The following is a 72,089-nucleotide window of genomic DNA, read 5'->3' on the forward strand; positions in this document are numbered from 1 at the left end:
CCTCCCTTCCTCTCCCCCCCAAATTTCCTCCCTCCCTCTCCCCCCCACTCCTCAAATTTCCTCCCTTCCCTCCCTCTCCCCCCACTCATTCAAATTTCCTCCCTCTCCCCCCCACTCCCTCAAATTTCCTCCCTTCCCTCCCTCTCCCCCCCACTCATTCATATTTCCTCCCTCCCCCCACTCATTCATATTTCCTCCCTCCCCCCCTCCCTCAAATTTCCTGCCTTCCCTCTCCCCCCCACTCATTCAAATTCCCCACCCCCACCCCCACCCACACCCACTCAAATTTCCTCCCTTCCCTCCCTCTCCCCCCCAATCATTCATATTTCCTCCCTCCCCCCTCCTTCAAATTTCCTGCCTTCCCTCTCCCCCCCACTCATTCAAATCCCCCCCCGCCACCCCCACCCACTCAAATTTCCTGACGCCCGGTGACCCGGCGGGCGCGCGAGGGAGCACTCTCCTCTGATTGCTTCCTCTTCAGCTCCCTCGCGCGCCGCGTACTGATGCCGGAGCCGGAAGAGGCTCCGGCATCAGTACGGTGCGCGAGGGAGCTGAAGAGGAAGCACTCAGAGGAGAGTGCTCCCTCGCGCGCCCACCGGCGCCGGGTGTCAGCAGGGCCAGCCTCTGGGGGGCCCTGAGGTGACCGGCTGCTGGGCCCCCCAGGAGAAGAGGCTGGCCCAGTGGGAACATACCGGGGTCGCAGGGCCCCCTGCGACCCGGTATGTTCCCACTGAATGTGGGGCCCGGACGACCTGAGCAGTCCGGGCCCCCCAGGACCGCCGGGCCCATGACAACCGTTTCGGTTGTCATGCCCTGATGGCGGCCCTGCATGAACATTTTTTTTTACAATTTTAATCAGGTCTTACTTTAGACGTTTTTATGCCCTGCTTTGTAAATTGAAGTTCAATCACACAGCTACAGGGTCTAGAAAGTTATTAAAAGAAATACAAAATTACACATACTGTTCAATAAAGGAAGTTTAAACATTAGATCTCACTTTACAGGAAGTGTTTAGGAAGCTTGTGTGAGTTATATGCAGGGAGATGTGACTAGCTTAAGCTCATATTCTACAAATTACATATATAGATGAATAGTAGTCTGTTTAAAAATGTTTTTAAAAAAATCATAAACCCCCCATTTTGCAAGAACCCATGTTAATATTATCATTAATAGAATAGAGAAACAATTGTCATCATTGTCAATCTTGAATGCCTGTTTCTAAAAATGGATCCATGCTTTAATATATTTACTTGCCAAAGTTATTCTAACTTTCTATCAAACTAGTGTATGCATATAGGGAGTTATTCACTAAACACCACTTTCTAGTGTATTGAAAACAGAATTGTAACATTTAGACACAAGTTTTAATCTGGAAACATTCACCATCTCTCCTATTATCATCTAGAAACTTTCACCATCTCTCCTATTATCACAGCTTGGCTATTTTCACATAATTTTTCAAACTATTTGTTTTTTTCCACTATACCGTAACATGCAGAAATCCAATACAGTATTGGTAAAAAGAGATTCCTATAAGGATGGAGATCTAAGCTTGATGCAAAAGCATGGTGCCATGGATATGTCATTAGATCTCATCACTGTGTACGTATCTATCACACACACAGCAACATGTTTCAGAAAAAAACAGTGGGCAGGTCTATTCGAGGAACGAATACCACATATCTGTTGTATCCCAAAGCAGAGGACATGTATTATGTTATGTAAACATAATCCACAATGACTCTGCATCTGCAAGTAATGCTAGTTGGTAGCTCTTTAGCCCTTGATGTAGTACTGCTTGTGTCCCTATAGAGGGAGCTACTGGTACTAACCTCTTGTGATACGGAGGATTTTGTATAGTAACATTTTTTTTTAGCTTGCTTTTATTTTTCTAGATATATACAAATACGTACATAACATATCAATGGGTATAGGTACTCAATTGTACAGCGCTATGGAATTTGCTGGCGTTATATAAATAATAAAATAATAATAATATGAGAGGGGTACTGTACCATTTTAATGATTAATTTCTTCCTAAAAGGACCAAAGTATTTTTGTTGTTTATGCACAAATCTCTGCTAAACAGTGAATAAACAATTTAACATTGATTCGGAAGCCATCACCTACTGACTCCAGGCACCATATCCACTTCAATAATTTGAAGTGATTATGGTGCCTACACTAATCCATTAAAAAAACATTTAATTACGCATTATAGAGTCAATATGTTTCTTGTTTACAGTAAATACATTATATCACGTCTGAGTGCTGGCTTAGTTTGGACTCAGCCTTCCTGAGCACTGGGTAACATACACAGCTTTGTTATAAGGTTGGAATGAAAACCCTTTTGGATATATATATATATATATATATATATATATATATATATATATATATATATATATATATATATATATATATATATATAAACCGTTTTTAGAACATTGGAAAATCATGAATAAAATGTGCTTATCCATGAGCTCCTGTAAGTGATAGAGCTCCCATGTTATTAAATGTTTCCTTGATAAATCATTGTGTAAACCATTATGAACATAAAATTACACAGCGTGATCCTAGTGGGGGGTACTCCGTTCCAAGCTGTGAAATGTTACAAGGGACTCCAAAGCAGTAAACAGATTTAATTTACAGAAGGAGTGGTTCAATTGCTGCTGTCAACTTGCCTCTGTATCAACTGCAGGTCACAGAGTGAAGCCTAATACAAAATTCCATTTTTGGGTGCAGTGTCTTGCTCGGACTTTTTAAATTAAGTCAAACTGTTACCCTCACACCAATAAATGTTATTGCCATTTTGCATAAAATATTGGAATTCCAAATCTGGATTTGTTATAATTAGTGATGTCGCGAACATAAAATTTTCCGTTCGTGAATGGCGGATGCAAACTTCCTCAAATGTTGGCGAACCCGGCGAACCGCCATAGACTTCAATAGGCAGGTGAATTTTAAAACCCACAGGGACTCTTTCTGGCCACAATAGTGATGGAAAAGTTGTTTCAAGGGGACTAACACCTGGACTGTGGCATGCCGGAGGGGGATCCATGGCAAAACTCCCATCACCTAACATTCCTAAATTGTTTGGAATAACGTGCTTTAAAACATCAGGTATGATGTTGTATCGATCAGGTAGTGTAAGGGTTAAGCCCGCTTCACAGTGACAGACCAAACTCCCCGTTTAACGCACCGCAAACAACCACAAACAGTCTATTTGCACAACCGCAAACTCCCCATTTGCACAAGGTTGGATACCGATCGATGGTTCGATATTCTGAGCCCTCTCTGATTTACTGTACACGACTATTCGATATTCCCACAAATTTTATATAGCATTTTATGTTTGTTTGAGACCACCTTAAAAATATTGGATATCGCTAAAAAACATGATCACTATATACTTTCTCTACAAACCTCTAAAACGAACCAAACTACTCATCCATCCGCTATACCACTTTATCCCACCTAGAACTAGTGCCCAGTTAAAATACTTGACTCTTACTTACCCACACTCAGTCATGCCACACACATTTCACCACTACTCTCACTGAATACTCTGACTACGGCTAAATTCATCTTCTACATCAGAACACTACTCCTAAGATTGGATTGTGTCCATGTCTCGGGTCTTTCATTTAGAATAGGGGCAGCTTCGGTCTCCTTAAACACTGACACCCCAGTGCATATTATTACAAGATCGGGCAGATGGAAATCCTCAGTCTACAACTGATATATTCCTCATCCCGAGAAAGAAATGAGGAAAACTTTTAAAAGCTTTTAAAACTTTGCCTTTGTAAATTTGATGCAATAAGTGTGTTTTTCTTTAATACCTTTTCACCCTCTTTGCATGAACCCGATTTACATATATTACTAATATGTTTCTGAACATATTAATAATATATTATATTATTCACTCACTCACTCACTCACTCTCTGGGCCGGCCTAAGACATCATGCTGCCTAGGTCCAACGATGCATGACTATGGGGGATAATGTATAATAAACACAGGTTACTGGCTATGGGGGGGGATAATGTATAATAAACACAGGTTACTGGCTATGGGGGGGATACGGTATAATAAACACAGGTTACTGGCTGTGGGGGGATAATGTATAATAAACACAGGTTACTGGCTATGGAGGGATAATGTATGAGAAACACAGGTTACTGGCTATGGAGGATAATGTATAATAAACACAGGTTACTGGCTATGGAGGATAATGTATAATAAACACACAAAAAAAGAATGCAGCTTCAGAATTAATCTAAATTGTATGCTGTCTAGGAGGTGGGAGGGTCTGGGAGGGTGGGTCTGCTGCTGATTGGCTGGAATGTGTCTGCTGACTGTGAGGTACAGGGTCAAAGTTTACTCAATGATGACGAATAGGGGCGGACCGAACATTGCATATGTTCGCCATCCGTGGTGAACGCAAACATGCGATGTTCGCCAGGAACTATTCGCCAGCGAATCGTTCGGGACATCACTAGTTATAATATACTTGTCATGCACTTCTTATTATGTTATGCTCCAAATATTACTCTGTACTATACAGCACATAAGTGAAACATGGAACAGTTGTATAATAAAAACCACAGTAAATCATTTAGGAATATGTTTATCAGGGTAAAATAGCTGCTATTTTCGGTGCCAAGTGCTAAATAATGAGAAGCATTCTATTGGTTACTATGGTGGTTGCTCCTTATTTTGCACTTTGTCATAGAATAGCTCCTGTATTTGCCTTAAAAATGTATTCTACGTAAAATACAATACAACACAATAAAAGCAATCAGTCTACTGAGGCATAACACAGCATTGTACTGGGGAGATCCAATAGCATTTCTTGACGAATGTCTACCTCATGGATGTGTACATGAATATCCTGACAAATAGGGTTGATCATCAGAAACATTGTGAGCAGACATGTACATTATCATTTTTGCATCTTTATTCCTCCTGTATGTAGTACATGTCTATTGGTGTGTGCAGTAATTGTTGTTTTTTATGGAAGCTATATAATCTACATTACCAGACGTGCATATCTTTATCATTTATTTCCGAGTGAGCTTCAAGTAAGGATCCAGCTGGTGCAAAGACTATGGCTCTGAAGTCTGGAGTCACTTGAGAGCACCGAGCCCCGATTCAGAGATATTCATTATAGCAGGAATTGTGATTATTGACCAGCCAATTGCAAATAGTGTGCAACAATAGCTGAACACAAAAACAGATGAAACAGAAATTCTTTAGAGTTCACCTTATTCAGACAAAAATTGTCTATTCCTCATTTTAATGACTTACATTAGGTGCAATATTTCTGCAAAAGAAAAGAAAACAAATCACAACAAAAGGATGTTCTGTAACTAATGAAAACATCACATAATGTTGGAAAAATGGCTTTGAAAAAGCTATAGAATTAGAATGTTGGACCAGATACAAATTGCATTTTATTATTATTATTATTATTATTATTATTATTATTATGTTATTATTTATATAGCGCCAGCAAATTCTGCAGCGCTTTACAATGGGTGGACAAACAAGCATGTAGTTGTAACCAGATAAGTTGGACAAACAAGAACAGAGGGGTTGAGGGCCCTGCTCAATGAGCTTACATGCTAGAGAGAGTGGGGTAAAGTGACAGAAAAGGTAAGGATAGTATTAGACTAGTGACAGTTGCAAGAGAGGAATCAGTCAGGCAGGAGCTATTAACTGTCTAATTGATATGCTTTTATGAAGAAGTGGGTTTTTGATGATTTTTTGAAGGAGTGGAGACTGGGTGAGCATCTAATGGAGGAGGGAAGCGAGTTCCACAGGAACGGTGCAGCCCTCGAGAAATCTTGAAGGCGAGCATCAGAGGTGGGAGTAGGGACAGAAGATAGACGTAAGTCTTCTGCAGAGCGTATGGGCCTAGACGGGACATACTTGTGTATTAGTGAGGATAGATAGGTGGGAGCAGCATTATGTAGAGATTAGAAAGCAAGAACCAGAATTTTAAATTGAGCCCTATATCTTACAGGAAGCCAATGTAGGGACTGACCAAAGGGTGAGACGTTGGGCAGTGCGGGAGGACAGGAAGATGAGCCTCGCCGCCGCATTCATTATGGACTGTAACGGTGCAAGTTGGGAGCACGTAAGACCACTGAGAAGCGGATTACAGTAGTCAAGGCGAGAAAGGACAGTGGAATGGACCAGCATCTTAGTCTCATCAGGCGTTAAGTAGGGTCGGATGCACGCAATGTTTTTGCGATGGAAGCAGCAGGATTTGGCAATAGTCTTAACATGAGGTGTGGAGGAGAGGTCGCAGTCAAAGAGAACACCTAGGCAGCGAGCCTGCATGGTGGAGCTGGTGGTAGAACTGTTGACTTGGAGGGAGACACAGGAGTAGCAACACTTGAGGGAAGAAAGACCAGAATTTCAGTTTTGGTCAAGTCGAATTTAAGGAAGTGGTCAGCCATCCAGTTGGAAATAGAGAGGCAGTCAGAGACACTAGTCAAGAGGGACGGAGAGAGATCAGGAGAGGACAGATAGATTTGCGTGTCATCCGCATAGAAATTAAATTGGAAGCCAAAGGAGCTAATGAGTTTAACAAGGGAGGCAGTATAGATGGAGAACAGTTGGGAACCAAGGACTGAACCAGAGAGTAGTTGTGGAGAAGTAGAGCCAGAGAAAGAAACACTGAAAGAGCACTGGGAGAGGTAGGAGGAGCACCAGGAGAGAGCAATATCTTGTAGACCGATATTGCGGAGGATGCGGAGCCACAGAAAAGTCAATTTTAGAAACAGTTCATATTATTTATCCACCTCATTAGAATTTATGTTAATGTTTTTTTTTATTGGTTATTGCAAAAAAAAAAAAAAATGAAAACTAGATCACTATAAACTTTCATTTTGTTATTACTAAAAAGAAAAAGAGCACCACAGACTTACATTTAGACTATTTTCCATTAAGACTTTTTTTCCTAGTGGTCTATAGACCTCTGTTTCTATAAATTATGGGCATAATTATATATGAAACATTTAGAGAGTACTGGATGAAACATTGCATGCAAATTTTTCTTTATCACTAGTATATCCCATTCTTAGCAGCAGATTTCCATCCGGATAATTCTGTAGCATAGGCTTAGAATCATCAAAGCACATTCTGCTTTTCAATCAATATTTCTTGAAGTGTGCCCCTAGGGCTTCACCATTGAGAAACATGCTTTTTTTTAATAAAGGTTGGAAGTTGAATGGTTTTTTTGATGCTGATATAGAAGTTGATCTAGAAGCTTCAGAACACTACCGTAATTTTATTCCAATGGAATGACCAGAAAATAAAGTAACATTTAATAAGATTAATACAGAGCAGTGATGGCTTTCATTAGCATCCCAAATGTTTGTGAACTAAATTTCCAGTGATTTTTCAACCATCTTGGTGGTTTTCTGAGCATAATGGAAAGGTTTGTTCATAAACATCTTGTATGCCACATTTATCCATCACCGAGCAAAAGTAAGTATATACATATCAATATATTTGTTTAAAATATCTGGTTTACACTATAACTGATGGGCATTATGAATGTTATCAATGAGTCACATACTATTCTCAGTAAATATGTGCTACAATTAAGTACATGGGGAGAAATCTATCAAGGAAATATCAGGTGCTATTCTGGTACTAAGTGCTAAGATAGAGGCAGTCACCATGGCAACCAATAGATGGTTTCTCAACATATAGGACCTTGCATTCAAAATAGCACGTTTTGACTTGATAAATATCCTCCAATGTCAAATAAGTAGAGCTCACCTGATCTCTCTGCACCTCCTTATCTAGGTGTATTACTTAAGGCTCAGTGAAAACAAAAAAATAAATAACGTGTAAAATATATTCACCTATAATTTTGTTAGAGCCAATATTTTTTTCTAAACTAGGTTATCACTTTACTGCATAGTAATGATATTGTCATCATTTGGAAGTACAAATTAATATAAACATAAATATAGCCATGTGACAAAGCTTAATATTATACATGAATCACCGTATGTAATAATTGCGTTTTGCATAACTTAATCAGAACACATGAATTGGAGCAATATAATTAGGTGATTTTCTTTATACCTAAATAACTGACCTCTCCATTACAGATCATGAGCCTGGGCTGTCAGGGTACGAATAAGTTAAAAGAGCCCAACTGTCTTACTAGAGACTACTTTAGATGAAAATTGTGATGGGTTTGATATATAGTTGAATGAATCTTGGTTGTGAGACATTTTCATTTTTATTGTGTTATGAGTTTATGGAAGCAGAAATGCCAGGACGATTTACTGTGATTGCTGCAAAAATATTTTTAGATAGGATATTATTTTATATTTGATACTTGTTCATCTATAACCCTCTGTATTCCAAATGGGTGAGTTATACATCATATGAGATTAATTCATATATTTACAAAGCTGGCAATGTTACTTTACTTCTAGGAGAGTGTTTAGTATATGATAATGTGCTAAATAGTCCACTTACTATATGCTAATATGTGATGCAATGCTGTAGCTAGCTAAAAATACAGGGCATGCAGATCCTATGTATACAAATTAAAAATTCTTTATGAGGCGATAAGCTCATGGAGAGACAAAATAAATAGGAATTGAAGGTTTCTTCTACAGGTCCGAAGGTGACATTTATTAAGACTTATGGCATCCTGCAGTTTTCACTCCTTAGCTTTTTACTGCTTAGTAAGTCTCTCCCACTGAACGCAAAATGTTCTAGCAGTCATTCACTGTAAGGGAAGTAAAGAGACAGCTTGTTTCTGTAATATGAGTTACGACTTTTACAGCTTTCTTAATTGAATTTGACAGTTGTGTGACTTTTTTTTACATTCCCTTGGGAGGGAGAAAAGGTTTATACATTGTCACGTTGTTTAGGATCAATGGCAAAATAATACTTGCAATGTTTAATAAACTAATGGCATTTAAGCACAAAACAACATATATATCATTGGTCCAACACATATATTGAATGAAAGTGGAATTAGGCAGGACAGCTGGTGTCCTCTGGAACCAATGGCTTTCTGCTGAAACAGGAGAATTTCACAGGCAGCTAGAAGTGCTTAGTTCTCGAACACGCTCCCTTCCTGACTCGAAACATCAATACACTTGTATTATGATGGCCTTAAGGAACCAAGAAGCATTATTCAGAAATGTTTATTTGATTCTTTAATTGCAATATGACTTGGCCTTGCTAAAATAACTGTGCTGAGCTGCATACAAATTCCACTGCAAACATTTTAAATAATGCACTTGATCAAATTTGCAAATAGTCCAAATATGGGTGAAAAATGCTTTTATCTAATACCGCATTTTTATCTTCATAGTGCTAATAGGAGTATGTAAATTCTCACTTAATTGAGTTTTTTTTTTTTTTTAGGTTTTACTCTCGAAATGTTCAGTGTGAATTTTCTATTTTATTCTTTTTTAACTGAAATAGCATTTTATTAATTTGTTTAAAACAGTTCCGTTACTTTAGTCACGAATTAGCAGATCCTGTACATAGCAGATCATTTTAATTCTGTCTGGTTTAAATGCAGTTTGGATTTGGAAACACGCTGCTTCATCTTCTTTTTTGCAGGCTTGTGAATGATCGTGCAAGATTCATGATCTTGCAGCAACTGAAGCTGCTTAGGATTGATGGGACCCCTTTCATTCACCCAACCCACTCTATTATAAAGATCCGTGTCGTCGGTGATGGTGACGTTCTATAGGAAATTGCCCATTTATGGCCACTCAGGCAAATGATATCATCACAATAGGTTCTCCTGTCTAAATGTAGATCATTTCTGAAATTGAATTACAGAGTCTTATCTGGAAACAGGAGACAGAGGCACCTGGTCTATGTAATTGGTATCCAGGGAAATAACATTATCCTATAATGAATGCATAAATCCTATTTTGTAAGTCTGTTTCTGGAGAAGGCAGTCCTTCTGTTGTTATAAAACAAGCCTCACATCCACAAGGAGTAAGGCTCCACATCCATGTTTTCTGTTATACTTGAATATATAGGACATGCATTGCAATCTTACGCTTACCACACTGCAGCAGTGTGCTTGTTTTGCAGTGCTCCATAGCAGCCCAGGCAAAGCTGTGAATTAACAGCTCCATGGATACATTATTTGAATCTCTGGCCTTCCTGTTTTTTCTACAATCATTGTGGTTATTTTGAGAATGTATATCATCCTGGTCATTGACAGGCTAATTCTTGTTTTTGGATTCCGCTAGAGAAGCAATAGTGTTTTAAGGTAAGAAGATGACTCATTCTTTACTTTTATAGCTTTTACATGCTTTCATTCCTCACTTTAACACTAAAGAGAATGCGTTAATTTGCCTAAAGCTAGTTTTTTCTAGGGAGTCTTTTAATTCCAGTCACTTTGTATCCTGTGCATGTATATATTTGTTGTCTATACCAACTGTCCAGGCTGTATAGCTCTTCATTCAGCACATCATGCCTTTATTATTCTGCATAGACTTGATGAAACACACACTAAATTTAATATTGATGGCATAATGCAGGCTTTTTAATTCAATTTTTTAATTCAATATCTGCAGTTCATATAAAGCATCTTCTATCAGATTTTCTGGCTATTTTTTTCAATGGATGTAAACTCAGACCGACAAACTGGAGATAAGTGCATGCAGTCAGTATGCAACAGAGAGCTATCTTGCTTAGGGATTTGTAGCAATTCAAGGGGTGTTTTATTCTAAAGCATATAGAACAGAAATCTACTGTGTGCAAAAAGACAATGTACTTCTCGTAAAAAGATGAAGTGAACAATGGCTTCTATTAACCCCACTAAATAAGGCATTGGATTGAGAGAGCTACTTTGACGTTTTGTTAAAAAGGACATGCTGGAAATGTATTGTTATGCAAATTAAACATCTGTAAATCGGTCAATCGAGAGAATGCCACCCAAGACCAAGTGAGAGGCACATCTTGCAATGGGCTTGTGGTTTTAAGAAAACAATGCTGCTGGTTGTGTTTTCAGAATATCCATTTTCTTTTACTGGTTTTGGTCAGTGTTGAAATGACATGGGCTCGGAAGATTAATTGCATGTAAGACTCACATCCTCTAAAAATAAAGTCTGAAATAATTATGATGTATATATTAATATATAGAAATATTGCAGGTTTTATCTACCTGTATAGCATGGTGAGTGTCCTTGGAAATTATAATGTTAAGGAGCATATAGCATAGTCCTCCTTATGAAGCGATGTTAAGGAGGATTGAATGTTAAATGAATGTATTTTGGAAATATAGGTGTATATATATATATAAATATATATATATATATATATTTATTTTTTCTCTTATTTAATTTGCCTAATGCACATGTGAACAAATTGTCTACAAGTTGGAACAGAAAGCTAATCCACCTTTGCCATCATTGCAGTTTCTATTTTAGGAAGCTTGTTTTCTAAATGCCACAGTATCCCTTTTTAAGTTTTTATGGGTACCAGTATAATTCCCAAGTACATCCGCCACTGAATCAATTTAATTGGAAATATGCAAATGGTCGTTTTAGACTACCTATCTACCTGACTGTTGAGCAACAAGTTATGTAACACAATCCTCTCTGCGGTTTCTTTTGAACCTAGGACAAAGTACGGCATTTCAGTTCAATTCTAATGGTTGTGTTTAATATATTATTTATAACCTGCATAGCTAACAAGGTTCCCTGCGGTGGACATGTTTTTTACATTACATATGTTGAACACTCTGTAAGGCATGCTCAGTTCTTTAAATGAATTCTCCGTGAGGAATTATGAGGGATTGAAGTTTGTTTTTCACAATATTTGTTTGGTCTAACAGGACTGTTAAATTAATTCTATAAAGGTGTATTCATTAAAAACACACATATATAAAACATTATCTATATCAAAGATGTAGAAGTGTGAAACTCCAGTTCTTGTAAATATGCGTTTACGTAATTCTTAGCCAGCCACATGCTTGAACATTATGGAAACATAGGCCATTAGCCATCACTAACATAGACTGTGGGAATAATAGCTTATGAGTAAATTAATAAAAATGTCATACTCAACACTGCAAATATTGTACAGGATTGATCTTGGTTTGTAGTTATGCATTTGTAATGGGTTCCATTTATTATTGATGGAAGGTCACTTGTTTTTTTTGCTGGCAATGTTTTTCGATTTGTGTAATTGATTGCAATTAGCTCCATCCTGTTATTCTTTTCTTTGCCAGACCTTTCTGCATAGTAATGGATTGTGGGCCCTTCCACTGCTGAAGGTGTGAAGCAGGTTGCCTGACAAAGCAGAAAGCAAATGCAGAGCACATGGTGTGAGGCATTTTACTTACACGCTCGATAGTTGGCTATAGCGGATTTAGTGCCCGTACAGCAGATTCCTGACATGATCCAGCTGTAGTTGTGTCTGTCATTTATGATTGATCACAGTTTGCATTTCCCAGAGTGTTCTTGCAAAATCCAATGCTTTGGAGAAAGGGAACTACGCCTCAAGCTATAGTCACCCTCGACTCCCTTTATTGTATGTGTTAAAGATTCACCTGAACAATTTATGAGCTTCGCAAGTGTTTGAAGAAATATACTTTTAATGAAACTGTCTATAGGTCATTAAGAGTTTACTCTTTGAGTTGTTACATAGGATCGGTGATGTATTTTTACAGTTGTAGAATATTATTATTATTGGTTATTATTTATATAGCGCCAGCTTATTCTGCAGCGCTTTACAATAAGAGGGGAATTTACCAAATGACACAATAACAAAGCGTAACAGGAACAATAGGTAGTTGAGGACCCTGCTCAATCGAGCTTACAATCTAGATTAACCCCTTAAGGACACATGACATGTGTGACATGTCATGATTCCCTTTTATTCCAGAAGTTTGGTCCTTAAGGGGTTAATGTAAAAGCTTTAATGAGGTTGAGTTATTAGGTTTGAATGTCATCAACTAGCTGGATTTTATCAAGATAGGGGAAAATATAAGTAATCGTTGCTCTAGTAATAGGTGGAGGTGAGTAAATGGGAAATGTACTTTAAACCTATTAAAACGTGGTTTGTTCCTGTGTTTATCCCTTTAGTTCGATATCAGATTCAGCTTGGCAATGGCTGGTTCAGAGATCATGTCTTTGCAGCTGAATAGGTCGTATGAGTGTTGATTAGAATATGAACACTGTTTTTTTGTCATATTACCCTGGGTTTGTAGTAAGTAAGGTAACATTAATTATAAATGTAGTGGATATACCGAGTGACCAAACCCAATAACATCTTTTAATTGGAGTGTAGATGTCCTAAATAACTCTCCATGAAACATCTAAATACTGTTATGGATACTCAATAGTATAACTCCCTTACTAGAATTGATTAGTGACCCCAAGTCCCAATTTCATAAAACACTTTCTCAGGTCCTTGTTAATCTGAGAAGGATTACTTACAGTAGTGCTATTGGGGACTGCACACCCTCTCTGTGTAGGTAGGAATTGTTGAGTATCGGAGACCATGTAGACTATCAGAGTTGTTGACTAAGCATCCATACTCATACTATCCCTACTTATTTTACTCTATAATAGTGTAGACTGGATTAGCCGTATTAGTCCAGTAGACAAAATGCCGAAATACCAGAGTATTGCAGTATGCAATGATACCTTTTTTTATTGGACTAACATAATATTTCAAAGACAAGCTTTCAAGAGTTTTCCTCTCTTCTTCAGGTCTGAAGCAATACTGATCAATCTGATAAAGTTTAACACTTAAAACAACTGATGTTAGAGAAGGAGAGGGAGGGGAGATAAACGAGGTGTCATAAATAACAGAAAATGTGCCTGAAAATGAATGGTGCAGGTTGGCAGAGAATAGCCAGAAAAAGTAAATAAACAGAGGAGACTCAATAAGCTAGTTGAAAAGTCTTCTGCTATTTATGACACCCCACTCACCCCCCTCTGTCCCCTTCTCTAACATCAGTTGTTTTAAGTGTTAAACTCAGATTGATCAGTATTGCTTCAGACCTGAGGAAGAGAGGAAACTCTCAAAAGCTTGTCTTTGAAATATTATGTTAGTCCAATATAAAAGGTATTATTGCATACTGCGATACTCTGGTATTTTGGCATTTTGTCTACTGGACTAATACAGGGTACAATATCCATTTTCCTTGTGGTTCTTGATTGAGTGTTTGTGTAGATTCATTCTGAGATTCAATCATGCACATCTACAAATGTGGTGTACACAGTGGTGTATCCTGGTTTTGTGCTGCCCTAGCCCCCCTCCCCCCGCGCCACCCTCACCAAACCCTTCCACCCACCCTGCCTTCTAAATACACACACACACACACACACTGACAGATATGCATACACTAGCTAACAAAAACACACACTCACTAACAGACACACACACTCACAGGCAAACACACTCACACTTACAGACACACACTCATTCACTAGCAGACACACACTCACTAACAGACACACACACTCACACTAACAGGCAAACACACACACAGTCAGACACTAACAGACACACACACACACACACATTAACAGACACACACACATTAATAGACACATACACTAACAGACACACACACACTAACAGACACACACTAACAGACACACTCACTCACTAACAGACACACACATTCACTAACAGACACACACACACAGTCAGACACACACACACTAACAGACACACACACATTAACAGACACACACTCACTCACTAACAGACACACACTAACAGACACACTCACTCACTAGCAGACACACACACGCAATAGCAGACACACACACTCACTAACAGACACACACACTCACACTAACAGGCAAACACACACACAGTCAGAGACACACACAGTCAGACACACACTAACACTTTTTTATTTTTATTTAACCTCCCCCCCAGTCTCCTTACCATTGGGAATGCTGGGGGGGGGGAGGGTCTCTTTCTCCCTGGTGATGCAGTGGCTGCAGGGCGGGCGGCGCTGGCGGCTGGCGAGGGAGCACTTTCTCTGAGCACTCTGCTCAGCTCCCTCACGAGCCGCACGCAGAGTAAGGCTGGGAGCCGGAAGATGACGTCATCTTCCGGCTCCCAGCCTCACTCTGCGGGCGGCCCGCGAGGGAGCTGAGCAGAGTGCTCAGAGGAAGTGCTCCCTCGCCAGTCGCCAGCGCCGCCCGCCCTGCAGCCCAGCATGTCGGTTAGCCGGTTAGCCTTGTTTGCCTCGCGGCTAAAATGTCCCTGGGTGTACATGATCCAGTGTACAATGTGTGACAAAGGTTGCTACATTGGAGAAACTGGCCTTAAGCTGCATCTCAGAATGAGCCTACACAGACACTCACTCAAGAACCACAAGGAAAATGGATATTGTACCCCTGTTGGTCAGCACTTCACCCAGACTGGTCACTCCATCCAAAACCTCAGGATTAAAGTTCTTAAAGGGAATTTCAAAGGCTCTCATGAACGAAAGACATTTGAGATGAAAATTATCACACATTTCAACACCAGAAATGAAGGACTTAATGATTCTAGATTCTGGCTTTCTCATACACTACCAAAAATGTATATAAGCACACATCTTAATGTCTTATTTAGTTATTTTTCAATATTCTCACTTCACCTTTATTGGATCAATATGTATACATACATATATGCAGCTATATACTTGCATGCCCTGCTCTGCTGGGTTTTTTCTCTTTTTAACTAGCTTATTGACTCTCCTCTGTTTATTTACTTTTTCTGGCTATTCTCACCCAACCTGAACCTTTCACTTTCAGGCACATCTTCTGCTATTTATGACACCCCACTCACCTCCCCCGCCCCTTTCCCTCCCCTTCTCTAGCATCAGTTATTTAAGTGTTAAACTCTATTAGATTGATCAGTGTTGCTTCAGACCTGAGGAAGAAAGGAAAACTCGTGAAATCTTGTCTTTGAAATATTATGTTAGTCCAATAAAAAAGGTATCATTGCACACTGCAATACTCTGGTATTTATAATAATATTATCTACTAAAATGCAAAGGGTTTGGCATAAATAGTGGGTGCCTTTCTAGAAAACAAATAAACCTGTGTATATGAGTAATTGCTGACCCTCCACATAAACGAGGTGAAAAAGCGAACACAATGATTATGATTGTCCCATGTAGTTTAAAAACCAATATGACATAATCATAATCATCATAATCATTGTGTGTACTTTTTTCACCTCTTTTATGTGGTCTGTATGACGTTTATTAAGTGTAAGAGTGAGAATACACTTTTGGGGTGTTTTGCTGCACTGGGTTGTGCTTTTATAAGCATCTATTTTCCCTTAATTTTGCTGTGTGTTTTAACATTGCTGACCCTCGTCTCAACTCCACAGCTTGTACTTTGGCAGTCCTTATTTATGTCTGAAACATGTCTTTTCACATATGAGACTTTACAGAAATAGCCTAGGCCTGCCTAGGTGGTCTATTTCCATAAGCGATACAGCAACATCGAATAATTGTTTCAGTCTTTTAGGAGTCTCATCAGTGAGGTTTAGCTAATACATCTCTAGATAAAGTAGCATGGGGTCCATATCAGGATACTTGTTTGACTTAGAGACCTTAAGCAAATGCCTGATAACAAAAGCAACAAGAAGATATGAGAACATTAAGAAATGATAAAAACTTAATAACTTGCCCTCCATCTAGTCCTTTCTACGGTCTTAAGCAATGTTTTCCTTGCATGTGCTATACCAATGAGAAACCAGACTGTCACATACCAGCCTGGTCTTTCTCTCTCTCTCTTTTTGTTTTTGTGTCAATTAATTCCTCTATGTATGGCACATAGCAGCAAAAAAAATAGCTTGACATATGAACAAGGATTAGCCACAGGGGCATAGCAAGGTTTGAGGTGCCCATGCAAGTCATTTATCTAGTCTTTAAATAGTCCTTTTGTAATATGACACCCTGCATGTTTACCTTCGGAGCTTCCTGCTATTCGCTGAAGACTTGTTGCCACCCTGGTTGTGGAGATACGCTTGATTTTATCTGCAATCTTGTAATTGTAATATTGTGCAATAAATGTGTAATTTTTTTAATACAACCTGCACTATATTCTTTCTTTTTTACTATCCTGGGCCATCCAGAAGATTCCTCTGAAGACCATAAATCTTAACTTCCTGACCCTATCTGAAAGGGAGACATGCTTGATTATACATCTATATAGTATCCCCACCCTGATATTTATATTGAACATACTGCACCATATATATTTTTTATTTATTTGCAGAAAATCTTGTGATCGTTTATCAGGTTGTAGATGACCTTTATTATTTACTTTATTTGGTGTGTTTTTTAATATACGTTTTAGCCCTTGTTGGTCCTTTTTTCTGTTTCTACTTCATTCTGAGAGTCTTAAAGGGAACACTTTTTTCCTTAAAGGGTTTATTTGTGTTTTAGAGCATATAGTGAATTTTTGTTTGTGTACTACTTTATCCACCTACCTTCCATTAACAAAATCATATAATACATTGCATCAGCATAGTGCATTTTTAAACACTTAAAAAATGAATAAAAAACTGATAATTCTCCACCATGGATGATAGTATTCACAGGACTTAAAATTAGTATTTTCACTGCTTTTGCTTAAAAAAAAATGCTAATTAGTGAGCTATGAGCGGTGTGTACTCACTGACACATACTCAAGCTAGCATGCCAACACTCTGATGGACCAATTCACATTCTACCACTGCCACAGACACACATACTCTCTATCTACACACACAGACTCTCTATCTACTGCAGGCAAACACTCTATCTGCAACAGATACTCACATTCTATCTTTCTCTGACACAGACACACATTATCTCTTTTTGTCATAGACAAGCACTCTCTCTCTTACAGACACACTCTCTCTTTTTCTGCCACAGACAAACACTCTCTCTGCCTCAGACACCCACTTTCTCTGCTACAGACACACCCTCTTTCTCTGCCATAGACACACTCTCTCTCTCTGCCATTGCAGCAGCATACTGCATAGATATACAGGTGGAAAGAAAACTTTAAGAAACAACTTGAAAATTCTCCATTTCTGAAATTGTGGTCTGGGGTTTCTCTAGCTCTTCTGCACAGGCAACTTGCTGATTATTTAGATCTAGAACTGCCTTTGTGGGTTTGGATTTTGATTGTTATGAGATAGGCCTAGATTCTCTCTATAATGTAACATGTGAGCAAAAAATTGTTAGCGAACTAAGTGGGGACTAAACTAGGCCATGCTACTAAGATTTTGTCTGTTCAGTTTGTTTTTGCTTCGTTAAATTATTAAAACCTCTTAACGTGTGTATTGCTTTTATCTCTGTATGATGAGTACTTGGGATATATTAAATATCTTAATATCTTACTATTTAACAACATTAAAGGTTTACTCCAACCATAACCACTTTAGTTTGCTTCTTTAAACTGTCATGGTGCAAGGACCCTGTATGTGCATCATTTCTATATTAATATGCAAATATATGTGATATTACTACTGGAGGTTTAACCACCTTCCCATTTCATTAGTGAGTCCAGAATGAAATATCTGAGTTTGTTAATTCTGTGCATATTTTGTGCAAAGGGACACATTTATTGGCTATGACCATTATCTCAATACTCTCAACGGTGAATGAACATCTTTGCAGCTTGGCTCCTAGCGTGACCCAGATAAGTTGAAAACCATTGTAAAATGGCTTGCCCCATTACTGGGACGGGATGTAACCGATATGATGCAATATTTAGGATGATTTATCAAGGGAAAAAACCTATATTATTTTCTTGGCAGGTACAAGGAACAACCACCATGTAAATCAAAAGAATATCATCATATTTAGTGTTATGCCCCGGTTTTGTACACGTCTTGCCATGATGTATCCGACCCTCATTCTTTACATATAAATTACATTTGTCCAGACACAGTCCCTTTAATTGTAAACTGAGCAGTCGGCAAAGTAAGGATTTCCATTTACAGTATAGATAAACATAGCTATCTGCTGACTAACATGTTTTGCATGTTAATCCTAAAAAAAAAAATTATGAGAGCCCTTGAGATCTGACTCTGACAGAATTTGCATAGATCAAGTTGAGTATGGTATAACTAACTACCAGCCTCAGTCAGATGTCCACAAAGCTAGGATTTAATCATAGGATTTAAACATGGGATTTGATCAAGAGTAGAACATACCTGCATAGTATTTTCACGTAAAAACATGTGATATACACATATAGAACATTCATCATTAAATAATGAAGATTACAGAGATGCAGTTAAATTATGTAAAAATTCAAATGTTTTTTTTTCAGTTGGTGGAACAGTCATGTTTCGGACAACCAAAAGTTTATGACATTGTAATTTTTGCTTTCTTCAAATGGTCCCTAGGCACACAGAATACAATGATGATTATTTTTTTGTATTGATCTCTAAGAACAGATAATCAGAATCTTTATACCTCTGGGATTTTATTGTAAATAATACATCATTTCTTAGAAATGTTGATTTTCTGTTAAACGCATTTATAGATTTATACTCAAGGAATCTTCAATGGATAAAATCTTTAAAAACTCTCAGGATTTTGAAATGTACACTAGACGCCAAATTGTCAGACATGCTGTGATAAATTAATGTCTACTAATTTATTATAAAAAAAATAAAGGCTTATCTAATCGAAATACCATCTAATGTACTGAGTGAGCTCAGCTATAATTTTGACTCAGTGTACTCTGCTATTTAATAATCTATTTGTAATTATGATATAATGATTTCAAAGATGATGCATGCCTCTTCTTTCTTCTCTTTATATATATATATATATATATATTCCAAAACTGCCTTTAATTGATGCGCGGTATTTATTGTTAATTCCTTGTTTGCCCAGTGCTTTCCCTTTACTTTCTGTACCACTTTCAAAACTTTAGGTAAGGGACCATGTGAAACCAATAATCTTTCTTACACCATGCTATTTTAGTCCAAACGTTTATATTTAAAAACAAATAGTACTATTAACCCATTAATGATGGGGGCAATTGTCCACATTATTAACCAAAACAAAACCTTGAATTTGAGCAATAGGTTTGTTCCACTGTAGTTTAAAGGTTTCTCTTCAAGTGCCCCCAAACCTCATACTAATGCTATATTAATCATACCCCTTACCCAATGCTTACACTAACTTTAAAATTATACCTACCTTAATCTTCCCATTAACACCAACCTTACACTATATTTAGCCCTAAAACAGCATTACCCTAACCCTACTCTAAAACTTACCCTAACCCTACCCCAACATTAAAGGGACACTCCAGTGCCAGGAAAACAATCTGTTTTCCTGGCACTGCAGGTCCCCTCTCCCTCCCACCTCCCATCCCTGGTTGCTAAAGGGGTAAAAACCCCTTCAGTCACTTACCAAAGGCAGCAACAATGTCCCTCATCGCTGCTTCTTCCTCCGCCGCCGCTCCTCCCTTTCATTACGTCAACCGGCGGGGGAGACTGATCACGCCCGCCGGCTGGGGAGACATAATGTGCTTGCGCGGCAATGCCACGCAGGCGCATTAGACCACTCCATAGGAAAGCATTGAAAATGCTTTTTTAATGTTTTCCTATGGGGATTTTAGCACCGCTAGAGGTCCTCACACAGCGTGAGGACGTCCAGCGACGCTATAGCACAGAAAACCTGTGCTATGGACCAGGAAGTGCCCTCTAGTGGCTGTCTAGTAGACAGCCACTATGGGAGGACTTAACCCTGCAAAGTAATTATTGCAGTTTGTGAAAACTGCAATAATTACAGTTGCAGGGTTAAGGGTAGTGGGAGTTGGCACCCAGACCACTCCAATGGGCAGAAGTGGTCTGGGTGCCTGGAGTGTCCCTTTAAGGTAACCCTACCCTATCCTACTCTTACCCCTACATCTAACCCTAGCCTTACCACATTAATTGCCCTAAACCGTACACTAACCCTAAGGTAAACCACTGATAATTTCAATTCTTATATTTAAAATAGGTTTTACTGTATTTAACACGGTACATTATGTTATCTTGCCACCATGTACTGACTGATTTCCGAATTACACTTAACCTTGTTAACGGAAATCATCTAACATCTCATCTTTGAAAATAGTGCTGCTTTTAGCACATAATAACAAAAGGAATGAGTTTCAGTTGTCTCAAAAGATTAACTTAATAAAAAGCAGAGTTCAAAAACAGAGTTGGGCTGAGCCGCAATTTGGTAATAAAAAGATTCAAATGCAGAGATATATTGCATAGTCCCGGATAGAACAACGTCTTAAAGTATAATACTTGAATTCGGTATTGGTCTTTGGATTTGATTATTTTATTACTATATTGTGGTATTTCCTTGATCACCTTCAAGGGTTTAAGGGAACCCTTGCTCAGGGTTGTTGCCTGACTCACCTTGTTTTATTCTGATTTATTAGCGCTAACCCATAGTGTTTTCTTTTAAAAAGATTAACTTTTTTAAGTTGTTTTTTTTTTAGTCAAATGGGAAAGAGACGTTAGAAAAGAGTTTCTCTGGTGGGCAATTCCACACACCCTGCAACGGGTTTTAACATAATGTGTACTATATACTATTTTGAACAAATTTGTTAATTACATCTTATGCAACTTCTGATGGAATTCCCTCCCCCCCTTTTAATTGTTTCTTCTTGTTTCAGCCAAACCACTACACCCAAAAATGTAAAACATGTTCAGGAATTTCGTGTATGTGGTGGTTCCGCTCATCAGAATTTCATCCGAAGATAATGATTAGTAAAAACAAATCAGATGAACAAAAAGGGTTCAAATATTGGCCAATGAGTGTACTGCAAAATATATAAATAATATAAAAATTCTGATGAATCTCCAAGTCTACCAGGCTTATCTCCAATTTTCAACAATAATAGTAATAATAATAATTAATGAAAAATGCCACTTGCCTTTCTGGATGCATTCATTTTATTCTCTCCATTTTCCCTTTTTCTTTACTAAGGAATGAATAATACCATGTTCGTGTTTTTTCAGCATATTTTTCCATATTTTGTACAAATTTTCAGTTTTAACGTGTTATTCTATTAATATCCAAAACAGCTGGCAATCTGAGCCAGTCAAATGCCAGCTGGTGTAATGAGTCTAAATTGTTGTGTTTCTGCTAATAAATCATCCTTGAAGACTGAAGTTCTATATGAGAAATATAAGAAATACACTATGATTCCAACATTAGTTTGAAGTTATGAATGGGCAGACTACCTGGGCCTACTGCAACGTACCTACCATTATATTAGGTGAACATGTTGTAAAAAAATGAACACCATATATTACAAATACATGGTATATTCAATGTAAAATATATAAAACATCTCATCTATACTACATAGCCTCCGTTCCAGTGCCGTGATTCTCTTTGTGGGTGTTTCTCTTTGTGAAACATCCACCTCCTGGTTTTCCTCCGCTCCTCCTGATGTCTTCTTTGATTAGCCCTGCTTGGGACACAACCGCAAGCAGGGAAAATCTCATCAGTGATAGTGAGATTGTGCCAGTAAAGTGTGCAGGTGTAAAGGTGGGGAAAACCCTTAAAAGTGAAAAATATTTCTTCAACATGAAGGCAAGAGCTTACAAAACTTCACACACACCCACCCTCACCAGCCTGTCCTGATCTTCTTTCTCATGCACAAATTCTTAGCTGCGAGTTCATGATATCTTGTATCCTGGGGACCTCCATGTCTGGGCATTGCCAGGAGTGGCTGTCTGGAGCTCTGCACACATTCCCATAGCTAGAGGCACCCTTGACTTGCGGACAGATTCTTTAAAAAAATTAGGCAGCCAGCTCTAACCTGCAGAGGAACACCATGATATTCCCTGGTTGGCAAGAGTGGGCATGTGCAACCATGAACCACTTTCGGGTATAAACATGGTTTGGTGATTTTAAGGCAGCCAAATGTCTTCCCCCTACATTAAGGGACACTATAGGCACTCAGACCACTTTATCTAATTGAATTGCATGAAGATGTCCAGCATATTGAAAACCCCTATAACAATGCATTGATTCAATGCTTTCTTATGGGGAAGTAGGCCTTGATTTGCAGCGCATAAACGTTAGGTTCAACACTCAAAGTGATGTTGCAGGGGGAGGCCAAGCAAGCACCAAGGGAGCTCAGCGATGAAATCAGTAAGTGTGAATAGGTTTCGTTTAACTCTTTATTGGGTGATTGGGTTCGGGGGCAACGGATAACTATAGTGTTAGGAATACACTTTTGTGTTTTTTCCTTTATGTGTATAATTATTATATTTTATTATATAGCACATCTGATATCTTAAAATAATGATATAAGAATTGCAAACATCAATATATAATAATCATTATTATTTTACTATTTGCCTCCTTCTAGCAGATATATTCAGTGTATGATCCAGGGCATCAGACGACTTCACTTAAATATAATCCAATTGGCTAGAGCTCGCCCATTGCTAGTTTAATATGTAGTTTTGTGTTAGCACCAAATGTCTGAGCAAAACATTTGTTATGTCTCTAGCAGTGAATAAGATAAACTTATATTCCCACCAGCAATCTCCATTTGTTTTTAAAAAGTCTTATACATGATTTAAGAGTAGTTTTCAACAAGATAGCAGTATAAAACAAAACATATTTACCTATTTCATCCATCAGTCAAATCTTTCATGTAATAAGGACCATGAATATGTGAATATGTTTAATTTAAGTAGACTAGAGGTTTACATGCTCATTCAGTAAAATATTGTTTTATATTATTATTGACGTTTTGGGCAACTCAATTGTTTCATTAAAGCTGTTATAGGAATTAGTTCTATGCGCCAGTTCTTACAGAAAGCTGGGTGGTACACAGTGTAACATTTGCATTTTAATTGTTAACATTTTTAATTCTGCTTTGATCACCTATTTTAAATTGTGTTAAAATGGCGTTTATCTGCCTCTTGCAATAGGCTTATCCAGAGGATAATTAATTTTAGTAAGTTTGTCTTTAATCCCATTAAAACAACAATGCTAATAATGCACTAAACTATCCATTACAATTATTGTGACATTGTCAACATTTTTTTTCATAAAAATAGTTTTCCATCATTGTATAGCTCCTTCAAAAGATTGTTAGAACATTTTATAGAAATATTTGATTTTACTGAATAATGTTTAAGTCCTTAACTACTACTACTGTGTAATTAAATAAAAATATATTAGACATGCTATTTTTATCTAATAAAACATATGTATATTTTGGGATTTTATTTTTTATTTATTTGCTCTTCCTTTACAGATATTTTGGCAGAGGAATACAATGTTTTATAGATAATATGGTATACTTTAGACTGTAGAAATTTGGTTTGGCCCAATTGAATTGTCCAAAATGTTTTAAACCGGGTCATCTGAGATTTGTCCACGTGATGTTTCAATTCACTAAAATTTTATCCAAGCAAACAATTTGGGAAAAACGATCAGAGCAATCCAAATGGTCCAATCACTATACTGCAAATTATTTACATAAATATATTATATATAGTTCTATACACTGATTGGCACATATCCCCACCATTTGGTTCACAGACCACTAAATGGAAAAAATGAGGAGCAGTAAATAAATACATATATTTATATATTCATGTTAGACTTGGACATTGGTTTTGGAAAGAACTACAGTTCGGACAAATTCAGGCCGATTGGCTGACTGGCCAAATTCCAATTTCTGAGCCACCAGGTTGATTTTTTGGTGGGGCGCAGATAAGCAGCTTAGGCTTAAATTTAATACGCTTTCTAAATGGTAAATAAATCAGTTTGGAAATTTTCTTTTTGATTCATTTGGAAAGCTTATATAGTTTGCTATGATGGGCAAGCCTTTCAAATGATTTAATGCTGTTGGAAACAGTTTTCAACAGATTTATATACATAAATTCACATAGGCTTTAATGGTGTATTCTGTAGATAAATTATATGAAACACTTTTTACAAGATTGTGAGAATTTAAAAAGCTTATCCAAAAGAATAAGCCAAGGCTATTTACTAAAATGAGGATTTAAAGGAGATACAGAGTTAAAGTGAATTCCAAAACATTTATCTACAGAAGTCACCATTAAAATCTATAATAATAATAATAATAATTATTATTATTTATAAAGCGCTAACAAATTCTGTAGCACTGCACGATGGGTATAGAAGTCTATTGAAGCTTATTAAATTGATGCCCAAGGCTTTGCTTTAATATATTTGGGTGTGTTTCAAATGATTAAAATATTTGTATACACTTTTAAAATGATTTAATGGTATGAAAAATATATTTTTTAAATGTATATTTTGATATTTTTTGATATATTCATATATTTTTTACATTTATTTTATGATGGTCTGAAAAAATATTTTTAAACATTTATCCACAAATATAAAATAATTTGCAAAACGAATCCAAAAATATTAAATCAAGGCCATAGTACTGTGCTTGAGACTTTATATTTACTGAGAACACTTTTTTTTGTTTTGTTTTCAGGTCCTGAAATGATCCTGATTCTTAAAGGACCACTCTAGTGCCAGGAAAACATACTCGTTTTCCTGGCACTAGAGTGCCCTGAGAGTGCCCACACCCTCAGGGTCCCCCTCCCTTTCCGGCTCTGGAAAGGGGAAAAGGGGTAAAACTTACCTTTTTCCAGCGCTGGGCGGGGAGCTCTCCTCCTCCTCTCCGCTTCCTCTCCGCCCCGTCGGCTGAATGCGCACGCGCGGCAAGAGCTGCGCGCGCATTCAGCCGGTCGCATAGGAAAGCATTTACAATGCTTTCCTATGGACGCTTGCGTGCTCTCACTGTGATTTTCACAGTGAGAATCACGCAAGCGCCTCTAGCGGCTGTCAATGAAACAGCCACCAGAGGATTAGGGGGAAGGCTTAACCCATTCATAAACACAGCAGTTTCTCTGAAACTGCTGTGTTTATAAAAAAAAGGGTTAACCCTAGCTGGACCTGGCACCGAGACCACTTCGTTAAGCTGAAGTGGTCTGGGTGCCAAGCGTGGTCCTTTAACTTAATTTAGTAAGCTTAGATGAATGGACACTCTCCACAATAGGTTTAAAGAATGTGGCAATACTTGGCCATTCTCATTTTGCTACAAATCCCTAGTGCCCTGTCACTAAGCTCTGCTATCACCAAAATTGATTTTGTGACAGTCATGTTTCCCTGTAGGTTTAGTGTTACTTGTCATTATTTTAGAAAGGAACATACCTTACTCATACCAACGTTATATTTCCAGTTATTCTACTACTATTTATCAAAAATAAAGATAAATATCAGCAGACTATATATAGTGGCTAGTGGAATATCAGAGTGTACTTACTTATTTACTTATACATAGTATAAAACACAGCAATTTTAGAATTTACTTTCAAGATGGATGCAAAATCTACTTTAACTTTGGGAGACCAGTTTGTGTGGAGTACCTGTCATGATCAATTCTATTCGTTGCGCACAGTGTTTTAATTAAAAACACTGAATTATTAATGCACTCTCATTCAGTCTGTGTTAATCCCTTCACTAACAAATTCTTATTGTTTTGAAAAAAAATAACATGCAGTTAAAATTGCATTTTTTTTAAACATAAAATGCATAGCTGGCACATAAATATTCAATAAAATAAAATTTCTGGTGATAGAATGCTTCCACTTAACCATAACAAAACAAATTATGTTAAGTTATACAATTACAATTTTTCATGGATTCATTCACCCTGTGTAGGCATTTCGGAGAGTAAGAAAATTGTAGCCAATATTTTACATAATTTTTAAATTTACCTAAACGGAAAAGTTCCTGCTAAATTTGGACAAGCTAATAATAAGCTACATACTTAAAATGAACTCCATGTTTTTAGAAATTGTCTCTACACTATTACAGTTACAATATAGGCACCCAGATCACTTTATCTCATTGAAGTGGTCTGGGTGTGGTGGCAAGGCTCATTTTCCTGTCCGCTCGCACCTCCCACGCCTCCCCGCTCTGTCAGTCCTTGCATTGGCTTCCAGTTAGATATAGGGCTCAATTTAAAATTCTGATGCTTGCTTACAAGTCCCTACACAATGCTGCTCCAACCTACCTATCCTCCTTGAAACACAAGTATGTCCCGTCCTGGCCCCATAACCCTGCAATGTATATTGCAGTGTTAAAACTGCCTCTAGAGACACTTCCTCGAATAACATGGCGATCAACTCTAGAAAGGACTCAGTACATCTTGAAAATTCACTATAGAAAAGCATGTTTTACTATGGGGAAGACCTAATGCATGCGCCTGCTTTCCACGTATCCACATTAGGTTCTCCCCCATAGCCATGATATCGTTGGAATCAGGTAACAAAAGAAAGGGTTCGTTTTAATACTTTAATAACTGGGGGTTAGAGGCAGAGGGCCACTATAGTATTTGGAATACAGTTTTGTATTCCAAACACGATAGTGTTCCTTTAACTCTAGGATATTCCCCCAACACGTAGATAGTTAATCACAAGCAGTTTTAGGCAACCATTCTCTAAAGAGTGAATTGTGTAAAGATAAGAACCAAGTTGCAAAATCTGTGGAATCATAGAAGTGTTGAAGACATTTTCAAAATCTCTTATACTGTATGTTATTTTGGGACTGATCTTTCAATGTATCTCAGCTCACTATTTATTGGATAGACGATTTAGTCTCTTAATATGAATAATACAAAGCTGATGAACAGAGTTTAAACACATAAGTAACTTCACTATCAAAAATGTCTGGACTAAATAATGCTTCTTTTATAACTATAACTATAACTATCTTAAAGTATTATAACTATGAAACATATCTATTATAGTGTAATAGAGTAGATTCCTATGAATGTTAACCCAGAGACACTGTACTCTTCAAAAACACATTTATAGCAAGCCCAAGTAGCTCCATTAGAGTAAGTAAAAATAGGATTCTCATATTTTTTTTCCGATGCAGTTCCTTCCTGTCAAATTAGTTATCTTTATTGATTTCTATGTGCTTTCCTAGTTTAAGAGATAGCCTTTATATAAGAAAATATCCCTAAACAGTGCAGTCAGCAGACTAGAACTGGGTTGTTTTATCATTTAATATAAAAGTAACCTTCAACAGACTACATTGGATGTTTGAGCTGAACATAATTAAAGTGGGGCTGTCATAGTGATTGTAAGATGGTGTTTCACTTCAATACAAGAACTGTAGCTTTTAACAAGATGGACTTGTTTTCATATCTGTCAGCATTGTGTCCACTGTTTTCTAAAATGTCTTCATGAGCTGAGCTCCCATTAAAGTAAACAGAAGAATGCACTGTGCTAAACCTGTGAAATTGGGCTAAGCAGCCATATTAGTGCGTATGCTTGTAACAGAGGATCATGGGAAAAGATGCATTTGTTTACATGATATTCCCTAATGTCAGAGTATATAATAGTAATTCAAATGTAATACAAATATATATAAAGACGAATAGTAAAAGGACTATCCATTTTATAAGTGCTAGATTGAAAATACTTTTATCTTCTCAGTTTCATATTTATTATTTTTTATATTTAATCAAACATCAATTCTACTCATGAGGTTTTCTAAATCATAAAACGTAATATTAATAATTCAAAGTTGGAATTATTGGATGTTTGCTACATCGTTATTTTATTAAAGGATGAGTATTCAGAAAAATGATCCTATTTACACGTTACACAATATGAATTTGATGTATAGAATGTTTGTAAATATACCTACTTAGAGCTGATGTAGATAATAAAATGCTTTCTAGATCGCTCAAATACTGTCTTCCACTAGGTAGATTATCAAAGTAAAACTCTGCTAATATCATAAACAGTTTTAGAAACTCATGGTAATATTAACTGATAATAAAAATAGTAAAATATATAAAGTGCGGTGATGTCACATTCCACAAAAACACAATACTATCATAACACAGCTCTTTATTATTAGGTATTTGTACAGCAGGGCTTCAAAATCAGCCACTATCCCAGTTGCTTTTTCCCGACAATTCTCATATTGTTTAGTCATTCAAATGCTAACTTATTTTTAAATAAAGCACATCTGTGGTTCTGACAGCTCAGCTCCAACAGGACATCCTCACCATGCTAATTCACCTGTTAGCTCACTTGATCAGGGTGTAAACTGAAGTCAGAGGCTGGCAGTCCTCATTATACAGTGACGACTGAAACATATTCCATAAGTGAGACGTGCTACTGAATTTTCTGCGCTAAGATTAAAGCAAGTATGCAAGTCACCATTATAAGGGAAATTATGTTACCCATGGTTACTACCACAGACCTAGAGGCAAAGCCAGGATATTCCTAAAGAAACATTTACTTAACATAGGGCTCATCTGCACTTCTCATACATGATTAATAGTCTTGAACACCAGAGCCCCGGGCAGATTTAGAGTTTTCAACACTAAATGCTGCCGTTAAGTGGTTAGGAGCTTGATCACAACTTTCTAAATATTAAATGTTAAAGCAGTGTGTCACATGTCATTCAGTCTGTTTCTGGAAACTAAATCTATCTATCTATCTATCTATCTATCTATCTGTCTGTCTGTCTGTCTGCCTGTCTATCTATCTGACTGATTAAAAAAATTAATTGAGACATTGAGAATACAGTTTACGCCTGTCTAAGATATTTTACCATGAACTTGTTTGTCAATTCTTCTACTGTCATTCCTGCAGTCCAGTCATTCATTACAGTGGAACTATTAAATATGTTTTGTATATATAGCTAACTTTTACAAATAGGTTATCCTTTTTTTTCAAATATTTTTTTTTAATTTAATATGTTTTTCTAGCGCAACCAGAGCCTTATATGTAAATGAATGTATCCCCCAAGGTGCTGTGCATGTATGTGCTGTGAGGGTGCATCCACGAAAGCCGCACTTTAGAAGATGTCAGCATGCACATGTGCGTCTCTGGCATTTTCAGATCAGATGTCGAAATGCACATGAGCACTCCAGGAGAACAATGGGCCAATGTACTCACTGTGAACATGAAAGTGCTGTGGATGTGTGTGCTACACTTATCCATGCACTCTTCACCCCAAGGGTACTTTAGCAGTTTTTACTGGGATGAAGGAATGAGGAGCTATCATTATTGGAGACATGATAGTTCTTCCATGGAGCTCATTTTTGCTGCATTTTTGTTGTATTCTAGCTACATTTGTTAGAACTCTGTTAGCCAAAAGGTAGGTCTCCAGCTTCTGTGGACCTAAACCTCCCATGATCATGGATGTTGCATCTCCAAAATCGGTGGAGGCCTACCTTTTCGCTAATTCTGATATAGAACGTAACATCTCTTTGACACTGTATATGCCATAGCTTATGAACAGGCTTGAGTGGCAGGCATAACTTATATGGTTAACCCTATGCCATGCAGCCTCGATCAATACATGCTCACACCAATACACAGTGGGACCAAGCACTCAAATAGATTTGGATTAGGGTGTACATTAAAGTTCCTTTATTCATCCATTAGAGCAGGCCTGCCCAACCTGCGGGCCCCCCATATGTTGCTGAACTACAACTCCCATGATTCTTTTAATTAAACAGATAGCTAGGGAATCATGGGAGTTGTAGTTCAACAACATCTGGGGGGGCCGCAGGTAGTACAGCCCTGCATTAGAGCATCTGATTCCCCTGTAAATTGCTGTGCATAACCTACATACTTGCTTATTCCAACGGTCAGTTTCTTGTTGTGAATGATAGTGAGATGTCTTACTTTTTGTCATCCTCATAAAAAAATTATTTCTTGCAATTATGCTTTGCAAATAAATATTTCCTATTAAATTCTCGTTTATCCGAAACAATCTCCCTCCTGAGCAACCTAAGAACAGCTATCTATTAGCATTAATTAATGTCTGCCTGCATAAAATGGAATTGTAAACTAGAACAAACCTATCATGTAAATAATCACATTCACGGTGACAACCTCTATAACAATTGAGTTTTTTGACTATTACAAGCAAGAATAGATTTAATTTTTTTTAAGGAATCTTGTTTAACAGATAAATGGTATTACTTGACATAAAATACAATTTTTACTTTAGGGACTGTGTCAGATAAAAAGCTTTATTTTTACTCAAGGATTATTTGCATAGAAGCACAGAATAGCAGATGCACTTGTTGCCAGGAAACAAAAGTGCTTCAATTCTGTTGCTTCCGGCCTTTGAGGGATTGACTCATCATGTAGCAGCATAGATGAGCATGTATCAACTATTGTGGTCGATGTACCTATTTATACACCAATTACCTTCACTAAAGAACCCTTTCACTGCCAGATGCACATGGTACAGATCATCACAAGATCTACAAATATAGTATAGCATATACGCAAAAATGTGTTTTTTTTAATATGACTGATTCATAGCAGTATTTATATCTCTATTTATTTATATCTATATAAAAAATGAAAAAAGCCTTGCACTCCTACTTACAGTTATTTGACCCGGTGCTTGATTGCACTAAATGTATGAAAGAAAAAAATCTGGTTGTGTGTGGTTGTCCTGATGAAAGTTCCTGAATGGAACTGAAACATTGACTGTTACACTTTTTAGTAAAATAAGTTCCTAAGAAAGCTACCTAGGAGTGCTGATTTTTTTCTTTCATTCACATATCTATACATATATATATATCATCTATCTATAATTATTATTATTATTATTATTGTATTATATATATATATATAGCGCCAGCAAATTCCATAGCGCTGTGCAATTGGTGGACTAACAGACATGTAATTGTTAACAAACAAATGGACGCACAGGAACAGAAGGGTTGAGGGCCCTGCTTCACACTGTATGTTTACTGGTTTTCTATAGAAAGTGACTTAGTAGCAATTTAAAATGTTATAAAATGCCCTATTTTAGTCTAAAATGAAGCAGTGAGTGTACGCCTATTGTAGCAGATAATCTACTATCTTCCGTTTACGGGGACATAGTTAATAGATAATAAGTTTCAGCATATAATTGACCTTGTAAATGATTTACCATTAAGATTGATTAACAACCAAATAAAGAAAAACAATTGAAATGCATTTTGCATTAGAACTTCCCTCCCAAGGGAGGGATACATTTTGTTTTACATTACAAAGTAATTGCACCCTGCAGTCCTCTGTATTGTCACGTAACACAGCATTTTGAGAAAGGCTTTATCCTTATTGAGGGAGAAACTCCAATAAGCTTATCATTTTAAAATGACATCAATCTAATAAATAAAAAATGTATTATGTGATACTGCAGTACTTTGTTAATTTACATGTACATGTGTTTACGTGTATTTTACATAATTTATTTTTATTTATTTACTGATTATTTATAATTGGTCACATATCTTACCCAGGTTTATTAAGTTCAAAATCTAAAATATTGCTGCTTGTTCAATACGATTACATTTACTTACAGTCTTCAGATAATGAATCAAATACTGCTAAATATTTTTTATCTTATTTAAAAAAAAAATCTTATTTATTTATCTTAGTTTAAAAAAATAAAGTCTCTTACAGTCTGAATAAATTATATATTATATATGGGTAATTTTTCTTATTAAAAAAAAAAAACATCAGAAAACAGCATTACACAGAAATGGGAATAACAGGTATTAACCAACAGCTCAGTGTGATCCCTGTCTGGAGCACTTCATAACCTAAAGGTCAAGAATTTATTTCAATGTTTATAGTTTATTCACCTTTAACCCAAATTGATTAGCTTTGTTAGAGCTGAGCTTGACAGAATAACTTATTGTTTGAGCCTATGGCCCTTTTGGACCAATTAGCTTTAATTTAATTCCTAGAGGAATGTTTAACTTATGGAGATACATTTTACTTTTTAAAGCAAAGAAAATAAAAAAGTTATCCATAAAACAGCACATCGAGAGAGAGAGTATAAACTTTAAACATTTATCATTTAATATATAATACATATACTCATTAGGTATACAATATATATTATCATTTGCAGTATTTTGTAGGTACATAATAATGCCAATTGCAATGCTGAAAATTGACCCATAAGTGATTATTGTGAACCTACCGTAAGTGATGTGTACGGTATAAAATATGATAAAGATTATCTGTTATTTGCATGCCAAGCTTAATAAGATATACCTGGGGGTATAGTAACGTAATAAAGGCTCCCTTAGTCCTGCTCCTTTACAGTCACGGAATAGGTTCTACTTTACCATTACATTAGGATATGGATCTCCTGATTCTCCTGATTTGTGTAAATAATCCTGGACTATCTGTGGGCATTCAGACTGCAAAATCAAACATTGTTTTCAAGATGTAGCAATGTATATATTTTATAACTCAGTCTCTGTATTAGACTGAATGTAAAACCAAATAATGGAAATATACAGCGGTATGCTCAAACCGAATTTGCACAAAGTTGTCCTTTCTAAATAGCTGTTATTACAAAAAGCTGTAATTACCATCATATTAAATGCAAATTTATTGGGAGAAAGAGTTAACTCCATAGAGGTAGATCCAAATTATCCAGGCTCAGAGTTCTGATGGCCCCTGTTGGTACCTGGAGTGCTAGCTCTTACTCTGAAATGGCTCTCCCTCAGTCGGCAAGGAGATCTACCAAGCTCTGTACTCGGCCCTGCTGCACTTAGTACATTGAGAGGATGTTTAGTCTGCATCTCTGTTGGGTTAAAAACACTTTAGGAGCTCCCTTGCAGCACCTCTCAAAATACTCAGCCATCTCATTAACAGACAGAACCCTCGGCTTTGTCATCCTGCCTTGGGCTCTGACAATCTTAATCTGGCTCTGCAGAAGGGTGTCCAACAGACCCCAATATATTAAATTATTTATTTTCCATATTACCTTTAGAATTTATTATTAATGTATTTATAATATTCATTCCATTTGTATTATTGTATTAATGTATGGTTTTTATTTAACCATGTGTTCATGCTTGTACTGCTAGTGGCGTGGGCACATATTATGTATTTTCAATAGATTTGCTTGAAAGAAGCAGGTAAATTGATTTTGTCAATTTTACTTCTACTGGATATGTTCACGGTTAATCAGTCGTTTGTGTCCTGTTCATGTCAATTGTGGCACCAAACAATGACAGGCATGCCATATTGGCATTGCTTTCTATGCTAAGGAATATACTTCTGATCTGTGTGTTTTCTCTGGTCTACCAACTTGGCTAGTTTGTCTTGCATGATCTCTGTACTCCTTGGTCTGACCTGGTATTATGTTTCTGTGTGTTCTGGATTCCTCAATCTTTGCCTTGTTTACTAACTTTGCTATTTTACCCACTATAGGCTCTTCGTTAAAACCAGCCACTCAAAAGGCTATTAATACGCTGTTATCCTTTTTATGTATATCGTGGATCACATTGGTTCAAGCTTTGCATGCTGGGTCATACCCTCCTCCTTGACCTTAGGGTTACCTTAAATAACCTTGCTGGACATCAAACTTCCAACTCTGCACTGTGAATCTCAAACACAGACTGAAAATTGTGCTAGGGTAGATATCGAAACCATGCCCCAGTCATACCCTACTTTTACAAACGACAGGTCTTGAGCCTTAGTTCCCCTCTTAAATTAGCAGTAATGTTTGAGTCACTGATTTAAATTTTAGACGAATGGTGAAATAAACAGCATAAACATTTTTTTAGAGTACAAATTCCACATTAAATTATACGGCTTCAATTTGGAAGAATACGATTTTTGCTGTAGTTTTAATGAATGCTCATATAAAAAAAATAATCATGTACAGTTTCATAATTTCTTCTGTTAATAGGCAGAAGATGTGATCATCTACTTTGCTAAAATAATTTATTATAACATTCAAACCAGGTGTTGCATAAAATATGCAGGCAGATTTATTACCTTTAATACATTTTATGTACATTATACGTTATCAGCTATACATTTTGTATATAATGTACTTGTATTACTTCAAAAGCATTAATAGTTATTCTGCACAAAAATTTAAGCTTTTTAATACAGCATTTGATAACATTTCGCACAAAAAGGTACTATTAAAACTGAAATAATTGGGATAAGATGAAAATCCACATTCTTGGATAGGAAACTGGAATAAAGATAGAGTGCAGAGAGAAGTTGTAAATGCAGGCTTTTCAAACGAAGAATGCCTGAAGGCTTTATCCTGGGTCCACTTCTCTTTAATCTGTTTATACATGATCTTGTAGGGGGCATTGAAAGTCATCTGTCGGTGTTTGCAGTAAACACAAAACTAGGTAAGATAGTACAGTCTGAACATGATGTAACTTCTGTACAAATGGATTTGGATAAATTAGGGGACTAGGCAGCAGGGCCGGTGCAAGAATTTTTGCCGCCCTTGGCAAAAATAAACATTTTGCCGCTCCATTTGCTCCACCCACTCATGCAGACTGACACACACGCTGAAAAAGACTGACGCTGACTGACCCATATACACACACTGATCCATGCATACACACACATACAGACACACTGACCCATGCAGACACACACACATATAGACACGAACTAACCCATGCAGACACACACAGTGACCCATGCAGACACACACAATGAACTATGCATACACACACACTGACCCACGCAGACACACATTAACCCACACAGACACACAATGATCCACACAGACACACAAAGACTCATACAGACACACACTGACCCATACACAAACATACTGACTGAAGAAGACTAACACATTCTCTGACACACATCTTACCTTCATTGCTGTTCCTGTGTCCATCTTCCCTTCGCTTGGCTGCCTTTTTGCCTGTCACAGCTCCACCCTTGCTATCCTCTCGCCCACTTGTCCCCATGTACAGGGCAAGGGGTGGGAGCAAGCATTTAAAGCGTTGTGGTGCTGCTGCCACATTGGATGTCTGGAAGGGTGGCCTGGATGAGGTGGATGCCGCCGGATTGGGGTTCTACCAGGCGATAGTCAGCAGCCGTGTAAACACTTCCTAGCGCCCGGTAACATGACTGTCAGTCGGCTCTGATTAATGAATAAATAATCCAATGTGATGGTGGGGCAGCCGCGGCACAGATGATCCTAAAGCCAGTGACACGCCCCCCTTAAGCAGCATCCTAGGTGGCCGCCTATTTGGCCTATAGGAAGCGCTGACCATTAGAATATTTAAGGATATAATTAATATGTTTGTGAGCAGGTTGTTGTGCAAATGGAAAATCTGCCATTACGGAGTAATCAATTTTGTTTTTCTTTTATTGAATCAAAAGCATAAAAAGGTGTGTTAAAGTTTGAACTTGTTGGAGTCTATTTCCAACCTATTTATTATGTTTCTAAGTAACAAATCATACCTTTTGTTGTTTTATTTATTATTATTACTATTTATTAAACAACCCTTCACAATATTCTGTAGTGCACAGTAATATGAGTTCATAATGGCTGCTTGATGCCAATGTTATTTTCAGTTTGACAGTAGGTTGTAATGACAAACACATTGTTAAAGTTTACTGTTTCTCGTTCTTATACATGCTAACAAGTGGTTAGCAACTAAGCTTATACCCTTTATTTTCGATTGATTCTGGCTTCAACACCATGTGCATTTTTAAAGCAAGAAGTGTTTAATCAGTTTATCAATATTCCAGAGGGTTGCGGATGGGAATCACCATATATTGAAGTCAATCCTGATAGCGCCATAAATAAAATAAAATCATACAAAACGCACATAAATTTTGTGTGGCTTTAGTTATGTTACCAAGACTGCTCTGGAGTTGTTAGTAATGGATGTAGCTGTGTTTGGATAGCTGTGAGTGATGCATATGGCTGTGTGTCAGTAGCTCTAGGTGATGTGTGAGTGATGAGTGTGGCAGAGTGTGGATGGCTGTGAGTGATGTGTATCGGTAGCTCTAGATGATGTGTGAGTAGCACTGAATGATGAGCGTGGCAGAGTGTGGATAGCTGTGAGTATCATGTGGATAGATGAGTTTATTGTGTGTTGCTGAGTGCACATTAGAATAGTTAGAATAGTTAAAAAAATATCCACTTTTTTTCCTCCTCTAACCTTTGACCTGGGGGCTTTAATCTTGATTACCTGGTAGTCATAGCCCTGCTCCCTGGTGATCTAGAGGAAATGTGGTCATGCCACTGCACCCTGGTGATCTAGTGCAGCTGTGATCATGGTCCTGCACCCTGGTTGCCAGTTGGCCTGTGATGCAGCTTCTTTGTGGTCCAGTGGTAAAAGCTCCAATGGGTGCAGATCACCACAAAAGTACATTCTGGTCTAGACCAACAAGTATGCATATTCCTTTGCCCCAGCTTGTGTTTCTCTGCATATGCCCCCTTGTCCCACCCGTGCATCTCCCCTTGCACATCCACCCTATTCATCTAACCCCTTGCCCTATCTCACCCAATTCACCTTATCTTATGCATTGCACTCTATTCATCACACCTTTTGTTCCCCCACTTGTGGCTCAACCACTCCTTGTGCCACTCCTTGTGCCCTCCCCAAATTCCTCTCACCTCATGCCATAACACTACATCCAATTTCCCTCACCTTATTCACCTCCAGCTCAAGCAATCCACCTCTTGTTATGCCAACATCTCACCTTAACTCTTCTCACACATGCCCCACACCTAACTCTGCTCATCTTTTGCCCCTATCACCTCACCCTAACTCCAACCCCTGTCACTTCACCCTTACTTAAACTCCCATTATCTTATCTACTCAGAGGGTTGCTCTTAATCATACCTCACCTGAATTCTAAAAGTCTTGAAAATATTTTTTAGTAGATTTTCATGCAAACAGAGGATAACAACAAGGCAATAAATCAGACAGTGCACGAAGGTGGGCAGTAGAAAAGGTTAAAAAAAAGAGGTTAAAAAAAAAACAAAGAAGCAAACATGAGGAGAATCTGATATAATTCAACAGAATCTGATAGGCTGACTGTATGGTTTGCTGACTCTCAGATTGTTTGCAATACATTTTCCATGTATATCAGGACAGTGGTACACATTTAATAAGTCATTGGAGATATTGATAAATGAAGTTCAAAAGTAAGACGGTGAATGTCTTATTACAATACAAGAATTTCCATGAAAAAGAGGATGTACATGTTACCTATATTTTGAAACTATTTAAGTAGTATAAACAAATGCAATAAAATGAGCAAACCATGATTTCGTAGTCAATTTAAAACTGTATATTCAGAAACAGGTACACTTTAAAGCACGCCTGCACAATCTGCGGTCCCCAAGATGTTTTGAACTACAAATCCCATGATCCCCTGGCTATTAACCATGATTCCCTGGCTATCTGTTTCATTAAAAAAGCATGGGCATTGGCTATCTGTTTCATTAAATGAATCATGGGTGCTGGCCATCTGTTTTATTCAAAGAACCATGGGCGTTGGAGTTCAAAAACATCTGGGGGGTCCACAAGTTGTGCAGGCCTGCTTTAAAGTATCATTTTTTTATAACCAACCTGATTTGGTATCACTTTAAAAAGAATAACTGTTAATCTATGCATTGTGCTTACCTAACTGCTAGCAAATTTATAGATGGAAAGCCCTTCAACTATACATTTCTTCGACCTTCTTGAGTTTTACAGCTATGCCAATACCTCTAAATAATGCAACAGCATCCCAAACTATGTCTGAAAAGTGCAGCTTGTGCATGTTAGGATTCAGAGTTACACTATAACACTGTCTCGACTGCTGCACTTCTTTTATTGGGTTAAAGGAAGCTAAGAATACAGAGAAACAAGTAAGCAATAAACTGGACATGATATAAGCTAGTATATAAAATATGTGTTCATATACAAAAATATATAAATCTATATTTGTAAATATGATTCAGCTTTATTGCATTAAAAGAGAAGCTGGGGTACAGAGGTCTTTCCATGGACACTCAATGTAAATGGTTTTAAAAACACAACAACACTCAAGAGTAAATTCAACCACTTATCAACAACTCACAGATACTGAGTTGAAATAATCTTGAAATAATAAAGTACACTGTAAAGTAGACCCATATCACAGAGAAATAGAATATTTTAATTAAACAGCAATAGTATTAAATAAAACATATCAAAGAGTTGACTTTCCCTTTAGTAAATGATAAATCAAGGCCTTTAGCAATTTACAGTATCCTACTCCATTTTCCTTTTCTTCTCATATAAATAACTACACACAAATATAATGCACTTGGTATAAAAATGTGATGTAAGTTTCATGATATTAATATATATAAATTGCTATGTTAAACATAGCTTGTGTTATGGTTCTATGAAGGCACCTGCCGGCCATGATCCGAACCAAGACCGGTTTCGACCTGGCTGGCGAACCAGAGTGGTCTCGTCTTCATTGCAGTGCGTTCCCACAAAGCTCTGGAAACTCTGCCAATATATTTACCTACCTAAGCAGTGGGTGGGTCTGTAAGCATGTTAGATGCCCACCAGTATCATATAAAGCCCTTTTAGGTTCCACATGTTTGTGAAGCACGTGAATGTGCAGCTGTTGTCATTCCGACATCACGAACGCATGTTCCAGCATCACATGACAACTTTATTGTAATTTCTCATTCTGGTTAATTCGAGAACACATTTATCTATTGATTCCATTGTGTATTTGACTTCCGGAATGTATTTTGATAATTCTGATTTCTATTGTCCTTGCCATTGGCTTGTTTTACTGTTTACCCTCTCTCTGTACTCCTGACCTCAGCTTGTCCTGTTTATTCTAGTCCGGTAATTGGTTTAGGGTTTTCTGTTACTTCTTTGGTTACTTGGTTCTGCATGTTAGGTAACTGTCAGGTGTGAATTAAGTAAAACACTGCCTATATATATGTATATATATACTGAACAAAATTATAAATGCAACACTTTTGTTTTTGCCCTCATTTTTAATGAGCTGAAATCAAAGATCTAAGTATTTTTCTTTGTACACAAAAGGCCTATTTCTCTCAAAAATTGTTCACAAATCTGTCTAAATCTGTGTTAGTGAGCACTTCTCCTTTGCTGAGATAATCAATCCACCTCACAGGTGTGGCATATCAAGATGCTGATTAGACAGCATGATTATTGCACAGGTGTGCCTTAGGCTGTTTTTATATATATATATGAGACAGACACACACACACACACACACACACACACACACGGAAAATACAGAGAATAAAGAGAATACTCTGAAATGACTTACTGCATCAGCTGTGGTTTTGGTGATAACACCCTAAGGAATAATTTGCAGCTGCCGCATGCATAATTTACAACTGCACAGCTAAAGAAAGATACACTTAAGATGTTATTGGTGGTGGTTGTAAATAAATCCCAGATGTAAAATAAGTTGCAGCAATCTCGCAAAAAAATTGAATGATTCAGATGTACGTATAAATGAATTATTAACTGTTTTCCTGGTTAAAAATCCCTTAGGTACTTTTCTCTGTTTCTGCTGAGTGTGAACTTTTTAGGCCACTGACAATGTATTACATCCTCCAATATATCTTGTTTCCATGGTTACCCCAATGATCTTCAGCTTGCATTCCTAGCATATTTGTACAAATCACAAGATAAGGTTGCTCTTGTGATCCCTGAGGCATTTATGTGAGTTAGTTTGTGCTTAATTATTAGAATCCTGCACTGTCAGTCCTGTTATCTTCTCCTTACAATTCCAATTTGTGTTTAATTTCCCTATTGCCTATTTCCCAAAAATATTTTGATTGGATGGAAAGAGTATATAGTATAGGTTTATGCTCCAGGAGAAGAGCATTACTTAGATGTTCTCTACAATACTGAGGCTTTTCCATGCTTTCCAAGTCTTCATGCTTATACAATATTAAATGCAGTGTAAATTTGTACACAGTGGACCATTGAACCAATTTTGTTTGAGTAGTCCTATCATAAATTCAACTATTGGATGGTTCAGCGCGGGCAATTCTCATCCATGCAAATGATTCTGAAAAACGATTTGGATGAACCAAAAGGCCTGAATATGGGCATAATACATAAAAGATATGTACGTATCTTTTTGGCCCATTTTTGCACTAGTTTATAGATGCACAGATTAAGTGAACAAAAAAGTATTTTTGGGCACACAAGGTAGTTTCTTTCAGCAGGTTGACTTTATTGTGGAGTACAAAAATCTGGACAACGTTTCGGTTTCCCTGATCCTTTGTAAAGTCTGACAAAGGCTCAAGGGAGCTAAAATGTTGTCTACATTTTTGCACTCCCTACTTTTTAATTCCACTGGATATGTCTGGGCTGGGGCCTTCCCTGTTTTGGAGCACCCTAGTGGGAGTACTCCCTAAAAAAATCGGCAACAATTCTGATGAGTCCCAGTTTGCTTGAAACCAAATGCACAAGTCTAATGCATGTTATTTCTCACAATCAGGAATATATATGTGCATATATACTTTTTAAATCACCTGCACAAAAGCAAATAGGCACACAAATTTATTTTTCTCAACGTTAGTGGGCAAAATTATGTTTATAGGACATTTCTTATATAAATACCACATATAACACTAGCAACAAAGAAACATGAATCAAAATCATGGCTTGATTATTTCTTCTATTATCAATTATTATATAACTAGATAATAGCAGTTGGCTAGGAATACTGGGCTAACCTACCATTTTTTCATGCAGGATTGGTCAGGAAGCTTGAATGCACGCTTGGCACCCGCTGCGCATGTACATTCATCCCACCATCGCCGTGACATTGCAGGAGGAAGAGGCCTAGTCAGTGCCAGGAGAGCCTAGTTACTAGAAATATATAAGTTAAAAAAAAGCTTTTTTGACCTTTAAACAGACAACAGGGGGAGAGAGGGAGGGGATACAGGTGTATCTAGTCCTAATACTAAAGTATTCCTATAGTGTTATGAGAGTATGAATAGTCGTTCCACACAGCACAAATCCTGACACGAGCAGGATGTCTATCAAAGGAGAAACCTCATTGCCTTTATGGAGTCAAGGTGTTTTTTTTTCCTTTTTTATGGCATAATTGGCCATTGCTTCAAATTGCCACTAACCCCTTAACGACGGCAGGCGTTCTATGCCGCCTTTTTTTAGATGGTCTTAAACGCCAGTGGGCGGCATAGATCGTCCCAGTCGTCCTTTGTACTTACCGGGTCACGCCCGTTCCCCCGATGGTGGTTGCGATCCTGGGGTCTGCCTGGGAGCTCAGTCAGACCCCCTCTGCTTGATCCGCCCCCCCCGGCCATGTGATCGCGGGGTCCTTGCGATCACATGGCCAAAATTAAGGGGTTAAAGACTGAGCCAATTGTACAAGTTGTAATCAAAACAGACTGTAAACAAAACCTTGAATTTGCGCTATATGTCTTTCATATTATGTGCACCCACACTTATCATATATAATTTCGTTCATGAGAAACAGGGCTTTCATGTCACATCAAATATTTGTATAGTAAACATAATTTAATGTTAATAAAATATAAAAATAAATGAGAAATTAAGATATTATGTTATATTTTTAGTTCTGCATGGCATTTTAACTATGAATGTCACAATACTGTTGGCTGTTACTGCAATAAAGTACACATATTTGTATTCAGCGATGTCTCCCGGGTAAAACAGAACCCCCAATGTACAGGTTTTATGGTGTTTTGGAAAGTTACGGGAGGGGGTGTTTTCGATTGCTAAGTAGGTGGAGTGTGAAAAATCTGACACCTTTAATGTTTTCAGTTATTTCTGTAAGGGTTCAAGAACATCCATTAAAATGCTTAAATATTCTGTGCATTGCATCAAAAAGTTGCTAACTGGACAGAATAAAGACACATAACAAATGGTGTGCATAGAATCAGCACTATTTGTGACCTTAGAATGCTGACCTTTTATGACATTACTCTTAAAGCTCTATCCATGATGAAAATGGCATACCATTCTCATACAGTGCTAGACTTCTTTATTTATTTATGAATTTCCGTTTAGTGAAATTTTCCATGAATATTGCTTTATTATTATTATATCAACTATATCAAATGTGCAATTGTTGTTTGTACCCACGTTCATTTTCTTTTTCTAGAACTTCTAGTATTAAACATTTAAATGTCATCCAAGACTACTAAACTAAACATACATCTGTTAAAGATGTTCTTATGCAGTAAAATACTCTGCTCTGCCTCCACCATTTTTGTTGACTTCTTTCAGTCAGGAAGGATGCACTGGTAAATTAAGCAGTGTAAAACAAAATGGAGGCAGTTTGCAAATTTCCAATGTATTGATCACTGCCTGGCCACTGTTTTTTCCATAAAATACATTTTGGTTGTACTGTGTTTGGCAAATCCTTGCAATGCAGATACATCAGTGTTAAGTTCTCACTTTGAACAGGAAGCAGGAGTCAATTGTCCATGTACACCATAACTCACAGAAAACAAGGGAGATGTGAATACAAGGTGATTCTCTCATTGCATTCAGGAGAAGAGAAAGGATTGATTGAGATATTGTGAACATTTTTTAGTTTACATCAGCATGTTTTAAAATCCTGTAATGCAGTGACTTAATGCAGCACAGGATTTAAACGTATCATAGTGCACAGTTTATCTGACGCTGTGTGGTTTGGGGTGCCTGATATAACATTGCGCCAGGACACTGCCTGTGAGTTATAGGAATCAACTTTCTGGATGGCAACTCCCATAAGTATCTGCTAATATGTTAAATCAGCTATCTCCTGAGCTGAATTCATATTAGCTGCTGCTGCTGCTGCCGCCAAGGAGAACAGAAGAAAAAAAGGCTATGTATGCCCCAACACTTTCCTAAAGTAAAACGATCCTAAGGACTGGTTCTACCCCTTAAGCAAACATCTTATACACACATTTACTCCTAGCAGAATTCAAAGCACTCCAGTTATTTTCCCATAACATTTACAAGTGTTGGTCTTGAGATGTCTGTGTAAAAAGTTTGCTTTTGCATCTTTTTTTTTTTTTTGAAGAGGGAATCAGGGGATAATTTGTAGTGAATTTTAACACATTAAGCTTCAGAGCACAAATATTGTATTTTTGATCATAGGTAACCAAATGTTCTTTTAACCCTAACCTAAAAGGAACTCTAAGTAAAGGTTATTTTGAACCCCTACTGTCTAGACCAGGTGTAGGCAACCTTTTAGTAGTATTGTGCCAAAACAAGATCTTGAAGTCCCTTGGTGTGCTGGACCTATTTTCGATATGAGCATCTTGCAGTATTCTGCTTGTGTCTAAGGTGCTGCAGTTGCTTTGTAGTGTTGTATTTATGCATATGTTGGCTGTTATAGTGTATATATTCATGAGTAGTTTGTGGTTTTGTGTATAATAGCTATGGATGTGGGCTGTTTGTAAGAGCTACTTGTGGAACTGTGTGTTCACATTGTGTTTTTGGTGATTTGTATGTGTGGGGCTACTTGTTGTATTGCATATGAGAGGCTGCTTGTAGGGTCGTGTGTATGTTTGACTGTCAGTGACGTTGTGCGTGCGTCTGTTTACATTATTTGTGTGAGGAAGAGGAATTTTCTGCAGCTCTGTGTATATCTAGCAGATTGAGTGGCTATCTTGGGGTCCAGTGAGGTCCGAGCTGGACAGTTACAGGTCAAGGGAAGGATCTGAAATAGCTGCTGAGAGCTGCTCTACTCCAGGGCGGATTGCTCTTCACAAGTCCTGGGAGGAACTAATCTGAGATCACTTTCAGTAAGTGCTGCAATGCATAAATGTTTGGTTTATTCTAGCAGATATATGAAGTCCCACTGGGACTCCTGATAGGTCAGAGCCTGTTTGTCTCTAGCAACCTTGATTGCCGTGCGAAGGCACCTTGTGTGCCACGCATTGCACTCGTGTCATAGGTTGCTGACCCCTGGTCTAGCCCTGAACTGTGAAGCCCATAAGATAGTGAATCATTTCACTCAGATCCCACCTTGGCTATTGCTAATATGTTATGAGTAGCCATATATATACAGGTTAAACGAGAATTTAAAGAGCCAGAGAAGTATCTAGCTGGCTTGGAAGGGACTGTGGTAGATGGAAAAATTAAAGCACTCATGAGGAGATTTAATTACATGTTTGTGACAGCTGTGTTAAACTACAGCAGTAAGTTTCAAGGAGAATTATTATTACGATTATGCTGTTTTAATTTGCATAGAATGAGGGGGAAATAACACCATTCTATCTTAAATTAGTTTTGAAAGAGAAAAAAGTAAAGCTGTGATATAGGTGTAGTGTACTGTCTACAGAAATGCCATAATAGAGATCCTAGTGACCACTGAAAATCAGTTAAATTTACCACTAACTGTCTGAAACAAAAATGTGGTAGTAAATGAGCAGATAATTATTTACGTGTCCCAGTTTTTTATGTTTGTGTAAGACTGGTCACAGAGCAATCATAAGAGGTGCTACCTTTGGTCAGACTACCGACCTGCCATGCATATAGTGAATCAATGCAAGGAGGGCATATGGGATTTGAATAGAGAGATGATGCCTGTTCTACGTATACAATAATCACAGGACAAAATACAAAAAAAAAATCTAACGAAAAAAGGATCCATTGGTAGACAAGTTCCATTGGTCAACATAACTGTTAGTGTACCACCAGAACTTTGAACCACAATTGCTTAATCCCCATGAATGTAATTGCTTTTCATACTACAAATAAACATGTGTTGAGCGAACCAATGTTCTCTTAATGACTATGAGCCTAGAAGGTTCATATTGCAAGACCTTGCATTTTACATAGTACATAGTAGTAGTTCATATCCACCAAGTTCAAATTTTAAAAGCACATGTTTTTATCCTGTATGGAATGAAACTACATGTAAACAGCAAAATGCTATATGGAGTGAAGTGAACAAAACATCCTGGACTGACATCAGCACAGCTAAAATCATAGAGGGATCTGACAGCATTATTATAACCATGTACAGACCGTGCCTAGACAGAGTGGACATTCATATAATGAAAATGTGACCTGACTTCACATTCATATTAGTAAATCAATGAAAATATTGCAAATGTATACATATCCATACAGTAGACTGATACTCATATATACAGCAAGACCAAGAAAATTATAAATGGGCTTATCGTAGATGAAAAGCACAGAGTAAGACATGGATATATGTATAGAGAAAGATTTAAAGTAATTAGGGAGGGAGAACATGCATAAGACAGAAAATGCATAAAGGAAGACATAAAATGCTTTGAGCAGGACAGAGAGTCTGTATGGAGTGAGACAGAGACAGAGTTCAAAGTGAGACAGCTAATGCATGCTACCATAGCAACCTACAGGCGCGTCTGTTTTGTAACCGTGCCTGTTTATACTATGTGCAGTGTCTACTGATCTCTAAACTACTAAACCTCTATCTTGATCTTCCTGCCTGGGACATACTGGCCCTGTAGCTTATTTATAAAACCGTGATCCCCTCCAATCTCGTGCCAGGTCACATGTTAACCCCAAGCTGAAGTTCAAGACCTGGAGAGGTAAACTGGACAAGGCAATGAATCCTGCTCCCAGGAGTTCTAAAAATATGTTAAAATTATATTATATAATGGATGGATCTCTAATTACTTTGTTTTTTTTACTGTTGGGTCAACAGTAAATCAAATATTTAGTAATGGACCAGCCTGATACTGACAGACAATTTTGGCAAGCTGACATTACCTCATAGGAGACTGTCTAGTGGACAACCAAAAATGGAAGAGTATGGTTGACTAGTCAACATGGTATAGAAAATTGATATAACGGTATGGGCACTGTAAGACAAGTACTGTAAGACATAGGTGCTCATATAACAGACATTATAAGGCAAAAACAGTTCACAAAAATACTTAGACATAACAGGAAAATAGCAAAAGACTGTTGAAAGAATTAGCTAAAATTTTGGGACAAATTATAACAAAATGCCATACCATCACTTATTCCCCCGGGCATAAATATACATGAACTTCCCCACATGCTCACCCACCTCTCCCCAGCCAAATATGACCCCTGTTGCTATAACAAGTCAAGCAAGCTGAAGGTTCTCATTCTAACCCAGATGGAAACTTAAATGTAAATGAGCAAATCCCCCTCTGGAAATAAAACATGGTTCAGATGAGCAAAGTCACTGCAGTGGCCACCTGGAAGCAAGATGTAAGCTTACCCACCCACCTACCAAAGAAACGTGATAACTAAAACAATAATAGCACATTGTAGTGTGATTCCTTCCTGCTATATACAGTACCGCTAGCTCCATGCTATGATGTTTAATGCCCATCGGTATAGAGGCAGCTGGGTAAACAGGAAGTCTAAGAAATCTGTGCCTCTAGGTACTTTAAATGTAAATCGGGCCCTGTGTGCACAAACTATTCAATAAATTTTTTTTAAAAATATGAGTGATATTTAAAAATATTTTAATATTTGTTTTTTTTTTCATTATTGGGATGACGGGCCTGGGGTAGATTTTACTACTATTACTAAGATTACAACTATTACTTTCCATAAAATAAGAGAGTATTAAATGATTACTCCAAGCACCATAACCACTTCAATGACTTCAAGTGTTCATGATGCCTGAAGTCTGTACGTGCAGCATTTTACTATAAAACCCTGCACATACAGAGATTAACGACTTAGCTGCTGTAGACACCTCACACAATATCATAAGCCAGCCTAGAACAAAGTTCTGTGCTAACTAATATCAATTCTGTGCTAAATTGTGATTTTTACACCAGCATACATATTATGCCGGTGACAGCCAGCCAAAGGCAGCACCCTCTTCGTGTCGCCACTGTCCTTCTCTCCATCTTTCCACCATGGGAGAAAAGTGATGCCGGTGGAGAAGGATCAGGCTGAGGGACTTTATGGATTTGGCGCTGGCAAAAATTGTAATTTCAAGATTGTTTTTGTGGGGCAGACCACTACAAAATGGGTTACAACAACCAAAACCAGTGGTTTATGAAAACACAGTATTTTTGGTTGTAGTAACCCCTTTAATAGTGATGTCGCGAACATAAAATTTTCGGTTCGCGAACGGCGAACGCGAACTTCCGCAAATGACATCACCTAACTGACTGCTATTCTATTACAGTCCAAAAAGTTTAGTTTTTTTTAAATGCAAGCTATTGGGACACCAGAAATGAGTGAGTGGTGGCACTGGGCAGGCCCTGAAACGCACACTCGTGAAGGAAACTGACTGCTATTATATTACAGTCCAAAAAGTTTTTTTCTGTTAAATGCAAGCTATTGTGACACCAGTGAGTGAGTGGTGGCACTGGGCAAGTGGGCACAGTATACGCTGTGAGCCTGACACACACGCTGGCAGACAACTAACTGCTATTCAATCTATTACAGTCAAAATGGTATTTTTTTTTTAAAATGTACACAACTGTTATACCAGATATGAGTTGCACTGGTGTGACACTGTGCCCTGGCAGGCCCTGAAACGCACACTCGTGAAGGAAACTGACTGCTATTATATTACAGTCCAAAAAGTTTCGTTTTTTTTAAATGCAAGCTATTGGGACACTAGATATGAGTGAGTGGTGGCACTGGGCAGGCCCTGAAACGCACACTCATGAAGGAAACTGACTGCTATTATATTACAGTCCAAAAAGTTATTTTCTGTTAAATGCAAGCTATTGTGACACCAGTGAGTGAGTGGTGGCACTGGGCAAGTGGGCACAGTATACGCTGTGAGCCTGACACACACGCTGGCAGACAACTAACTGCTATTCAATCTATTACAGTCAAAATTTTATTTTAATTTTTTAAATGTACACTACTGTTATACCAGATATGAGTTGCACTGGTGTGACACTGTGCCCTGGCAGGCCCTGAAACGCACACTCGTGAAGGAAACTGACTGCTATTATATTACAGTCCAAAAAGTTTTGTTTTTTTTAAATGCAAGCTATTGGGACACCAGATATGAGTGAGTGGTGGCACTGGGCAGGCCCTGAAACGCACACTCGTGAAGGAAACTGACTGCTATTATATTACAGTCCAAAAAGTTTTTTTTTGTTAAATGCAAGCTATTGTGACACTAGATATGAGTGAGTGGTGGCACTGGGCAGGCCCTGAAACGCACACTCATGAAGGAAACTGACTGCTATTATATTACAGTCCAAAAAGTTATTTTCTGTTAAATGCAAGCTATTGTGACACCAGTGAGTGAGTGGTGGCACTGAGCAAGTGGGCACAGTATACGCTGTGAGCCTGACACACACGCTGGCAGACAACTAACTGCTATTCAATCTATTACAGTCAAAATTGTATTTTTATTTTTTTTTAAATGTACACTACTGTTATACCAGATATGAGTTGCACTGGTGTGACACTGTGCCCTGGCAGGCCCTGAAACGCACACTCGTGAAGGAAACTGACTGCTATTATATTACAGTCCAAAAAGTTTCGTTTTTTTTAAATGCAAGCTATTGGGACACCAGATATGAGTGAGTGGTGGCACTGGGCAGGCCCTAAAAGGCACACTCGTGAAGGAAACTGACTGCTATTATACTACATTAAAAAAAAAAATTTTGTTTAAATGCAAGCTATTGTGACACCAGTCAGTGAGTGGTGGCACTGGGCAAGTGGGCACAGTATATGCTGTGAGCCTGACACACAGGCTGGCTGGCAGTCAGGCAACTGCAATTACATTACACAGAAAAAAAAAAAGCAGACTGATGTTCTAGCCGTAAAAAGGGCTTTTTGGGGTGCTGTCCTTACAGCAGAGATCAGATGAGTCCTTCAGGACTGTAGTGGACACTGAATACACTAGCCTAGCTATCAATTTCCCTATCAAATCAGCAGCAGCTACACTGTCCCTACTCTCACTAAGAATGCAGCTTCACAATGAATGTAAAATGGATGCTGTCCCGGAGGTGGAAGGGTCTGGGAGGGAGGGTCTGCTGCTGAATGGCTGGAATGTTTCTGCTGACTGTGAGGTACAGGCCAGGGTCAAAGTTTACTCAATGATGACGAATAGGGGGCGGACCGAACAGCACATGTGTTCGCCATCCGTGGCGAACGCGAACAAGCGATGTTCGCCAGGAACTATTCGCTGGTGAACAGTTCGGGACATCACTACCCTTTAAGTTTCATTTTATCTATTCACATTTGGCCTGTGCCATGTAACCATTGTAATACGTTTTATATATACATATTATAATCGTTACAAAATGTGTGTATATGTAAGAAACATGTTATTGAAATCTGCCACTGGGTTTCATTTAATACCTACACATTTATGAAGGTCGTAGCAGAGTGTATGTAGTTTTATGAATGCACAGGTTTGCTGAAAATATATTCAATGTGGATCACTAAGGAAATTTCATGTGCACACACAAAGTGAACATATCTTGATTTGAATTAAATAAACCTTCTGGCTGCCAAAGAAATATGCAACCATTAAAGATCTTGAGCAGGCTTTTTTATTTCTTTTTCTCTTGGTTGCCATATAAACTGTTACAAGATGTAAAAATGTTTGACAAATTTAGATCAGGCAATTAGTTCCCATGACTCTAAATAAAATTGTATTATACATCTTTGTGGAATAGGACATATGATATGGAATGCTATAAAACTGAAACAAATAAATAAATCAGCAAGCAGTGCAAGCTTTGCATTCCAGTTACATTTGTCATTGATTACATTAATGACTTTATATGAATGCATTTTATTTATAATGCATTAATAGCTATTAGCACAAACGCACAAAAATGAATACAATAAAAAAGGAATACCAATCCCAATCAGTTAAAACACGTAAAATCATATTGATATCCCCTTCACATCAGTTAAATAAATCTCAGAACATTGTCCAGACTTTTTGGGAGAGCTCAATAAAAGCCTATATAAAGGCAAATTAGGACATTTAAGATGATTGTGTCCAAAATATTTCCAAACACAACCAAATATGGTAATTTTATATATATATATATACATATATATGAAAAAAAACACATGAAAAAAAAAAAATATATATATATACATGGATTAAATTAAAGTATCCATTTTATACCAAATAAAAATTTCTCCCTCTTGCAAGTTTTTCTCATTTTGCAGTGACAACCTTTTGCAATCACATGCATATAAGTGTCTTATAAGTGTACATGCAGTACAGCTGTGCATTATTCATTACTGTGCATGGAAATGCCCAAGTAGTGACAGTGAAGAGTGGAAAGAAGACATGAACATACCGTTATTCTGTCACTTGTTTACTCACTCTGTGGCTACCTTTTTTTTCATTGTTACATTTTCAACGCAATGTTTTATACATGCAGTTATTATTGTTTTCTGGCATGTGCAGTCTGTTAGTATTCACTGTACATGTGATCATTATTTCTGGTACATAGCATCTATTGGGCATATAGTTTGCAAACTTGTCAATTTTAAAACAGCACACATTTACCCCCTTTGTTCTTACCCCATTGACTCAGCAGTACACACCTTTCTGGTATCTCTTTATTCCATCCCATCTAAAAACCTAACATCAAAATCAATCCCTGAGCCCTTTCTACCCTTCCTCTCCTCCCTTACCCACCCTGGTTTCTGCTTCCTTTATAACATGTCTTCCCAGGTGTTTGGCTTCTTCCCTAATTACCTCCTTAATCACAACACATCTTAGCAGTCTGTGGCTACCCGTCCAACCTTCAAGTCCCCCCCCCCCCCGCTCTCTCTTATCTCAAATCCCTTTCATAACCTTAGGACTGTAACCATTTACGTTAGTACTTTGTATTAAAGAGCTATAACTGCTCGATCTTAGCTCACAAGCAGGTTCCTCTATTACTTCTGTACTGATTTGTCTATACCGTACCGTCGATTTCCCCAGTGTACAGTGCTGCAGATGCTTATGTCAATAATTTTTGTAAGCTAAGTCATGTTCTGGGCTGTCATTTGCATGACGTGCTAACCAATAACTGAATTTAGATATCTTACAATGTTCTTTTCTCACCTAGACACCAGTTAAACTTTTTATTTAATATTTCTACAAAGTACGTTGTCAGCTACGAGGAAATATAATGAACCAAATAGAAAATTACACACGTGGCGTAGTAAATGAACAATGAATTCAGCAATTTTGGGTAGTTAGTATTCTAGATATCATTAGTTGACAAAATGTACATTACAGAACAAGCAGATATAAAAGAGATGCAACCATGAATAAAATCATTTTTTTTTAAAAAAGGAGAAATAGTGTAGAAAACCCTATTTGACTGGTTGCCAAACTTTAGATGTAATCTCTGAAGGTACCTGTCTCTGACATTGTAATCTTGCTCCTTCTATGAGACGTATAATTCATTCTAGCAAAAACCTCTTGCTGTTTAAATGTGTTACTGTGTGGGCAGATTAACATAAGATTATGATTAAGATGAAGCAATGCAGCAAAGACATTTAACAATTGCACTATAGCAAGACTTTAGAGCTCTTGAGATGTGACAGTATTGATTGGCATTTACCATGTTCTATTTGTTTTCTAACTAAGACATAGCAGAAACATGAAACAAACACAAAAAATATATACACAGATCAGATGAAATATCATTCCTAGGCTTCATAATTTCTGCTATTGTTGTTAAATTGATAAAACTCAATCCCTACAGTGTTCTAGATGCTCAAGCACATTTGTAGCAATATGCTGAAAGGTAATTTCTGGATATCTTTAGGTAAATAGAATATTTATGCTAAACACAATAGCTCTACATGATTGTGTAGCTAAACGTATATGCCACGCACAGTATGAAAATAAGTGTAAACAGCACTGCCACTCTTGTCAATCCATGGACCAAGACAACTTCTGGAGAAAGCTAGAGACTCCAGGAAGATCAAACAGGGGCTACATATATGAATTGTGTCAGTGCAAACGTTCCATTACACTAACTAAGTCTACTGTGAGTACCCACTGCCTGATTTTTGGGGAAAAATCTTACTTCTATTTTTGAGTCCAGAGTGTGAGCTGCAATAAGCAGCTAAGTAATCAAATTTTTTTTTTACACAGACATTTTATTATGATGTGAAAGAAGACATTCTTTAGATTGTAAGCTCATGGGCCATATAGCGAAGCACTCTGTATAAAAGATCTCTGGTGGCTAGATCTAAGCTCAGTGGTAGGACCCTTTTTGTATACCTTTTTGTATTAGTCTTCTAATAATGTATTGTATTATTTACCAATTGTACAAGGACGCAGAATATTTTAGCACTTTATAAATGCCATAATAATATTAATAACATTCTAGTTGGAATAGTGATGGTTAATACATAACCCTTTACACAATCTTGTACACCAATTTCAAAGAAGGCACAATGATAGGATGGTCCCACTTGGTGTAAATAATAGTACCTACCAGACTCCCACAGATCTATTTGTGAGAAAAAGAGATCCTCCATACCAAATGAAAGGGGTACTACACCACTGCACTATTAGGTTATAAGTCGATTCCTGACTCCTGTAGGAGAGAGAACACTGGTGAGTTAAGTTAAATATTTTCTCAATTCTGCATTTTAAGACTTCCCCTGGTAGGATTCCAATTTCCCAGTGAAACCTGGGAGCAATATTGATTCATTACATTTATTCATATTATAATTCATGGAAAGGCTGTAAGTGGGAGCTAAGGCGTCCAAGCACAAAATTCAAATGGTGTCAATGGTTTGACAGAAGAAGAGTTCTGGTGATGATTTAAAAGTGTTGTATATTGAAACACTTGATCTCAACTAGCTTGCTTTTGTTGTATATTTACCTAGATGACAATTTCCTTTCTGTTCTGTATATTATATTGGAAGTTTTACCGATTTTTCTTCAATCTCCTGTCAAGAACAGTGGAGGATCCTCAGCAAGATAAAAACAAACAACCTAAAAAAGACACAGCAGTAGTGCTAGAAAGAGTGACCTTACAGTTATCGGGCTGAACATTTCTGCAGTGTAGTCCAGGTAACACAACTGATGTAAAAGCATCACTCCTGGTATGTGGATTGAACATGCCATTCCTGTTACATTACAGGATCCTGTTTTGAATTGCAAAGCCCAGAGGAAGTATATCCCAATATCTCACTAAGTGGATTAATCTCATACTGGTAATTATTAGGAGGCACCATTGGTCCATAGTGTCAGGTGAGGCACTCACAACCCCTCTCTAGTTTTTGTTGCACTAAAAAAAAAAAAACACTAAATTAAGGGCTAATGATTAATTGTGTTAGAAAATAACATGACGTGCTAACTGATTAGTTCGGAAATATCCTTCCCAATGTCATAGTGATGGCTGGAGATTCTGCTGAGAGGCTGAGCAACTTATCATGTCAAGATTTTATTTTTGAAATACCATCCATTTTATGGATCCTCAGACATACATATTCTACTCTACCAAGACTTTTAATGTTATCTCTTGGCTTTGCTTGGGCTGCGAGATCCTTGGCACAGGACCACATATTATTCTATCTTTCAGGGCTGTCCTTGAATAAAAGTATCAGGAAGTGTAGGAAGACCTCTTCAAAGTGATATTGACTAAGCACATCCTTCACTGGGTCACATGTCAAAATGGGGCTTATGCAGTGTATGTCCATATTTTGTACATTATTTTACTTTTGTGTGATTATCTATGCTGTGTGATTATCTAGGTGTTTGTTAATAACATTAATACTAACTTGGAATATGATTCCACAGATGTTGTATGTCCCATCTCTTTTAATAATTTGCTAACTAAATTTCTACACATGTTAATAACATTTTCCAACCATATTCCATAATATGCTACACAGTGTATACATATATAGATATTGCTTGTATCAGTGACAGGTTGAAGGATAGAATTGTTGACACTTAAAGGACCACTATAGGCACCCAGACCACTTCAGCTCAATTAAGTGGTCTGGGTGCCAGGTCCCTCTAGTTTTAACCATGCAGCTGAAAACATAGCAGTTTCAGAGAAACTGCAATGTTTACACTGATGGTTAATCCACCCTCTAGTGGCTCTTTTCCTGACAGCCACTAGAGGCCGCTTCCACGATTCTCACTGTGAAAATCGCATTGAGGACATGCTGGACATCCATAGGAAAGCATTGAGTAATGCTTTCCTATAGGCGGGTTGAATGCGCGAACGGCTCTTGCCACGAATGCGCATTCGGCGCTGACATCGACAGGAGAAGAAGAGGTCACCAGCGCCGAGGGAGCCTGGCACTGGATTAAGGTAAGTGGCTGAAGGGGTTTTAACCCCTTCAGCCCAGCGGAAGGGGGAACATGAGGGTGGGGGGACCTAATAACCCTATAGTGCCAGGAGTTTGTTTTCCTGGCACTATATTAACACATTTAATGGTATAAGCTTTAAAAGATCATGTTCAGGGCCAGTGCTACCACTAGGCGAACTAGACAGGTGCCTAGCGCGCTCTGGCCCAGGAGGCTAAACTCCTTCCCTGTACTGCCAATCACTCCATGTAGCATTGTCGAGCAGACCATTCTAAATCCTCTACCCAGTCTGACAGGAAGCTGCTCATGAGAACAAAGATCAGTATCCTCTCAGGCCAGGTAGAGGAAACAGAAGATCACTTTCCATGGTCTGATTAGCACGTGAAGGTAAAAAGAGACACACAGAAGGACTGAGGTGAACAAATAGACACACAGATGGTCGGGGCAGACAAAGAGACACAGAGGGCTGGGGAGGCAAGGGGACATACAGAGAGGGCTGGGGGGACAAAGAGTCACACAGAGAAGCTGGGGGCAATGAGACACACATAGATGGGTGTAACAAACAAAGACACACAGTGGGCTGGGGTGGGCAAAAGTGCACATGGGTGTGGTGAATAAAGAGACACATATGTGCTGGAGAGACCAAGGGACACACAGAGGGGCTGTGGGGATTAAGAGGTACACAGAGGGCCTCAGGAAGACAGAGAGACACACATAGAAATGGGATGGGGAGGCAAAGAGACACACACAGAAGGGCTGAGGGAGACAAAGAGACACGCAGAGGCGGGCATAGTATTTTGAAGTTTTATGCTTTTAATTTTTCTACAAATCTGATGTTAAAAATCAAAGTTGGCAAGTTATTTTTTTGAGGGGTGCAAGTAGCTTGTCTTGCCTAGGGCACAAATAAGTCTAGATCCTGTTAATTCATCTTTCCTTTCAAGTAGTTGTGTTACCACCAATATTACTGTAGGTTCCATATAAAATGGCTTGATAAAAAAGTTCAAATAATATTAGATTTGAATGAAGTTTAATCTCCCCCGGCTTGTAGAGTTTCACCCAAAAATATTTTCATTATGTTAACTGATGTTTACTTATCAGGCTGGTTCTCTACCTACTGCTCTTGGAACAGAGAGTTCAGTAGATTCAAATTAACTGACAACAAAAATATATTAGTATTATACAAAGTAATCCTCAATGTATTCGTTTTCTGTTACCAGAGTGGTTGTGAGTAATAACAAATTACTATCATTTTAGCTGCATCAAATAGTGAAATAATTGGCATAAAATAACATAGAGCATGCATACAATTTCTTGGTTAAAAAGTTTCTGCCACTCTGCAAATGGCAAACACATATATGGATGTAAAACAATTATTATGATAAAACCAAGTCACATTTTTTCTCGTATCATTAACACGCAATCATTTACTATCAGTGGTTTCAGTATGTTGGTCAATCTATCAATCTGAAAACTCATTTCCAGTTTGGGTTATGAAAGTCATTAAGGCAGCTTGATGAATGCCAGTTAGGATATCCAGAGTAGATTTGTAAATTACCGATGCACAACACAAAACCGATGATCCGCAATTTGTCATTCTCGACTTGTTAACTGTGCCAGTTCAAACCAAAAATAATGTATGTGCTGTGAATTCTTCTTCATAACAATGGCAGTGTGAACTATTACATTTGATATCATATAATTAGAAAGATTTAACCCTTTCAGTCATAATACAGTCTTTAACGACCCAGTGAAGATTGATTGATTTAGTGAAGTAGATCTATGAGTAATACCGTGTTAGGCTTTTTTCACCTCCTGGTTTCACACCTCCTATAAAAGCGCCTGGTTCATCAGGGAAACTGTTAACCCTTGTGAAACGGTTTAGAAATTATTCCCAGTGGATACTTAGGATTCCATCTGCCTCTAAGCCTTTAAGGTAGGTTTTGTTATTAATGTTTGAGATATGATGGTATTAGAGTTTATGAAAGCATGTGTCTTATGAAACGACATAGATTCCTGGAAATGTTGGAAGATGTATCTGAATATTGAGTTGATTATTTTCCTCATTATTTAAAAAACAATAACTGTTTAACAAAATCAAACTCTAGTCAATTGAAATGAAAGGATGCCCAACTGCCACGAATCTAAGTTTAAGAAACGTATTCCTTCACTTGAAAGAGGAATCCCTTCAAAATAACACAAATGTTTTGGATGTCATGTTTTGGTTCTGATATGCAGAATAATAATGATATTGACACCATGGCCACTAAGAAACCTTGTTCGGTGTTAAATGTCTGCTGCCTTTGTTTGAGTATATGTATATAGGTGATATTAGAATTCATCTGCATCAGAATTAGCCAAAAAACACAGTCAGTAAAGAGGTGGACATTTTATTCATTAAATAATGCAGGCTCATTGATTTAAGTGCCTGGATTGTCATGGGACTGATGGGAGACATTGTCAGGAGAACAGCCATGAACCTCATCATCGCTTCAAAATAAGCATGAATTTGAGTGCAATCAACTTCTGAGTACTTACTCTTTCCCCGTCTGTTTAGAAATTTTATAAACTCCCATGAGCATATTTTTTTGATTTGAAAGAACTTGGATTTTGCAAAACTCTGCTGAAAACTCTGCTACTGTTATTGTAATTACGTTTATTAGTAAGTTTTTAGAAACCATGGAGGATCCTGAAGGCAAAGAAGGGTTAAAGGAAGACGATAGTGTCAGGAATGCAAACATGTATTCCTGACATTATAGTGACCAGCCCCCTCTTTTACTCACCTTTTCTCGCGTGCTTCGCTGGTCTCACTGGAGGTGGCCCCATCTGGCTCTACATCCTTGGCATGGGATAGCATTGAGAGGCTACTGTGTAAAACGCTGCACTGAGATGCATAAAAGAGATGCATTGAATAAATTAATCTCTATGGGGAACATTCAGCATCTCAATGCAGAGAATTGAGATCCTGAATGCCAGTTGTGCACATTTTGCAGCACTGCACCTGGAAACACCTATAGTGACCGTCTGAGTAACTGACACTAGAGGTGTTAGACAGCAGTGTGAACACTGCAGGGACATGCTATAGACACCAGAACCACTACATTAAGCTGTAGTGGTTTTAGTGACTATAGTGTCCCTTTAAGGTATGGATACAGTACGAAAATAGTAACATAGAAACATAGAAACATAGAATGTGACGGCAGATAAGAACCATTCGGCCCATCTAGTCTGCCCAGTTTTCTAAATACTTTCATTAGTCCCTGGCCTTATCTTATAGTTAGGATAGCCTTATGCCTATCCCACGCATGCTTAAACTCCTTTACTGTGTTAACCTCTACCACTTCAGCTGGAAGGCTATTCCATGCATCCACTACCCTCTCAGTAAAGTAATACTTCCTGATATTATTTTTAAACCTTTGTCCCTCTAATTTAAGACTATGTCCTCTTGTTGTGGTAGTTTTTCTTCTTTTAAATATACAGCAATACATATAATACATCATACATCATACAGGTGAATACGGCATTTAAATATATGATTTCAACCAGGAAAAAGGAGATACGTACATTATTTTAATCTAAAGAAGGATTCAACACAACCCAACATTTTAGTTAATGGACCCAAGGATCTACTGAACAGACCCACTGTTTGAGCTCCAACTTTGGGTGTATTTTTGCCATGTATATTTGTCAAATTTTTGCTTTTCAATAAGTGAGTGGCAGACTGGAGATCAATAAACACATAATTCATAATGCTAATTACCTAAAGTTTTAAATGGATAGTCAGAGGTTTGGAGTTTTTGGCCATATATGCCATGGAGGCTGTTAAAATACGACAGAGGAAAACCTATTGGTAGGGTGGAAATTTGAATAATTTAAGGAGAAGTAATTTGTAGGAAAGCCATGGCTTACCCATCTGTGCATTTGTGTCCAGGTAGAATTTAAAGAAAGCAAGGCTACTGTACATGTAAGGTAGTGACTAATGCAGTAAGATACTATCAACAGTCTGCTGTTCTTAACTCGCACGATTTCTAACAGCTGCTTTTCTTCCTTTCAATATGAACACTTTTTTTTTTAAAGACTCCCAATGAAAATCTATTTATAGGCTTTTCACAACTTGCTAAATAGTTTAAGAGATATTCCTACTCCTAAGTACAGCTCACCAAAAGAATAACGGCTATAGTACTGGTTAATTTGTACCAACATTTTCCATAAGTATCAAACAGGTTTTAAGATCTCAGCACTAGATGAAACGTAGTATTTACATACATGTACATGCACTGATCAGCCACAACATTAAAACCACTGACAGGTGAAGTTAATAACATTGATTATATCATTGCAATGGCACCTGTCAACAGGTGGGATATATTAGGAAGCAAGTGAACAGTCAGTTATTGAGTTTCATGTGTTGGAAGCAGGAAAAATGGATAAGCAAGCAATCTGAGTGACTCTAACAAAGGCCAAATGATGAAGGCTAGACTATTGGGTCAGAGCATCTCCAAAACGGCAAGTTTTGTGGGGTGTTCCTGGTATGCAGTGGTTAGTAATTAGCAAAAGTGGTGCAAGGAAGGACAACCAGTAAACCGGCGTCAGGGTCAGGGACAACCAAGGCTCATTGATGCATGTGGTAAGCAAAGGTAAACCCATCTGGTCCGATCACACAGAAGAGCTACTGTAGCTGAAATTGCAGAAAAATGTAATACTGGCCATGATAGAAGGGTGTCAGAATAGTGCAACGCTGTTTACTCAGACTGGTCAGAGTGCCCATGATGACCCCTGCCGACCACAAAGGTGCCTTCAGTAAGCATCAGATATGGACCGTTGAGCAATGGAAGAATATTAACTGGTGTGATCAATCATATTTTCTTTTAGATCAGCTATTTGGATGCACTATGGAAAGAAGTCAAACTGGCAGAGGCAGTGTTATGCTCTGGCAATGTTCTATTGGGAAACCTTTGGTCCTGGAATTCTGGCGTGTTACTTTGACAAGTATCACCTGCCTTGAGATTGTTGCAGACCATGTACACTCCATGGCAATGGTTTTCTTGTCACAATATGTATACCCAAACACGCAGGAAATGGGAACCCCAACTGGAGAGGCAGATTTAAACATATTACTGGACCCTAGAATGGCTGGGCTTAAGTTAGAGAGAGAGGAATCAAAATAACCAAGGTCAGGAATACAGATAGACGGATACATGGAGGTAATAGCCAAGTCAAAGATAAAGATAATCAAATACCGTAGAACACAGAGGTACTCAAAATTCAAACAGCCAAGGACAAAACTAGAAAATAGACAGAAAATGCTTAAGGACTGCACTAATGGGGAACCAGGATGGAAACCACGATAGGGCACAGAACTGGGGAAAACCATAATTAAACAGGGTAACCTAGGTTTTTATTGGTCTACGTCACCCCTGCAATCCCAAAAAGGGCAGAAAAGATGACACCCTGTTGGTACAACCAAATTAGAATGGCAATGACCTGTTTTAGCAGGCTAATGCACCATGCCACACTGTACAATTTGTTCAGGAATGGCTTGAGGAACATGGCAAAGAGGTCCATTGTTGACTTGGCCTCTAAAGTTCCCACATCTCAATCCAATTAAGCATCTGTGGGATGTGCTGGAACAACAAATTCAATCCATGGAGGCCCAACCTTGCAAATTGCAGGCCTTAAAGGACCTGCTGCTAATGTCTTAATGCAAAATACCACAAGATACGTTCAGAGGTTTTCTGGAGTCCATGTTTCGCAGCATTGGAGCTGTATTGGCAACACAAGGGAGATCTACGTGATACTAGGCAGATGGTTTTAATGAATATATTTGAACACTGACACAATTTTAAAATTGTTTACTCTGCACACCACAATGAATTTGAAATGAAACAACTGAGATGCAATTGAAGTACAGACTTTCAGCTTTAATTCAAGGGGTTGAACAAAAATATTATATGAAATGTTTAGAAATTGCAACCATTTTAATACACATTAACCTTATTTCAGGGGCTGAAATGTAATTGGACAAATGAATATAATCATAAATAAAATGCAAATGTGTAATAGTTTGTCGAGAATCATTTGCAGGCAGTGACTGCTTGAAGTCTGGAATGCATGCTGCTTCTGTCACATCCTCAAAAAACACTAATGACCCAGGTGCCATTTGAAACCATGCATGCCCATGCCATCACACTGCCTCAACCTTTTGTTACAGATGATGTGGTATGCTTCAGATCATTTGCCATTCCAAGCCTTCTCAATACCCTTTTCTTGCTATCATTCTGGTACTGGTTGATCTTAGTTTCATCTGTCCAAAGAATAAAGTTCCAAAACTGGGCTGACTTTTTAAGATATTTTTTGGCAACATCTAATCTGGCCTTTTTATTCTCGGGGCTTTTAAATGGTTTGCACCTTGTGGTGAACTCTCTGTATTAACTTTTGTGAAGTCTTCTCTATATCGTAGACTCGGATAATGATATGCCTCCTAGAGAGTGTTCTTCACTTGGCTGGATGTGGGTTATTCTTTACCATCAAAAGGATTCTACGATCACCCACCACTGCATTCTTTTTTTTTCAGATTGTGCCAAATTTTTGATTTGGCCACTCCTAACATCCCTGTAACTCTTAATCCCTTCCTTAAACGTGTTCACCCTCAAATTAAAGCTGAGAGACTGCACTTTAAGCCCTTATTCTTTATTTAACTGTAACTGTAACCAGCCAAATTATTTTGAATTGCGTATTAAATACATATATGGCAGTACTGCTATTTCCATGACTTGCCATATTTTTATACCTTTACTCCATGTTTAAATGAACAAAAATAAAACAGTTTTGTAGGTTATAGCAATATAACAATTTATTTCAGCTACATTACATGTCCTGGAAACATCGTACATGACCTTTTTGAAAAGTAAACACTGCTGCCAAGTTGTCATTGCTTGTCCTCTTCAGTATGATCTGTCAAGATAAATGATGAATTGTAGAAAGCCCTATTTACAAAGTAGTGGTATTTTACTTGGGGAATTTCGAATTCTGGCTGCTTCTACTCAACCAGAGGATTTCATGTAAATTTAGAGATTACCGAAATAGTTTGTTATTTTAATGTACTGTATAAATTATGTAAAACTCTTGTAGAAAGTATGTAGGATTATTTAGCAGTCTGGATAGCATAATCTAGAAATTCACAATACTGCTAACTACAATCAGTTTGTAAAATTACAATATCAGTATGAAAACGAAATCAAAATCCTTAAAAATTAGTCGCTAAAGTTCGTAATTGTATTTACATTTTGTTTAACCCCTTAAGGACACATGACATGTGTGACATGTCATGATTCCCTTTTATTCCAGAAGTTTGGTCCTTAAGGGGTTAAAGGTAATGTGTCAAGTTCTGTAAAATGCAAAGGAAAGGATCTTCTAGTGCTGATTACCTCTTATGTTATATTTAAAATAAAAAAGAAAATAATCTATGATTATTAAAAAGCAAGGCATATTTGCAGAGAGAGATTTATGAAAGTGTCCCAAGCAGTTTGCGTCTTTTTAAAATGTTTTTGTATGGTTTATTTTATGCGTCTTACAAGCTTATATACGTATATAGTTACATATTTTTATATTAATTAAGAAGACTCACATACATCAAGATACATTTTTTGTAGATATAGACAAAATAGGAGAGCGCAGATCTTAAAAGTAAATAAAATCCAAAAGAAGACAAAAAAATAAGACAAAAATAACAATAAAAGACACAAATTGGGAAAACAGTCCAAAATGGCAGACAGATATCTCATTGGATCAACAGGCTTTTACCCCACACAGTATTTATTATATTGGTGACTATTTGTTTTTTTCAAAAAGTAACAAGACATTTAAAAAGCTGTACAGTATGTGATAAAACAATCTCCTTAGGCACACGATTCCATATCTTTATATTGTTCGTTCCACTGCTGTAGGTGAAATCTCCCTTTAAGTCTAAATGGGTGACCTCTTACCTTTTGTACAGTTCTTCTAAAGAATAGATTACCAGAGAACTGTTTGTACTGGCTCTGTATATAGTAATGCAATGTTATCATATATCCTCTGACTTGCCTTTTTTCTAAAGCAGGCAAGTTCACATTTTTAACCTTTCTTCAAAACGAAAATATTCAATTTCCATAAATAATGTTGTACGCAGCCTCTTTGCTCTTTCTAGTTTCATAACGTTCTTCTTTTAAACAGGTGCACAAAAATGCGATGCATATTTAAGGTGTGTTTTTACCACTGATTTATAAAGAAGTACTATCTTTTTTGTCCTGTGAATTAATTGTAGGCACTCTAATTGCTTCATCTGATTGAAGTGGTTTCTGTGTCTGGAGTCCCCTGGCACGATACTTCCATTTAGTGCTTTAATGTTTTAGATGAGAGTCTACAGAAGCCCATCCCCTCTCTGCTGCTTGAGCTATGTCAGGTCACCTGCCCCTGCGCCGCTTGCGGCGTCCTTGCTTACCCCATCACTGCGAGCGGCGTCATCCGGTTCCTGTCCACAGCTTGCGGCTGTCCCGGCTGCCACTCCCCAACCGGACAGTGTTTCTCATGCTGCACGCTCCAAGGCAGCTTCCTTATATGTGTGTCAGACCCGGTCATGTGACCCGGCACACAGTGATGACCTCACTGATCCAAAGAGAGGGAAAATACACCCCCCACGTGTTGTAATTAACACTGATTGGAAATTAGCTAATCAGTCACACCCTGTGTGTATATAAGTTCACCTCCCCGTTGCCTCAGTGCACTGTTGTGGTCTTTCATAGCCCAACAGTGCATTACTGACTTTGGCTCGTTTCTCGTTTACTCTGTTTTCTGTTATCCTTGACCTCGGCTGGTACTCTGACAACTCTATCTCTTTTTCATAGCCCGGCCATTCTAAGGACCGGTATTGCAATATCTGTGTGTCTGTGATCTGTCTGCGTGTTTGGGTTCTCCTGGTAATCGTGACAGGCTAATGATGATGCATTAGACTGAGCAGAAATAGGCAGCTGTAATTAACTAAAATTGTCCACTGACTGCTTTAGCCTTTTACAGCACCCATTTCTGATGTGTAATGTCTGTTTTATCTATACCTCCTGTAAGGGCCAGACTATGCGTAGCCACGGACCCTTATTTAGTGTTGTACTGTTTGAAAATGGTATAACATTGAATAGAAGCACAGTTACATGGGACTCCAGGCACTATAACCAATTAAATGATATGGAATGGTTATAGTGTCCCTTTTATACATGATTAATCTATCATAAAATCCTATTGATTACTACTAATGATGTCGTCCACAATGTATTCCAGAATAGAATCCCTTAACAACCCTTCAAATAATTTCCCAACTACACATGAGTCTATGGGAGCACTCATTGTAGGACAAACTATTTTTTCAGAGATCCATTCCTCAAATTTATGTCCAACTATTTAGAAGCAGATTGAAAAAAAGGCACCTGAGCAGCATCATAATCTGTAGTGGCTCTATGGCTTAGAGCAAGGGTGCTAAAGCGATAGATCCCCAGATGTTGTAGATCTACAACTCCCATGATGCTTTGCATGTCTTAAGAATGTCTTAAGAATGACAGAGCATCATGGAACAATAGTATTAAAATATCTGGGGATCTACCTATTGGGCACCCATGGTTTAGTGTCCCTTTAAATAAATTGAATTAAAAAAAACTAGACCCCAGAACACATTAAATGATTTGATAGTACTTTTTTAAATTCAGATTTTATAAAAAAAGATAAAATGAGGAAATCCCCAACATTTACTTTCATCTGACACAACAAGATATTAAAGATTCGTTTATGCTCTTAGCTTGCAACATCTTTGTGTTTATTGAAATAGAAAATGAGAACATGCCATATCTGTATGTAAATGAATAATTAGAAGATAACATGTAGAAAAACATATATATTGCCTTAGGCATTTTTACACATATTGTGCTATTTTCATTTTTGTTAATTAAGCTTCTTGCCTTTGCAAGTAGACGTACAAGGTTATCATCAATCTTTTAATTTCATGTAAATAACAGGTATCATTTGTGCTAATACCAGCCTTCCCTTCACCATTATCACTCAAAATCGAGCCTCTCTTACAACCAACAGCAGCTAACCATTTAATGATTTACTCACGACGATAAGTATTATGATTAAGAGGGGCATCAAGTGAGTGGTTTATTACTGAATATGTCCCCCGGCAAAAATATGCATGGTGACTATGTTATTACATTGCTGCACATTATGAGAATTTTCTATTAACATGTGGTACAATGGACTAAAAATGCAAATATAATCATACTAAGCTTTTTTTATATTTTGTTGTTTGTTCAGAAATGTTTAGAAAGTACAGAAAATAGTTCTATCCATTAGCTAATGTTAGAGAGTGTTCAGGTTTTTGAATTATACAAGACACTTGCATTAAATAATGTTTTGCTTCTTCCACTATTACTGGTATCAAAAGATTAAACTTTTTAATGTAGAATGATATGTTGGGCCTATGTATAATGCATTGTAAAATGCGATCATGGATAAAATTGTCACATAATAAAATCTGAGTGGTCTAAATGCTTAGACTATCCTAAATTGCCCTTTTCTACTTTTCTATTTTCTCCTCTTAAGTTTTTTCTACTTTTATATACATTCTCTGTCCAAATTTCTGATGAATGACAATAAAGCACTACAAAGCACTCATGAGTGATACAAAATATGTGTAAATGACATAGATTTTTTTTATTGAAATTCCCTATCCCTCCGACTTTAATAATGAAATGTCTCCATGAAAAAAAATGCATCTAGCGCCTGCCTAATTGTCTTTAATAAATTTTAGTTCAGACACAGGGTGTTTGCACTAAAACCACTACATTATGATGCATTAGTTGTGGTGCTTAGTGTGTCCCGTGTAGCCTCTCTCCATCCTTTATAAGTTGACAGAGAAGATCATAAGAATCATTATAGCAAATACAGTTTTGGGATCACCACCATCTTTACTAAGGGTGCTTTCCACATGAGAGACATTGTTCAGCCTGCCAAGGGTTGTTCAACCTCTGAGATGGCCGTTATGACGTTCGGTGAGAAAAAAAACTGAGTTGTTTGTGAATCAGCAATTTTAGGGTTGTTAGATCCTGTTGCCCCTAGTCAATGCCAAGTGAATGTTGATGCCTGCATTAAAAAAGTAGTGCCCTGTCACCCCCTCCCCCAATGTAAGTATTCACACCATTTGATAATGTAAATGGGGTCCAATCTAAGGCTTAGCTCATTAGATGCGACCAATCAGCTGACTCAGCATGGCTGAACTTTCGCTCATAAGAGCTCCTAGCAGAAACTTCTGGTTTTGTGGAGGAAGAAACCAGTGCCCTGAGGACTCCAGGTAAATTGTCAAATCACGTGTGAATGGTTTGATTATTTACATTAGAGAGTGCCAATAAAATAAACTAAGGTGGGAAAAAATAGGAACACACTGCAAATGTCTCTGATCCTATTAATTTAATTCTAGGAAATGCTAAGTTACAAAGAGTGCATCAAGTCGTAGAAGATACTGTGATAGAAGTGTGTTTCGAAATGCTCACCCCTAATGGGAATTTTTCTAAAGCTCATTTATTACACTTCTAAACTAAACAAACTGGGCAGTCATTATGTTATTTTATGGCAGGGAAACAAATGAAATACAGCGGGAAGAGATTCGTTGAACACAAACTTTCCAAATAATATAACAGTGTAACACTATATACAAGGTGGTGGAAAGAGGAAGATTAGTGTGTCAGGAGTTCCCATAATAGATTTAGAGACAAGGGAAGCCCTTTGATGAAACTACATTTCCCTCCCAGATGCTGCTGGCTAGTCTCCTTCATATAGATTCAATAGTGAATCTAAACATGTTAACTTAACCCCTTAAGGGGGGGCGTGGCCTGGGCTCGGAACGAGATGGCAGCACAGTGAGTGAGCTCCGACCCGCCGACGTAAAACACAGCCTTTAATCCGACCCCATCAGCACACATGGGACGCAACCGACGAACCGACACCCCCCAGACCCCGAGGGGCTCCCAATCCGGGCAAACTCACGGCCCGATGGATGGATTTCTCCAAAACTCGGCCGACATGTGCGAGGAGGCGAGCGGATCCAAGATGGCGCCGACGGAGCCGTCCTCCAGGGAACCTCGTGGCACTACTACACTGGAGCAGATCGGTGAGGAAATCAGATCCATGGCTGCTGCTATGGTCACGAAGGCTGACCTCCTAGTGCACACCACGTCCATCCAGGATGCACTACGGGCTGAAATAGCAGGTGTCCGGGCAGAGGTAAACGCACACGCAGGCCAAATACAAAGCCTAGAGCAATCCCGAGACACACAGGCCACGAGACTGCAGGCGACTGATATGGCCCTAGCACGCCAAGGGGAGCTGTTATTACACATGAGGCGGACAATGGAGGACCTAGACAATAGGGGAAGGAGATGTAATATTAGGGTCCGCGGGGTCCCTGAACCGGAAGGTGAGGAAAACCCTGAAACTACCCTTAACGACCTCTTTCACATGATCCTGGGAGAGGGCGCTCCGCTCACATTCAGATACGAACGAGCGCACAGAGCAATACGTCCCAAGTTAGCGGACGGCACCCCAAGAGACATTATCTGCTGCCTCAGCTCCTTTCGGGACAAAGATGCCATCATGCAGGCGGCCAGATCCCACCGTGCCTGGGACTTCAAGGGCGCGCAAGTTTCCCTTTTTAATGACCTCTCGCCCATCACCTTAGAGGCCAGGCGAGCACTGAAGCCTATCACAGCAGCCCTGCAGGAACGCAACATCCAATACAAGTGGGGCTACCCCTTTGCCCTACTGGCCCGACACCGGAATGGCTGGGCCTCAATCCGTTGGCCCGAAGAGATCCCGAGATTCCTGGAGGAAATGAACTTGCCGCATATCCCCACCCCTGACTGGGTCCTAGGCCCGCTAGGAGGGAGGCCTCAACAACTCAGGGCTCATAGGAGACGAGACAGAGAACCACCGCAAGGCCCAGCACAACGCAGGCGCAACAACCCGGAGGCGCCGGAGTAAGAGGTATACACACTACCCCCTGGATCTACCCCCCTGACTCTCGCCCCTGCCTGGGGACCCTTCACGTGCCTTAACCTTCACGACACCTACCTAGACCGCTTGCACCTTTCTACTGCTGAACCTGGGGACTTATCTGACCTGGCAACGAGGAGGTACCAATTGGGTTTTTTCTTCTCTTTGAGATCCGGGCCCTGAATACCCGTTTGCCTAACGTTAAGTATCAGTCAAGAACTTGGGAGGGGGGATAATGGGGGGCACACACTCTACGACACGGACAACGTCCAGCGGGTTCATTTGCTCACTACGATACAACGAGACACTTGAACTGGTCTCATGGGGAACACAATTACCCTAGGGTATGTCAATGCCCGCACACTGCGACCCACCCTTTTGGTTTGGGACACATACGATCTCCCTGACTGCAGCCCTGGACTTTCCACTCCACAACATCACCTATTCAGATGCTCAACGTGGACATACGGTAAGGGGCAATGCCCCTACATACAGGACACTGGATATAATCGGTCCCGTTTACGTACTTATTTGATACCCCACCTATATGGCCACAGTGCCCGTATGACACTCAGGGACCAGACTACACCTGTAGCCCTACACATTGCCCCTCCATACGTTACAACAGACACTCACCGGATAGGTCACAATACTCCACCACACGTTATTCTCTTTTTACCACATAGGGGTGGGGGGGGGGATGGTACACGTCATGCCCCACGCTGGCTAGTGGACAACCAATCTACCACACACAGGGATGGGAGGGTCACGCTCTGCCACCTCCACTGGCATAGTTATGAGTACATGTCGTGGATAACCATACAGGTAACTGAGGCTGAGACGTAGAATGAACACACTCGAGCCATGATTCGGGGACACATGCTGCCCCCCAGCAACTTAGAAAGGGTTAGTAGAGTAGCATATTGCTGTTATTATATCTGTTAACGCTAAGTCTGAACGCACACCATTGCAATACTCACATCACCCCTTGCATATATGTCTACTAAATGTGGTGCAAATGCTTAACCATTGTTTTCCTTTGTTCAGTTGCCGTGGGAGCTACCCCCGAGTTGGGAGGGGCGGGGGGATGGGCCCCATCTGGGGCAGGTTGGGTGGGCTCTGGCCATGGTTCCCTGGGTTTTCAGGTTACCCTATTTATGCGCAGCTATACTGCCATGTGTGACGTCTCATGTATAGTTCCCGAACCACGCTCGATCATTTCCACTGAAGTAGACAGGAATGCATGTACTAGATAGCTGTATAGAATGATGTAGCCGGGAAGTGGATGAGACGCACCCTACCCATGCCTTAGAGGCTCGTGCCACCCCCCAGTCACCTAGAGTGGACTAGCTAGGAATTATGTTGATATCGATCTACGTGTTCCCACCATAGCTATGTGTATATAATTGTACCGATCGCATTATTCCCTGCATATATATATGTTAAATGTGCCGTAAATGCCTAACCATTATTTCCTTTTGTTTAGCTGCCGTGAGGGCTCACCCCGGGTTGGGGGAGGCGGGGGGACGGGACCCCTTCCTTTCATGGGTTACTCTGTTACCCTATTTATATGTATTTATGTTTCCATGTTTAGTATTCCATGTATAGATTAAAGCACCAGGCTGTGTGACCGGCGGAGAGGAGTTGTTTGAAATAACACAGTTACCACACACTTTTGATTCTGGTCCATTGCGGGCCGAGGTAGGACCACTGACCCCCACTACGAGCCGTGCATAGTTCTGGACAAGGGAGCCTCCCGCTGACTCACCCCCTGGTCTGGTACCTGGGTGATCCCGGGCATCCCCTCTCGTCGCACGGTTACTCCCTCCTACTCTCGGAGGAGGACTGAGGTGAACACCTCTCTTACCCCACCTCTCGGGGTCACCTCTACTTGGGGACCTACTTAACTCCCCCCATTTTTTTAACATACTCACCCTCTACTTTCTATACTCTGTACTTTCACTTTGGCATCTCTGTGTCGCCTTCTCCTGGGCGGCTCGCTTTACTCGTTGTCTTACCCACCCTGACCTCATCAGACGCAGACGACGTATATCGCCCCACATCCCTACTCGCATACCGACTCAGAACACCATTTCCCACGGTCCGAGTTCCCTACATAACCGAGACTTACACACCGTTTAACCTACTACCCCCACAATAGCCTGGCCGCCAGGGACCAGCTAGATAGTATACAGAGACCTCTGGTTAGCTGGTATGGGAACTAGGGCAGAAGCCTCCACGTGCCTTGGCCCAAACAACGACAGGACAAGGGCGTACCTTAGTGCTCCGCTTCGTGTGGTGACCCTCAACTGTCGAGGCCTTAACGTACCTGAACGCCGCACTCACCTACTTCGGGAATTGAGGAAACAACGGATCTCCATAGCAATGCTCCAGGAAACTCACTTCCTTGAAGGATCTGCACCTAAACTTCGAAATCGGCAATACCCCGACAATTTCTTCAACAACCACCCCACGGCCCGTAAAGCGAAGAGTTGCCATTATTCTTGCAGCCGACCTAGACTTTCAAGAACTAGACAATGTAACCGACAAATTGGGGAGGTTTATCTTCCTAAAAGGCACGATAGCAGACAGAATTTACACTCTGGCTTCTATATACGTGCCCAACAGGAATCAAGCGCGTTTTCTACGCAGAACACTGAGCAAACTGAGCGAATTCTCGGAAGGCACGCTGGTTGTGGGGGGCGATCTTAACACCCCACTGGACCCTCAACTGGACACGTCGACGGGACATAGTTCCTTACCGACATCTAGCATTCGTGCGATCCATAAGTCAATGAGTGACTTGGGACTGGTAGACTGTTGGAGGGCACTCAATCCAGATGTCAAGGACTACACCCACTACTCTGCGCTCCACAGTCGCTATGCGCGGATAGATTACATCCTGCTTCAGCAGGAAGGGCTACCACGACTGAGGTCGGCCGAGATAGGCCCCGCCACATGGTCAGACCACGGCCCGGTTACGGTGGAGCTGGACTCCCCGCTATTCAAGCCGGCACGGTGGACCTGGCGTCTGAATGACACCTTACTTCAGGACCCAGCGGTGGAAAATGAGATCAAACAAGCCCTCGACCTTTATTTCCAGGAAAACGACGTGACAGATACCTCTCCGATCACACTTTGGGAGGCACATAAGAGTACCATACGTGGCATCCTTATAAAAATAGCTTCCCGTCGACGCAAGGCGACCATGCAGGAAATGACAAATGTATATAAAACCATCTCGAAGCTGGAACTTCAACATAAGCAAACCCCACTAGCCTCGATCCAACAGGACCTGACGGATGCCCGACGCCACCTGAAAGAACTCCTTACAAAACGATACCACCGCTCGCTACAACATTCCAAGAATTTCTTCTATATTCACGCAAACAAAGGCGGCAAATACCTCGCCCGCATCCTGAAAGGAGACACCCCCCGCACACGGATACATAAAATCCGCTTGCAATCCGGAAAACTGTCCCAATTCCCCGAAGACATAGCCAACGAATTCCGACGTTACTATGGCGCCCTCTACAACATCCCGGGCCCTGACAACACAATACTGGGACACCAATCCTCCACGCTCATTCAAGACTACCTACTCGATAACGTAGACAAACGAGTGTCCCCAGAAGCGGCGGATATACTAGACGTGCCAATTAGCGCCGAAGAAATGGCCGCAGCCCTGAAGTCCACCAAAACAGGCAAAGCACCAGGCCCCGACGCATTCTCTGTGGGGTATTACAAGCTCTTCTCCTCAATCCTCCTACCCCGGCTGACTGCTGCTGTTAACACCGTTACGGATGGGAGACGCTTTGGAGCGGAATCTCTGGCTGCCACTATCACGGTCCTCCTCAAACCGGGAAAAGACCCAGAGCAATGTGGCAGCTATCGACCCATCTCCCTGCTGAATGTGGATACAAAACTGCTTACAAAGATCCTGGCCACTAGACT

The sequence above is a fragment of the Pelobates fuscus genome, chromosome 2, assembly GCF_036172605.1.
Source record: "Pelobates fuscus isolate aPelFus1 chromosome 2, aPelFus1.pri, whole genome shotgun sequence".
Taxonomy (NCBI): Eukaryota; Metazoa; Chordata; class Amphibia; order Anura; family Pelobatidae; genus Pelobates; species Pelobates fuscus.